The sequence below is a fragment of the Marmota monax genome, unplaced genomic scaffold (genome assembly GCF_021218885.2).
Source record: "Marmota monax isolate L192 unplaced genomic scaffold, Marmota_monax_Labrador192_F-V1.1 WCK01_AAM20220418_F8-fsc00225, whole genome shotgun sequence".
Lineage (NCBI taxonomy): Eukaryota > Metazoa > Chordata > Mammalia > Rodentia > Sciuridae > Marmota > Marmota monax.
The window spans coordinates 1,942,353-2,014,441 of NW_026694524.1; the positions used below are offsets into that span (position 1 = coordinate 1,942,353).

Consider the following 72,089-nt stretch of genomic DNA (forward strand, 5'->3'; position numbering starts at 1 on the left):
CACCCCCACCAGACCCCTTTCCAATATCTCAGCATTGAGTCAGTCCTTGCTGCAGTCACCTGCTGCTATGTTGGCCACCAACTCCATCCCAGGGTTTTTGGCTCACCTGCTACTGAGCCCACATGGGTCTAGAATAAGGCTTTGAAGGCATAATAAGTATTAAAAAATATTTTGCTACATTACATTAAACCTGGAATGGCATATCTAGCATTTTTTTCCAGGATGCTATGATTGTTCCTGTATACTATAGAGTAATTTTGTAATATTTATCAATAAATAGACATGAAATATCTACCAAGGTTAAAGCTAAAGCCAAACTTAAGGTGTAGTTAAATAAAGGTAGGGAATATTGAGATCCCAAGTTAAGACATTTTTAAAGTCATAATACATGTATAGATTGAGAACACCTGATGAAACCATTCATATGAAAAAATAATAACTGGAAATTTTAGTTGGATGAAAGTTTTATGAGACAAGAGGATGAGATGCAGCTATAAAAAAAGAAAATGTAATATGTCAACAAAAATATAATCCTTGAATGAGGAGTGAAATCCAAGCCACATTTATCCCTTAAGATAATGGTCTATGAGGGACACTGCAACCACCACCATAGCCATCTTTATGCAGCAGCCTCCATCTTGGAATACCACAGGGCCTAGAGGCAGCCACCCACCGCAGCACCACCCACCATGGCACAGCATCTCCAAATGTAGCTGCCCACAACCACCATGCCATCTGCTGTTGCTTCCCATTTCCAAACATGGCTGCCTCCATCTTGGGGCACCTCCACCACCACCATTGCTATCTTGAGACATTGCATTCTCTATCTTGATCCATCAACAAGCAAATACACTTTTTTTCCTCAGGAGCACATGGATCTTTCTCTAAAACAGACTATATATTATGCTACAAAGCAACTCTTAGCAAATACAAAAAATAGGTATAATACCCTGCATTCCATCAGATCATAATGGAATAAAATTATAAATTAACAATAAAATAAGAAATAGAAGCTGCTCCAACACCTGGTCTAAAGAATATGCTATTGAATAATGAATGGATAACAGAAGAAATCAGGGAGGAAATAAAAAATATTTACAGGTAAATAAGAACACTGATACAGCATATCAAAATCTCTGGGACACTATAAAGGCAGTGCTAAGAGGAAAGTTCATTATATTGAGTTCAGTCATTAAAAGCATAAAATGTCAACAAATAAATGACCTAATATTATATCCCAAAGCCCTAGAAAAAGAAAAAATCAAAATACCAAAAGAAGTAGAATACATGAAATAGTTAAAATGAGGGCTGACATCAATTGAAAAGAAATAATTGAAAAATTGACAAAACGAAAAGTTGGTTCTTTGAAAAAATAAATAAAATTGATAAACCCTTAGCCACACTACTGAAGAGAAGGAGAAAGAAAAATCAAATTACTAAAATTTGTGATGGAGATCCAACATGGCGGTGGGCGCGGAGAGATCAATTCTCTGACCTCTTCAGCTGCACGGGCAAAGGGAGTCTTAAACCATCTGAATGCTGTTTGCTCAGGATCACTAGGCAATGCTGGGCTGACGTGGACCTGGGGTGAACAGTCTGCGCCCCTCAGAACACACACCGAGCCCTGAGCAGATGAATTCAGGCTCCCGTAAGCAATTTCTGGCTGACCGACTGCTTCTCGCAGCCAAACTGCTATGACTCAGCGCTAAAAACGCTCCCTCTGAATAGAGAAACAACCTGCCGGCTCATCCGTGAGCCTTTTGAGGTAATACCAACAGAGCCCTCATAGGCAGTGGCCACAAGGTTGAGACGGGGCTTGGAAGAGCCGGTCCAGACCCACCTGTTGCATCAGACACCCAGCAAAGGGAACGAACGGCCACCATTCGCACGGGACATCACCATGGCAGAGAACTGACGTCACCAGAATGCGGCGGAGGGGATAACTTCATTGAAACTGGTGGCTGCAAGTGTGTAACCCCCTGGCCCTTCCTCTCCACAAAGCGGGAAAACCTCAAGGGCCCCTCCCAGCTCTACCGTGAGCGGGATAGTCAGACCGAGGGAGTCAGGAGTGGCGTGGGACCGCAGCGAATGACCCCCGGCTACCACTCCCACCAGCGCTGACAACTGAGGTCTCTTGCACCAGCTCGTGGGAGCGTGGCTACTGGAGGGCAGGCAAAATACGCTGACGGTTCCCAGCCCCACGCTCCACAACCTTAGTGTCTGGGGGAATGGCAAGCAGGGAGAGTGTGCCCGTCGTTCAAGAAAATAGGGCTCCCGGGAGCAGCAGACCCGGCGTGTAGCCAGTATTGTGGTGAGCATCACCGGTGAGCGGGGCCTGGCTAGAGGAAAAGTGGGGACGTGACTAGACACAAGGAAAGGCCCTAGATACTCAGGATTGGAGAGCCGCCCAGTGGGGGAGGAGGAGCCGCTTCACAGTGATTGGTTCCTGCATATTGAGAGGACAGCTTGGCCCGGTGGGCACAGCTCCACCTACTGGAAGAGAAGTTAATCGAACTCTAAGACTGCATTTTTAAAATTTTTTTTTATATATTTTTTAAATTTTTTTATTTTTTATTATTACTTTTTTTAATTTTTTTTTGTCTTTTCATTTCTTTTCAATTTCCTTATTCCCTTTTTCTTGAATTCTACCTATTTACTCTCATTCTCTTTAGCGACTTCTTCCCTCCCCTTCTAATACCTTTCCTCCCAAGCATCATGACACTGTTTATGTGTAATTTACTTAATGTGTATAGGTAAATGTTCCAAGGCGTTATATAGTGCTACCAATTCCCTAGCTACTCCCAAATACTCCAGACCATTCTCCTGTTAATATCCCTCATCAGTAGTGCAATCTTCCAAGGTTGCCAAGATATACCAACCTCAATACCATCACATCACTCAACCTAAACATAAGTCCCAAGACCAAACCACAGACCGCTATATGCCATCAGAATCTGTACACAGTTTAGGAAATGAATGAATCTGCATTAAAGTTCAACAAAATTCATCATCTCTAGTCATAGTCTCCCATCAGAAAAGAGAGACTCTGGAGATACACAAAACCAAATAAATTTATAGGAGTAAACAGTAACTCAGCAGTCAAACAGACCTGGAAGTAATATGAGCAGCATGAAAAAGCAAGGAAGAAAAGGAGTACAAACAATGCAGGACAGCCTAAATATACAGGATAACTAGAGGCATCAGAAAAATGGTCAAATAAAGAACTCAAGGAATACCTTATTCAGATGGAATGGAATCTTAAAGAGGACATGAGACAGCAAATTCAAACAATGAAAGAACACATTGAAAATGAATTACATAAACAGATAAAAGAAGCAAATAAGCAACTTTACCAGGAAATAGAGATTATAAAAAAATCAAACAATAATCCTAGAAATGAAGGAAACTATAAACCAAATTAAAAACTCAAATGAGAGTATCACTAACAGAGTGGAGCAAGTAGAAGCCAGAATGTCAGACAATGAAGACAAAATATATCATCTTGAAAAGAGTCTAGCCAACTCAGAAAGCCTGGTAAGAAACCACGAGAAAAACATCCAAGAGATATGGGATAACATAAAAAAAACAAACTTTAGAGTCATTGGGATAGGGATGGGGATGTGGCTCAAGCGGTAGCATGCTTGCCTGGCATGCATGCGGCCCGGGTTCGATCCTCAGCACCACATGCAAAACAAAGATGTTGTGTCCGCCGAGAACTAAAAAATAAATATTTTTTAAAAAATTCTCTCTCTCTCTCTCTCTCTCTCTCTCTCTCTCTCTCTCTCTCTCTCTCTCTCCTCTCTCTTTAAAAAAAAAAAAGAGTCATCGGGATAGAGGGAGGTATAGAGACCCAAACCAAGGGAATGAGCAATCTGTTGAATGAAATAATTTTAGAAAACTTTCCAGATATAAAAAAGGAAACGGATGTACAAATTGTAGATGCATACAGGACACCGAGCATACAAAATCACAGTAGACCAACACCAAGACACATTGTTATGAAGATATCCAATATACAGAACAAAGAGAAAATATTAAAACCTACAACAGAAAGGAGGAAGATTACATTCAGGGGTAAACCAATAAGGTTAACGGCGGATTTTTCATCACAGACACTGAACGCAAGAAGATCCTGGAACAACGTATTTCAAACACTGAAAGACAATGGACGCCAACCAAGAATTTTGTATCCAGCAAAATTAAGCTTCAGGTACGACAACGAAAAAAAATCTTTCATGATAAACAAAAGTTAAAAGAATTTGCAGCCAGAAAACCAGCATTGCAAAGCACCTTGAGCAAAACACTACACGAGGAAAAATGAAAAACAATAACCAAAACCAACAGTGGGAAGTACCTCAGTAAAGCAAGAGTGGGGGGGGAGCTAATCATGGAGAAACAAACCAAATTTTTTTAAAAAAGATAAATAATCAAACATGGCTGGAAGTACAAACCATATGTCAATAGTAACCCTAAACCTTAATGGCTTAAACTCACCAATAAAGCGACATAGGCTGGTAACATGGATTAAAAAAACAAATCCAACAATATGCTGCCTTCAGGAGACACATCTGATTGGAAAAGACATACACAGGCTGAAGGTGAAAGGTTGGGAAAAATCACACCACACACATGGTCCTCGGAAGCAAGCAGGGGTGGCCATCCTCATATCAAATAAAATCGACTTCAAGAATAAGTTAATCAAAAGGGATAAGGAAGGATATTATATACTGTTAAAAGGAACCATTCACCAACAAGACATAACAATTATCAATATTTATGCACCAAATAATGGTGCTGTGACGTTCATAAAACAAACTCTCCTCAAGTTCAAGAATCAAATAGACCACAACACAATAATTATGGGTGACTTCGACACACCTCTCTCACCATTGGACAGATCCTCCAAACAAAAGTCGAATAAAGAAACTATAGAACTCAATAACACAATCAATAACCTAGACTTAACTGACATATATAGAATATATCAACCATCATCAAGTGGATATACTTTTTTCTCAGCAGCACATGGATCCTTCTCAAAAATAGACCATATATTATGCCATAGGGCAACCCTTAGTAAATATAAAGGTGTGGAGATAATACCATGCATTTTATCTGATCATAATGGAATGAAACTGGAAATCAATGATAAAAGAAGGAAGGAAAAATCCTACATCACATGGAAAATGAACAATATGTTACTGAATGATCAATGGGTTACAGAAGACATAAAGGAGGAAATCAAAAAATTCTTAGAGATAAATGAAAATACAGACACAACATATTGGAATCTATGGGACACAATGAAAGCAGTTTTAAGAGGGAAATTCATTGCCTGGTGGTCATTCCTCAAAAAAAGAAAAAAACCAACAAATAAATGAGCTCACACTTCATCTCAAAGCCCTAGAAAAGGAAGAGCAAAACAACAGCAAATGTAGCAGAAGGCAAGAAATAATTAAAATCAGAGAGGAAATCAACGAAATTGAAACAAAAGAAACTATTGAAAAAATTGACAAAACTAAAAGATTGTTCTTTGAAAAAATAAATAAGATCAACAGACCCTTAGCCATGCTAATGAAGAGAAGAAGAGAGAGAACTCAAATTACTAGCATATGGGATGAAAAAGGCAATATCACAACAGATACTACAGAAAGACAGAAGATAATTAGAAATTATTTTGAAAACCTATATTCCAATAAAATAGAAGATAGTGAAGACATCGATAAATTTCTTAAGTCATATGATTTGCCCAGATTGAGTCAGGAGGATACACACAATTTAAACAGACCAATATCAACGGATGAAATAGAAGAAGCCATCAAAAGACTACCAACCAAGAAAAGCCCAGGACCAGATGGGTATACAGCAGAGTTTTACAAAACCTTTAAAGAAGAATTAATACCAATACTTTTCAAGTTATTTCAGGAAATAGAAAAAGAGGGAGCTCTTCCAAATTCATTCTATGTGGCCAACATCACCCTGATTCTGAAACCAGACAAAGACACTTCAAAGAAAAAAAACTACAGACCAATATCTCTAATGAACCTAGATGCAAAAATCCTCAATAAAATTCTGGCGAATCGGATACAAAAACATATCAAAAAAAATTGTGCACCATGATCAAGTAGGATTCATCCCTGGGATGCAAGGCTGGTTCAATATACGGAAATCAATAAATGTTATTCACCACATCAATAGATTTAACGATAAGAACCACATGATCATCTCGATAGACGCAGAAAAAGCATTCAACAAAGTACAGCATCCCTTTATGTTCAAAACACTAGAAAAACTAGGGATAACAGGAACTTACCTCAACATTGTAAAAGCTATCTATGCTAAGCCTCAGGCTAGCATCATTCTGAATGGAGAAAAATTGAAGGCATTCCCTCTAAAATCTGGAGCAAGACAGGGATGCCCTCTATCACCACTTCTATTCAATATAGTTCTTGAAATACTGGCCAGAGAAATTAGACAGACAAAAGAAATTAAAGGCATAAAAATAGAAAAAGAAGAACTTAAATTATCACTATTTGCGGACTATATGATACTATATCTAACAGACCCAAAAGGGTCTACAAAGAAACTACTAGAGCTAATAAGTGAATTCAGCAAAGTGGCAGGATATAAAATCAACATGCATAAATCAAAGGCATTTTCTGTATATCAGCGACAAATCTTCTGAAATGGAAATAAGGACAACCACCCCATTCACAATATCCTCAAAAATAAAATAAAATATTTGGGAATCAACCTAACAAAAGAGGTGAAAGATTTATACAATGAAAACTACAGAACCCTAAAGAGAGAAATAGAAGAAGATCTTAGAAGATGGAAAAATATACCCTGTTCATGGATAGGCAGAACTAACATCATCAAAATGGCGACATTACCAAAAGTTCTCTATAGGTTTAATGCAATGCCAATCAAAATCCCAATGGCATTTCTTGTAGAAATAGATAAAGCAATCATGAAATTCATATGGAAAAACAAAAGACCCAGAATAGCAAAAGCAATTCTAAGCAGGAAGAGTGAATCAGGCGGTATAGCAATACCAGACTTCAAACTATACTACAGAGCAATAGAAACAAAAACAGCATGGTACTGGTACCAAAACAGGTGGGTGGACCAATGGTACAGGATAGAAGACACAGAGACCAATCCATAAAATTACAATTATCTTATATTTGATAAAGGGGCTAAAAGCATGCAATGGAGAAAGGATAGCATCTTCAACAAATGGTGCTGGGAAAACTGGAAATCCATATGCAACAAAATGAATCTGAATCCCTTTCTCTTGCCATGCACAAAAGTTAACTCAAAATGGATCAAGGAGCTTGATATAAAAACAGAGACTCTGCCTCTGATAGAAGAAAAAGTTGGCTCCGATCTACATATTGTGGGGTCGGGCTCCAAATTCCTTAATAGGACACCCATAGCACAAGAGTTAAAAACAAGAATCAACAAATGGGACTTTCTCAAACTAAAAATTTTTTCTCAGCAAGAGAAACAATAAGAGAGGTAAATAGGGAGCCTACATCATGGGAACAAATTTTTACTCCTCACACTTCAGATAGAGCCCTAATATCCAGAGTATACAAAGAACTCAAAAAATTAAACAATAAGAAAACAAATAACCCAATCAACAAATGGGCCAAGGACCTGAACAGACATTTCTCAGAGGAGGACATACAATCAATCAACAAGTACATGAAAAAATGCTCACCATCTCTAGCAGTCAGAGAAATGCAAATCAAAACCACCCTAAGATACCATCTCACTCCAGTAAGATTGGCAGCCATTTTGAAGTCAAACAACAACAAGTGCTGGCGAGGATGTGGGGAAAAGGGTACTCTTATACATTGCTGGTGGGACTGCAAATTGGTGCAGCCAATTTGGAAAGCAGTATGGAAATTACATACAAAAACATATTTAAAAGATAGTGCACCACAATCAAGTGGGGATAATCCCAGGGATGCAAGGTTGGTTCAATATATGGAAATCAATAAACTTAATTAATCACCTCAATAGACTTAAAGAACCATATTATCATCTCAATAGATGCATAAAAAGCATTTAACAAAATACAGCATCCCTTCATGTTCAAAACACAAGAAAAACTAGGTATAATAGGAACATATCTCAACATTGTAAAAGCTATATATGCTAAGTCCAAGGTTGACATGATTCTAAGCAGAGAAAAATTGAAAGCATTCCCTCTAAAAACTGGAACAAGGCAGGGATTCCATGTTTCACCACTTCTATTCAACATAGTCCTTGAAACTCTAGCCAGAGCACATAGACAGATGAAAGAAATTAAAGGGATACAAATAGGAAAAGAAGAACTCAAACTATAACTATTTGCCAATGACATGATTCTATACTTAGAGGATCCAAAATATTCCACCAGAAAACTTCTAGAACTATAAATGAATTCAGCAAAGTAGCAGGATATAAAATCAATACTTATAAATCAAATGAATTTCTATACATCAGTGATAAATCCTTTGAAAGAGAAACTGGGAAAACTAACCCTCCACATTAGCTTAAAAAAATAAAATACTTGGGAATCAACCAAACAAAAGAGGTGAGAGACCTCTACAGTGAAAACAAAAGAACACTAAATAAAGAAATTAAAGAAGACCTTAGAAGATGGAAAGATCTCTCACGTTCTTGCATAGGCAGAATTAATATTGTCAAAATGCCTACTACCAAAAGCATTATACATATTTAAAGCAATTCCTATTAAAATCCCAATGACATTCTGCAGAGAAATAGAAAAGGCAATCATGAAATTCATCTGGAAAAAATAAGAGATCCAGAATAGCCAAAGCAATCTTCAGTGAGAAAAATCAAACAGGGGGCATCACAATACCAGACCTTAAACTATATTACAGAGCTATAGTAACAAAAATGGTGTGGTATTGGCAACAAAATAGACATAGAGACCAATGATATAGAATAGAAGACACAGAGACAAATCCACATGAAAATGGTTATCTCATGCTAGACAAAGGCACCATGGGCTGGGGATGTGGCTCAAGTGTTAGTGCACTCATCTAGCATGCGAGAGGCACTGGGTTCGATTCTCAGCACCACATAAAAATGAAATAAAGAGATTGTGTCCACTTAAATCTAAAAAAATAAATATTTTTTAAAAGGCACCAAAAGCATTTTCTGGAGAAAAGATAGCCTCTTTAACAAATGGTTCTTGGAAAACTGGAAATTCATATGTACCAAAATGAAATTAAACCTCTATCTCTCACCCTGCACAAACCTCAACTCAAAGTGGATCAAAGACTTAGGCACTAGAACAGTGACCCTGCACCTAATAGAAGAAAAAGTAGGGCAAAAATCTTCACTGTATTGGCTTAGGACCTGACTTCCTTAACAAGACTCCTAAAGTGCAAGATGTGAAATCAATAATCAATAAATGGGATGGTTTCAAACTAAATAGCCTCTTTTCAGCAAAGGAAACAATCAATAATGTGAAGAGAGAGCCTACAGAAAGGAAAAAATCTTTACCATGTACACATCAGATAGAGCATTAATCTCCAGGATATATAAAGAACTCAAAAAATTTAATATATTACATATACAACCAGAGATACGAAAATTGTGCTCTATATATGTAATAAGAATTGCAGTGCATTCTGCTGTCATATATAAATAAAAATTTACAAAAACATCATGGGGTTCCTCAAGCTAAAAAAAAATGAAAAATAACTACCATATGATCCAGCAAACCCACTTCTGGGTAAATGTCTAAAGGTAAGGATTTCAGTACATCAAAGAGGCATCTGCATCCCCATGTTTATTGCAGCAGTATTCACTATAGCCAAAATATGAAAACAAGTATAGGTCGACTGAATATTAGATAAAGAAAATGTGAGATAGATAAATGTCAGATAGACAGAGACATTCACACATACAATAGAATACTACTCAACCATTAAAAGGCTGACAACATTTGTGACAATATGGATATTTTGCTAAGTTAAGTAATCCAGGCACAGAAATACAAATACTGCAAGATCTCACTTATGGGGGCTAGGATTGTGGCTCAGTGGTAGAGTGCTTGTCTAGCATGTGTGAGGCACTGGGTTCGATCCTCAGCACCATGTAAAAATAAATAAATAAAATGAAGGTTAAAAAAACCTCACTTATACGTGAATCAAAAAAGTTTAACTTATTTAAGCAGAAGTAGAATGGCAGTTACCAGAGGTGTGGGGGGTTGGAGAGATATTGGTCAAATAATACAGATTTTCAGTTAGTTAGCAGGAATGAGTTCAAGAGATCTATTGTACAGCATGATGATTATAGTTAATAACAATGTATTGTACTCTTGAAAAATTGCTAAGAGAGTAGACTTGAAGTGTTTTCATCCCCAAAACATGAGTATTCACATATTAATTAGCTTAATTTAGCCATTTCACAATGTATACATATTTCAAATCATTGTGTGGTACCCAATAAATATATTCAATTTTTATTTCTCAATTTAAATGCATTTTTGCAAATACAATATCATTTATAAGACTAGAATGCTGAAATCCACAAAACATTTATCTAAAAAAATTGGTGGCAGCAAGGCTAAGGCAGCAGGATTGGAAGTTCAAGACCAGCCTCAGAAGCTTAGCCAGGCCATAAACAACTTGGCAAGATCTATCTCAAAATTTAAAAAAAAAAAAAATTAAAGGGCTGAGGATGTGGTTCAGTTGTTAAGCACCTGGTCCCCCCACTTAAAAAAAATCAAAGACAACCTAAGTGGAGAGACACTTTATGAATTTCAAGACTCAACATACTAAAGAGGTTGTTTTGACTAAACAATTAAAGAGGCCTACTAAAGAGGCTTTTTTGCCACTGTGACTAAAAGACCTGAGCAGAACAATTGTAGAGGAGGAAAAGTTTATTTGGGTGCTCACAATTTCAGAGGTCTCAATCCATAGATAGCTGGCTCCATTCCTTGAGGCTCCAGGTGAGGCAGGACATCATGATAGAAGAGTACGGCAGAGGGAAGTAGCTCACAAGATGATCAGGAAGCAGAGAGAGAGAGACTCCACTCACCAGATACAAATATATGCCCCCAAAGCCACACCCCCAGTGCCCCTACCTCTTATAGCCACATCCCACCTACCTTAAATTACCACTCAATCCCATCAGGTGATTAATTCACTGATTGTGTTAAAGCTCTCATAACCCAATCATTTCTCCTCTAAACCTTCTTGCATTATCTCACACATGAGCTTTTGAGGGATGCCTCACATTAAAACCACAACAGAGGTCAATTCTCCTCAAAATTTATATACAATATACAATTCCTATCAAAATGTATGGAAGTTTTTTTGTAGATGTAGACAAGATTATTCTAAAATGTATATAGAAATTCAAATGAACTAAAAAAAACTAACAATTTTGAAAAAGAAAATGGGAACAATCACTCTATTCAGTTTCAAGTTTTATTAATATAGGTATACTATACTACCAAAAGTGCTCCACAGATTATACAGATTTAATGCAATTCCTATTAAAATTCCAATGATGTTCTTCATAAAAATAGAAAAAGCAGTCATAAAATGAATTTCAAAAAATAAAAGGCCCAGAATAGCCAAAGCAACCCTTAGCAAGAAAGGAGAAACAGGAGGCATCACAATACCAGACCTTAAATTATACTACAGAGCCATAGTAACAAAAGCAGCATGGTATTGGTACAAAAACAGAAATGAAGACCAACGGTACAGAATAGAAGACATGGAGACAAACCTACATAAATACAGTTACCTCATACTAGACAAAGGCACCATAAACATACATTGGAGAAAAGATAGTCTCTTCAACAAGTGGTGCTGGGAATACTGGAAATCCATACGTAGTAGAATGAAATTTAACCCCTATCTCTCACTCAGCAGAAAACTCAATTCAAAGTGGATCAAGGATTTAGTCATTAGACTAGAGACCCTGTGAAACTTGAAGAAAAAAAAAAGGCCCAAATCTCCATCATGTCAGCTTAGGAACCAAATTCCTCAACAAGATTCCAAAAGTGTAAGAAGTTAAATCAAGAATCAATAAATGAAGCCTGGCATGGGGTTGTGGCTCAGTGGTAGAGCACTTGCCTAGCATGTGTGAGGCACTGGGTTTGATTATTAGCACCACATATAAATAATTTTTTTAAAAAAAACAAAGGTCCATCAACAACTAAAAAGTTTTAAAAAAATTTTTTTTAAATTAATAAATGGGATGGTATCAAACTAAAAATGTTCTTCACAGCAAAGGAAACAATCAAAAATGTAAAGAGAGAGCCTACAGAATGGGAGAAAATCTTTGCCAACTGCACCTCAGATAGAGCATTAATCTTCAGGGTATATAAAGAGCTCAAAATGCTTAACACCAAAAATCCAAGTAACCTAATCAATAAATGGGCTAAGGAACAGAACAGACACTTCATAGAAGAAGAAATACAATCAGTCAACAAGTATATGAAAAAAATGTACAACATCTCTAGCAATTAGAGAAATGCAAATTAAAACTATACTGAGATTCCATCTTACTCCAGTCAGAATGGCAATTATCAAGAATACAAGCAACAGTAAATGTTGGCAAGGGTGTGGGGGGAAAAGACACACTCATACATTGCTGGTGGGACTGCAAATTGGAGCAGCTGATTTGGAAAGCAGTATGGAGATTCCTCAAAAAACTTGGAATGGAACCACCATATGACCCAGTTTATACCCAAAGGACTTAAAATCAGCATACTATAGTGATGAAGCCACATCAGTGTTTATTGAAGCTCAATTCCCAATAGCTAAGTTATGGAACCACCCGAGGTATCCTTCAATAAATTAAGGGATAAAGAAGATGTGGTATATACACACAATGAAATGTTACTCGGCCATAAAGAAGAGTGAAATTATGGCATTTTCTGGTGAATGGATGGAACTAGAGACTGTCATGCTAAACGAAATAAGCCAATCCCAAAAAAACAAAGGTTGAATATTTCCTCTGATATGTGGATGCTAACATATAATAAGTGGGGGAGGGAATAATAGAAGATCATTGGATTAGACAAAGGGGAATGAAGGTAAGGGAGGGGGATGGGAATAGGAAAGACAGTAGAATGAATTGGACAGTACTTTCTTATGTTCATATATGAATACATGACCAGTGAAACTCCACATCATGTACTACCTAAAGAATGGGATCCTAATTAGGAAAAGTTATATTTCCATGTGAAAATACACTCTAATGTTGTATATATCTGAAAAGAACAAATAAAAAAAGAAAAAATAGGTATGATAATTAAGACTATGGTGTTGACAGAGGAATAGATACATAGATCAATGAGAACCCAGACATAGCCACACACAAGTACAGACAACTGATTTTTGACAGAGGTACAAAAGCAATATCAATGGAGGAAGAATAGGGTTTTAAAAAAATGGTGCTGAAGCAAGAAATGAACTTTGACCTAACCTCATACAAAAATTAACTCCAATTCATCATAGATTTAAATGTAAAATATAAAATCATTAAGCTTTTATAAGAAACTATTGAAGAAATATCCTCAGGGCATAGAGCTAGCCCTAGTTCTTATATCGTTTAAAAAAAGTATAATTGGAAGGACATTAGACTGTGGTAGCTCTGGCACTTTAACTTTCTACATGAACAAACCAAAGCCCAACGTAAACAGTGAATTGAAATTAGAATCTGTATTAATCAGAAACCACAAACTAACCTATAACAAGCAACTTGCCACTGTAACTAAGCAAAATTGGTTTTTTCCTTTTCTCTTGCAAACGCTTTATCAAAGTTCCCTTTGGTCCTTCCTGGAAAAGTCCTAGACATCTGAGATCTGGTTCTACTTTGATCAATGAATTGCTGAATGCAATTCATAACTTTTTCTCTGCTAAAAATTCAAGAGAATGAGACTAGTTACTGCCTAGGAGAAAATATGTGCAAGCTACATATGTGTGTGAACTTTTTGTTGCTGTAGCAAATACCTGAGAAAATAATCTTATAAAGAGAAAAGGTTTCTTTGGGCTTAAAGTTTTGGAGGTTTCAGCCCATGGTCAATTGGCCCCATGCTTTGGGGCCTGTGACGAGGCAGCACATCATGGCAGGGAGCACATGGTGGATCAAAACTTCAGAGTGCGGAAGCAAAAGAGAGAGGAAGAGGAAGAAACCCACCATCCCACAATCTCCTTCAAGGGCTCAACTCCAATGACCTAAAATCTCCCTCTAAAGCCTTACCTCTTAAGTTTTCCATCATTATCCAATAGTGCTAAAAACTAGGGATCAAGCTTTTAACACATGGGCCTTTCAGATCCAAACTATAGCACTATGTATCCAACAAAACAAGATCTAGAATATATATTAAAATCTCAAAAATCAACAATAAAAAATAAATGTGAACTGAGGCTGTGGCTCAGGAGAGGAGCACTTGCCTAGCATGTAGGATGAAGTCCTGCGTTCAATCCCTAGCAACACACAGAAATAATAATAATAATCTGACCAGACATTTTGCCAAAGAGGGTACACAGATGGCTAATAAGCATATTTTTAATCACAGAGAACTGCTTTTATTCTGTTCTTCCCACTGATGTTTAGAAAATCTCATCACTTCTCTTGAGGCCATTCTCATCCCTTGTCACCTCCCTTTTCACCTTTCTGGGCCCCATCTTTCTGTGCACTCTCTTATGTTCTTAAACTGACCAGGTAATCAAGCTGCAACCCCTAGCAGGAGGTCAGGCAACCTACCTTCCCTAATTTAGTGCTTGTAGACTCACTCTGGTTCCAAATTAGCTCTCTCATCTACTCCATGCTGTGAACCTTATCTTGGTATCCAGAGGAAGGCAATCCCAGGGCAGTTCAATCTTCCCAAGTCAGGCCAGGTGCTGAGAAGTGAGGCAGGGTGGCAAAGTAAACAGGGGCTTTCAGGCTTCGGGAAGAGGGACCAGCGCAGGTGGGTGTAGGCAGGGGGCTCTTTCTGACACTTCCCTCATCAGCCTATAGAGGCCATGAGATTCTATTCCCCACTATTATTCTTACGTCAGCAAGAGAAAATGGACTAAGCTAAGGTTTTTCCATTTCCTAAGCAGCAAAAAGCCTTGACCTTTCCTATCAGTTTAAAAGTGCCACTTTATGGCCAGCAAATTAACCTCTAGTTATTTCACAGCTAAATATAGTAAAGGTAGGGAAAATATGACTGGTTAAAGGAAAGGACAGATTGTCCTGTACAGAAGAGAACAAAAATTGATGTGTGTGTGTGTGTGTGTGTGTGTGTGTGTGTGTGTAATCCTTAGGGGCAGATGTAACCAGATTTAAAGCAGTAGAGGGCGGGGGCCATCAGGATTCTTTGAAACTCCCAGGTGGAACCTAGGTCGGACAGACATCCTGCATTAACCTTTCCTGCCCAGCTGGGATATCCTGTGTTTGTCGAAAGGACCACACGGGGAAACTGTGACCATTGTCCTTCCCGAAATCTGCCAGTGAGCCCCTCCCTAGGCTGAGGCAGCCACCACAGGCAGAGGAAGAGTAGCTCTGGAAACATGTTATCAGCATCCTCCATGGACTTCCTCACCCTCTCCCCAGCCTCATTAGCCCCATGCTCCTCAGCATCCTCAAACACAAACCTGGGAGGCCAGGATGGGGTCAGCACCCTGAAACCAGCTGCCTCTGGCAGCTTCCTCTCTGGCCAAGCCTTGCCTCTGTACAGCCCAGAGTGGGCAGCTGAGGCTGCAGGCACAGCCCAGAGCCCAGGATGGAACTCCGGCCAGGGCCCGAGGCTGCCGCTCTCCGTCTGGGCTGGCTGGCCCTGCTGCTCTTGTGGATCTCAGCCCTGAGCTATTCTTTCTCCTCACCAGCTTCTCTCCCTCCTTCTCCGGTGCCCCGAGTCCGAACCAGCTACAATTTGGGAAGGACATTCCTCGGTCTTGATAAATGCAATGCCTGCATCGGGACATCTATTTGCAAGAAGTTCTTTAAAGAAGAAATAAGGTCAGAATCTCAACCAAATAACTCTAAGGGGAAAAATTCTGTTCCCTTAATGTAAAGATGGCCAGGACTTTGTTGAATATGAACTGGGATGTGATTTATGGGTGGGAGCTAAAATCAAGCCATTTAATGATAGTGGTGATTGTTCGAAGTTGAGATGGGTAGGAGAGCAAGGGCTGAAGCCAAATAGCAGCCAGGAATGCTCATCCCAAAAGTTCCTTTTAAATTAAAAGCTTAAAGTTCCCTTTTCTATGAATGGAATAGCCTGGGGCTATTGAGTTCAACAAATTTATTTCTCATAGTGGGGGGAATAAAATTCATAGAAAACCTACTATGTGGCAGACATTTTAAACCACCCTGGATGTTAGTGATTTGCACCCATTGTTCAGATAGTGAACTGAGACAGCAAGATTAAGTGACTTGCTCAAGGGTACCATCTAATAAGTGGCAGATCTGGGATTCAAGCCTGGACAATTTGTTCCAAAGTTTTAGAGCCAGTTTCCTCTTTTGAGGTGTTGTCTTGATGAGAGTAAAATTGGGGGTTTTTTTTTGTGTGTGTGATACATTTTTGGCTCTCACCAAAGAATGGTATCTGGAATTTGAGCCTATTAACACAGTCAGTGCCCAGGTACCAAAGCAAGATATAGCAGGTGCTATGGTAACTGCCACTATAAGTGGTCCCTGCACTCTATTGGGTCAGGAAAAGGGAGCCATGTTACAGATAATTATAAGATGTGGTATGATGCAGGCCAGTATAGAGAACTTTCAGGAGTCCTCCAGGAGGTTCAGGGAGGGGACGTTAATTCAAAATGGAGACTGTGAAAGTAGTTCTGGGGGTGGGGGATTTTGAGCAACATCTTTAAAACTGAGCTGAAATTTCCTGGGAGGGGAAAGGCAGAAGGCAGAAGAAGCAGATCAAGAAGAGGACCAGAAGGTGGGAAGGGGTTAGAGGTTCTTAAGAACCTTCTTTGGAGCACAAAACCTATATGGAGGTTTGGCAGACAGGAGGTTGGATGGGGCACGGGACTTGAATGACATACAAAGGAACTGAAACTTTAACCTGGGGGTTAGTGGTTCCCAACCTTTTCAGTACCAAAGACCCTTGAAATATACCCCTTTTCCTCTACCCTCCCCCAAGGCCCTACTTTATACTCATAAGATTCAGTGACCAAACTAAAGGCATAAACAATAATTTTATTACCAACCTGTATTAACCAAAAAACATATTTGATTAATCAATTAAATCACTAAGCAGATATAATGAAAAACTACTGATCAAAAATATTTGACTTCTTTTGAGAGACCACAGATATTTTAGGAAGTTCATGTGAAGGTTTCCTATTAAACCTTTTTTTAAGACATGTTCAAATATTGAAAATTGAAAGAGCCACAACTGGGGCAACTCTGTAGCTGGCACTAGTGAAGGGAAAATGAGATTTGTGTTTTGGGAAGATCTCATGGAAAGCAGCATGTAGGATAGACTGGGGTTACTGGCAGGAGCTCTGAGAGGAGTTCACATAGTCCAAAAGAGAAGTCATCAAGACATATGAGGGCAGTTTGAGAAATATGAGTCAATTCAGCTAGAGTCATATTTTAACCAACTCCATGTGAAATAAAGATGGAGATACTGAACATAAGCTCAAGGTTTTCTATGTAGGAAATGGGATGAAAAAGAACAAGAATTCGGGTGAAATGGTGCTGATTCTTTGGAGAAAAAGGGCAATGAGAATATGGATATATTCTAAGATAGAAGAGAGTATAAAATTAAGGGATTCAACTTAAGATGAGCTCTAGGTTCCCATCCTCCTTATTCACCAAGTGACAATAAATGAGATTTTCTCACCAGGCAAGTACTAGCCTAATTCAGAAGGCATGTTCCTAAATGGGTTTGTGTTCATAGAGTTCAGGATATTACTTCACCTCCCTTAGAATTCATTTTCCATGTGCTCCTAAAAGGGAAGTGTGCAGATACATGCAGGAAAACATCAGACAGGGCAGGTTTGGGGTTATAGTTCTCCATACTTCAACCTCAGTGAGGCAGAAAAAAGGAAGTGAGTGGATCTGAGAATGTGAATTTGTTTATCGTCCTCCTCTCTACATTGTAAATTTTTTTTCTGGTTGTAAAAGTAGCATCTGTTTACTTTAGAATATTTATTGTAACTATTGATTAAGGAAAATACAAAATAAAAATCACATATAATTCCTCTCTCAAGAGATGGCCCCTTAGAGTAAAAAGTTTGTTGTATATCACTACCTTTTTCTAAGTATGAATCAGGAAATGTTTGCAACAAAACTATGATCATGTTATGTATAACTCTTTGAGGGAACTTTTATTTAACCATGTATGAGAAACACCTTTCTACATGATTAAATATTTTCCTTCACAATTTTGACTTCTAATGGTTTTACAATAGTTAATTACATCAACTAACTATAATTTACTTAGCTAATTCACTATCATGAGACAACTAGGATTTTTTAATTTTCAGTATTATATGCATTGTTACATTGAACATTCCTGTGGTGAAATTGTGTGTGCATTCTCAATTCATTCCATGTGATAGGATTTCTGGATCAAAAAATTTGGTAAATTTTTAGGAGATATATATTATGTATAATATGTAATATAAAATACAGTATATTAATATACTATATATTATTTAATATATTATATTATTATTGTATTATACAAATGGCATATGTATTTGTGTGTGTATATACATAAATGGAGACTTCTACATAAAGAGCCCATTTCTTACACACTCACAAGTATTTAATATTACTTTTTTTTTTTTTGTACCAAAGATTGAACCCAGGGGCACTTAACCACTGAGCCACATCCCCAGCCCTTGCTATATTTTATTTAGAGGCAGGGTCTCTCTGAGTTGCTTAGGACCTTGCTAAGTTGCTGACGCTGGCTTTGAACTCGCCTCAGGCTCCTGAGCTGCTGGGATTACAGACATGTACCACTGTGGCCAGCACTATTTATTTTTGTTTTCATTTCTTCTGAGTTGAGATTTTTCTTCAGGTTTATTGACCATTTGTGTTTCTTCTTTGCTAAATTATCTATAAATTCATACCCTTTGCCTGTCTCTTGCAATCTCTCTTTCATTCTCTTACACTGGGAATCAAAGCCAGGGCCTTGCACATGCTAAGCACAAGCTCTACCACTGAACTACATTCTCAGCCTCCTCTTTGCCTTTCTTTCTAATGATATGTTTGTTCGTTTTAATCTTGTTGATCTCCAAACAGTTCTCCATTTTAAAAAAATGATTACCATAACCTCAAGAGAAAACCCATCCCAAACTCTCAGATATTTGGCTGCAATGTTCTAGCTAGACCAGCATGAGCATCGTAGCCCTGCTCCTCACGAAGGACTGGAAGATGATCAAATGATAGATGGGCTTCCAAATTCAGCTAGGTATGCTGAAGACCTATGACTGGTAGTTGAATAACACCTTTCCTTGTTTCATTTATATTTGGCAAAAATTCTAGTGACAAATAAGAGGATTCATATACTGAACCATCAATCTTTGAAAGTTTGAATGTTTCCTATACCCATTTTCTCATGCATTCCATGTTGGCTTTTACCTCCTGACTTAAAAGTTGAGGAAAGCTAGGAAATTGAGTAAGCCTAGTTGGCATACATTTCCTACTGAAAATACGATTATGTGAACCCCTGAGTGATTCCATCAACGAGGAGGATCTACCAGGATCAAGTTGATCAGTACTGTGTATGAGGGTGGGTACTTTTAGTGGCAGTAGTTTAGAAAGATTTAGAAGGCCCAAAAGAATGTGCTTGGACTGGTGTTGTGGCTCAGTGGTAGAGCACTTGCCTATCATGTATGAGGCACTGGGTTCCATTCTCAGCACCACATATAAATAAATTAATTAATTAAATAAAATTATTGTTTTCATCTAAAGCTAAAATATATTTTTTAAAAAAGAATGTGGTTTTCCCAAGGGTTGCCGTTGTTTGATAAGATCAAAGCAAGCCTGTAAAGGAAACAATAGATAATAGGACTAAAAAGAGAATTATCAACTATGCTATGACTATCCTGAGAGTTTTGGGAAGATGCTGGATGGTTTAAATGTGTGGTGAAAAGCTGTAGGGTGAAGAAGAGAGAAAAGAGGCAAGAAATGTTTAGAAAGGCATGTCTACATATGAAGGAAGAGGGCATCTCATTCTAATTCCAATGCCATCTCCTTCCCCTACACACCCATCCTCTTCTCCATGTGGAGAAGCTTGAGAGATTGACCTTTCTGCTTCCTTCCAGCTCTGAGAAGCTATGATCCTGCTTGTCAAACTTTTAACACAACGAGGAACCTGGCAAGCCACCTCAATCATGCCCATGATCTCATTGCAGAGGGAAGATTGGAAAGCTGTCACAGTTTTGAGGTTTTCCAAATTCCAGGATATTAATATTGTAGTGACCAAAAAGAAAGACCTGTTTTCTCACTTGAGTTCTTCTATTCAATAAAGTAGGTGCTCAATATTGTAAGAATATACATTTTTCTCACTTGATGCAATAAATGTATTACTATTTTGAATAAGGGAGAAGTGAGGCCTGGGAACCTGTTAGTTTGTCTCACTTCATCCTCACTGAGTGACCTGAGCCATTGCTGACCTTGCACAGGCATTTATTGAAGGTGATCTAGTCCCACAGGGCAGGCAGGAAATCACCCAACTGGATGAACAGGAGCCCTGAGGTCTGCCTCCCTCTGCCACTGGGATGCTTGTGTCTCATAAGGGTGTGTTACTATTATTGTGACTGAAAAAGTCCAATTCTGTTGCTGCTTAATAAAGTCAATGACTCAAGAGACAGAGTGTCAAGAGAAGAAAGAGCCTTATTTGCTGGTCAAAAGATGGAGAAGAGGGAGCTCTGCTCACAAAACATCTTCTCAACTCCAGGGGATTGAAGGGTTATAAATATAGAATGAGAATAATGAGGGAGGGAGAGAGATTAATAAAGGGGAGGAATACTCATGTTCTTTCTGGGAATAGGCAGAAATCTTCCAGAAACTGGACTGCCTCCTTTTTTCATTCCTTTCATGATCTGGTGTTTCTGGTCATGGAGATTGTTAGGTATCTTTAGCCTTGAAGGGAGACTAAGCAAGTCCAGGCTAGGTTAACCCTGGATTATAGTTCTGGACAAAATATTTCTCAAGTCATCCACACATCTGAGTAGAATCCGACCCAAGGTTAAGGCAGCAAAGAAGATAGACACAATATGAAGGCAGAGTTGCCAAGCCTTTTCCTCCCATTCCAGTTACCCATTTGATGTCTGCAGGGCCAAGTGAAGAGTCAATGTTTTCAGCAGAAGTGGCCTTCATATCCCTGAAAAGTAACCTAGGTAACTGTTATCATCATAAGCCTCATGTCAGAGATGTTATCTACAACAAAGCTAGTGAGATACTAAGAATGCATTGCCCAGCTGTGTGACCTCCAAAACCAGTGATTTTTTTAAGTCAACTAAGCAAGTGAAAATAGAGGGCTTATTTAGGTTTTTCCTCGGATATGTCAACATTATCTAAAAGAGCCACTGAATTGTAAATCCTTAGTCCCAGGACTTTTGCAAGTTTCAAACAAGAAAAGCAGCAGGAAACAGGCCAATAGCCCTGCCTCTGGGCCCTGATTCTCCTGGAGGGGATGATCATTTCCCAAGGTTGTCCTGAACCTTCCAGTAAAATCAACTCATTACAAGTTTACAATGTTTTGTCTTTTCAAAATATCTTTGTGGTAATGCTCTTGAATAGATTTTTTTGGTACTAGAAATTGAACCCAGGTGTGCCTAAACACTGAGCCATATCCCGAACCCCTTTTATTTATTTATTTTTTATTTAGAGTCAGAATCTCACTAAGTTGTTTAGGACCTCACTAAGTTGCTGAGGTTGGCTTTTTTTTTATTCATTGTACACAAAGGGAGCACAGTTTTTCACTTCTCTGGTTGTACACAAAGTAGGGTTACACCATTCATGCAATCATACACATACCTAGGGTAACGTCCGTCTGATTCCACCTTCTTTTCTATCTTCATGCCTGTTCCCTCCCCTTTGGCCAATCCAAAGTTCCACTACTCATCCCATGTCCCCCCCCCCCATTATGGATTAGCATCCACTTATCAGAGAAAACACTCCGCCTTTGGTTTTAGAGGATGGACTTACTTCACTTAGCATGATATTCTCTAATTCCAACCATTTACCTGAAAATGCCATAATTTTATCCTCTTTTAATGATGAGTAATATTCCATTGTGTATATATACCACAGTTTCTTTTTTCATTCATCTACTGAAGGGCATCTAGGTTGGTTCCACAGTTTGGCTATTGTGAATTGAGCTGCTATAAACATTGATGTGGCTGCATCACTGTGGTATGATGATTTTAAGTCCTTTGGGTATAGACCAAAGAGTGGGATACCTGGGTCAAATGGTGGTTCCATTCCCAGTTTTCCAAGGAATCTCCATATGCTTTCCAGATTGGCTGCACCAATTTGCAGTCCCACCAGCAATGTATGAGTGTGTCTTTTCCCTCACATCCTCTCTAACACTTATGGTTGTCTGTATTCTTGATAACTGCCATTATGACTGGAGTGAGATGAAATCTTAGAGTAGTTTTGATTTGCATTTCTGTATTACTAGAGATATTGAACATTTTTTCATATATTTTTCATATATTTGTATATCTTCTTCTGAAAAGTGTCTGTTCAGCTGCCTGGCCCATTTATTGATTGGGTTGTTTGGTTTTTTGGTGTTAAGTTTTTTGAGTTCTTTGCATATCCTGACTGAGGTTGGCTTTGAACTTGCAACCCACTTGCCTCAGCCACTTGAGCCACTGGGATTACAGGAGTGTACCACCATGCTCAGCTTGAATAGAATTATTGATGTCTACTTCCGCTGCAATTTGCATTGTTGCATTACTGACACGTTCTGTTGGAGCACCATTCCAAATGAGAGAGGCCTACAGCTCAACTGTAATCCTCAGGGACACAGAGTCCTGGGCTCTCCAGCTCCCTGGACAAATCTCCTGACTTCCTTGCCTTTGGGAGTTTTTGTTTGGCTTTCTTCACCATCAAAACAGTAGTCTCTTAGGATAATGCTGCATCATATAAGTGAGAAAATAAAATAATCTAGGGTTTGGGGTTCACTGAAATGCCAATTCTTCCAAAATACATTATCTAAAACTCATTATCATAGGGATATCCAATAATGCCCAATAATAAGAATTTAAAGATTTTCATTTAAGTTAAATACATAATGCATAACCTGCTTTTCACTTGAAGTATGACCCTCAGTTATTAATAATAATGAAGGTAAACTTTTTCTGAGTGATTTTTCATACATAAATCAAAAGGAGATTTAACATTCTTCCCTGATGGAAATGTCAGCACACAGCTGGAGAAATGATTATAGAGAAAAGGGTAAATGTTGGGCCTAGGAAATCAGTAGATGATAATAAGCCTGTGCCTCTCCCCTGAGGAGGATTAAAGAATGACCATACCATTGCATAATTTCATACCTCCTGGAGGAGGTATGAAATAGCTTCCAATTTGGTGACCTAATATTTAGTAGCCAAAGTTGCCTAAGTCTTGGTTGGTGCTAATTACTTAAACCCATGGGGAAAAAAGCAAAATTGATGAGCTCCTTGGGGTTGGATATGGAGGATCAGTGGTTTCCCTAGAGCAGGCCCAAGAACCTCTTCAAGAACTATCGTTCCAAGACCCAGGCACTGGTCAGAGGGTGGTGTATTGAGCAATGAGTATGGGGAGGGGTAAGCATAATAGTTTGCTGATGAATAGCCCAGAGTTTGCATCACGGCTTGGCAACATATTGTCTACCTTCAACAAAAATACTTAAACTCCATGACCCTCAGTTTCTGCATCTATAAAGTGGGGGTGGAGTGTGAGGAATATCAAAAGTGTTAGCACATGTAAAACTACTATCTTTACATGGATTAGATCTTCAGAGGACCATAGCTAGTTATTGTACCAGTGAATTGAGGAAGATATTCTGTCTGACCCATACCTTCCTAACCTTTTACTGACAATAACATATACGCTTCCCTAAGTTTGAGGAAATAGAAGTAGTCTTCTCATTGAAAGAATTTGGAACACTTAATCTAAGGAAGAGAAATGGATCAGACAGGCTGTTGTCCCCAGTCTCTCTGTCTTTGGTTCCACTAGCCTCTAGTTCACAGGCCAATCCTAAAAAGACTATTCTTCTGACAGGTTTGACAACACGCGGGCTTCCCACCTTGGACTGCCTCCTGGTGACTTGCCTTCTTACTCTGCAAATTACTCAGATGATTCCAAAACCTGGCGCCCTGTGGAGATCTTGAGGCTGGCCAGCAAATACCAAAATGAGATCTCAGACAGGAGAATCTGTGTGTCAGCATCAGCTCCAAAGACCTGCAGCATTGAGCGTGTCTTGAGGAAAACAGGGAGATTCCAGAAATGGCTGCAAGCCAAGCGCCTCACACCAGACTTGGTGCAGGTGAGTGTGTAGACCATGGACAGGATGGGTTGGGGAAACTGAGGCAGAGAAAAAGTGAAATCCATTCCCACCTCACATCTCAGCCTGAAAAAAAAAAGGAAAAGTTGTGATCTTTGTAAAGTGCAACAAAACCCTGTTCCTGGCTTGTGACAAGACAGATACAAAACATGATTTACTTGTAAGTCTTTTATCCCATTGTCATGCACCATTCTCTTTGAAATGGCCTTCAGTGATTATTTGAGAAACAGTTCCTAGCTGCCACCTCTGGTCTAAACATCTGACAGGATGACTCTTATCAGCTTTCCATCACCGTGAGAAAAACAGCTTAAATGATGAAAGATTTATTTGGGTTCATTATTTCAGAGGTTTCAGTCCATAGTTACTTGACCCCATCACTATGGGTCCAGGGTGAGGCAAAATGTCATGGTGAGGAGCATGTGACAGAGCAGATGGGCTCACTTCATGGTGGCTAGGAAGGCAGGAGGGAGAGAGAGAAAAAGAGAGAGGTAAAAGGATGGGACAGGGACAAGACATTCCCTTCCAGAGCACACCCCAAATCACCCACCTTTTCTACCTAAGGTCCACCTCCAATAACACTATCAGCTAGGGATCAAATATTCAACACATAAGCCTTTGGGACATTCCAGATCCAAACTATAGCACCAACTCTCCCCCTCCAGCAGGGTTTAACTCACCTGCAACTATCCTCTGAGAGCCTCCAGCATCCCCCAGGCTAGATGAGCATTCACCTGTAGAAGCTCCTGCATGTCTCATCTTTCACAATCAGAGAGTGCATTTTGAAAACCAACCTCCTCTTGTATTTCTTCTTGTAAAGAAGAAGCAAACCTCTATCATCACAGGAGCAAATTCTGATAATGCAACACCCTTTTCCCCTTTGAGAGCTCCCCACCCACTCCCACAAGTATGCTGCCCTGCGAACTTCAACATGTTGCTGGTGCCATCATGTCCTATATTGGTTCCTTCCTGCACTATCACCTTAAGTATCATCCTTCTTTGTTCAAACTGACATACCCATGGACCTTCACACACAACAAGCTGAGCCCCCTTTGGGCAGAAGATGCCACCTCCAAGGATTGAGAAGTGGCTTACCTCCATCAAAGATGGAAAGAAGAGGCTCACTCCAACCTCCCTGCCATCACAAGGCTGGAGGATTTAAAATGGGTCACAAGTCTGGAGGACTTGAACTGACCTTCTCATGGCGATGCTAAGAATGCTTCCCACTCTCCCTGGGCCACTAAGTTTTTTACATGGGCACCTAAGACTACCTGGGTGAATTCTGAGAACTAGCAGATCCTTCTTTGCCTTTTTCAAGATGAAGGACAAGGAGCAAAGAATATTCACTGGCTCCTGGATATTTCATCCATGTAATAAAACCACCTGGCTTTGCTCTTAAGTTTTGTGGCATAATGGTTAATTTTATGTGTTAACTTGATTGGGATATGGGATGCCCAGATATTCAGTCAAACAGTGTTCTGAGCATTTCTGTGAAGGTGTTTTGGGATGGGATCTGCATTGGAATCAGCAGACTGGATAAAACAGGCTGTAGGTTGTCCTCCCTAATATGGGTGGGCCTCTTCTGAAGCCAGATAGGACAAAATGGCTGGCCCTCTCCCAAATAAGTGGGAATCCCTACTGCCTAACTGACTGCATTTAAACAGGGACATTGTTTTTCTCCTGCCTGCAGAATTGAACTAAAACATAGGCTCTTCCTGGGCCTCAAGCCTGGTAGCCTTTGAACTGAAACTACACCAACAGCTCTCCTGGGTCCTTAGCTTGTTAACTTCAGCTCTTAGGACTTTTAAGTGTCTATAATCATGGGAGCCACTTTCATACACACACACACACACACACACACACACACATCATTGGTTCTGTTTCTCTGGAGAACCCTGACTAATACTTGTGGAAACTGTTTTGAAATAAGGAGGAGTCAGGTTGCTGGTATTAGGGCCATCATTTGACACAAATAGAACTGAGCTTTCCAATGGGGTCCTTTTGCAGTCTGCACTGTATGAATTTACTGGCACTGGGGTGGGAGAGAACAAACCAAAGGATGTCAAGCTGTCCCCAGTCCAAGGGGATGGTGATAGGATTCAGCATACAGTTGGTATAGGAGACAGGAACTGGAAATTCAGGTAGAAGAACCTCATGGGGGCTACTTAACATGAAGCAGAATCAAAGGACAGAGGTCAGATTCCAAAGCCTATAACATGATCAATAATCTAGATATAATCCTCCATGCCTCTCTTTCTGCCCTGCAGACAGGCCCTATGGACTGGCCTGGGTACCCAACCTATGCCATTCACAGACTGGCCACAATTAATACCAATCAGAGACACCTTAACTAATATGGGCTTAGGAGCAAATACAAGTCCCCAGGAAGGTCAAAACAGGTAGACAAGGAATTATTTCAAAAACCTCTTGAAAATCCCATCACTTCTTCTTCTTCCATATTACTAAGTCCCACACTGAAGAGCACAATTCCTCAAGATGTTGATACTTCATAGCAAAGAAAGGAAGAGGGAATCCTATGGTTGAGTCCTGCATCTGCCACTAAAACCTGTGGCAGAATTGAGAAGGAGCAGAGACAAGAAAGAACAGAGAGCTTTTGGGTTCCTGTGCATCCATTCAACAAGTTTCAACAACTGTGCTATATTTTGGGGAATCAAAGATGAATCAGACACAAACTCTATCTCCAGGAGCTTATGGCTCAGTGGTGGAAACAGACAAGAGTGCAAATCATCACAAAACAATGTAGTTGATGTTATGGAGGTAGAGGATGAGACTATTGACTTGGGTTCTTCATTCACTGACCATAGGACCTTGGATTTAAGCCCAGGACTTTCTCATTCTGCTCTAACATTCCTACTCTGAAAAAATGAGGAGGGAGGAAGACTTGTGGATGGTCTCATGACTCTGGCAGCTCTGACAGTCTTTGACTTGCTATGACTCTGTTTCATTTATTTTACAAATACTGACTGAATTCCTACCATCACCAGATGCTGTGCTAGACACTTGGATTTTTTTTGTTCCTCAAATGGCAACAAATGGTACCTCCTCTGCCTCATTCATTCATCCTAATGAATATAATGATATAAAATGCTTTAGAAAAAGTCCATCACTATAAAAATGCATATCAGCATTCTTGTAATAAGTGAGCCCCTTTCTTTAATTAAAATTTGCTCTACCTATTTTGCCATCTTAAGTTTTCCTTCTTTCTGCCCCAAAATCATCCATTTACAACACCCTGTTAAGACAACCTAAACTATAAAACAATTTTTAGTTTACTTTGACCCTCCCCTAAGGCATCTTTTTATCTCCTTCAGATTTCCTCCTTCCTTATTAAAAACAGAAAAAATCAGCAGCCATTTTATAAGTTCTTAAAAACTCCTTTCTTCATCTACTCAACAAGTTCAAGATCCTTCCCATCTGTTTTTTTTAAAACATGTCTTTTAAAAAAAAATTTTTTTGTAGTGGTAGATGAATAGCATGACGTTATTTTATTTGCTTGTGTGTGTGTGTGTGTGTGTGTGTGGTACTGAGGATCAAACCTAGTGCCTCACACGTGCCAGGCAAGCACTCTGCCACTGAGCCACAGCCACAGCCCTCGCCATCTGTTTTTTTTTTTTTTTTTTTTTTTTTGTGTGTGTGTGTGGCACCATCTTTTCCTTCTCCGGCCCTCCTTTTTCCCCAGACTTTTTTCCCTTAGGATTCCACAGCCTTCCCAGAGTGCTCTGTTACAGTCTTTTCTACTCCCAGTTCTTATCCAGGCAACACCCAAACTCTTGCTTTTTCCTTCTTAGCAAAATTCGCCCATTAGACTGTTTTGAATAGATCTGTCTTCACCAAAGGTGTGTGTTGGCGGGGAATTTCATCTATCTACCCAAGAGAATTGAAAGCAAGTGATCAAACAAAAACTCATAACTTAATACTCATAATAACATTATCCATAATAACCCAAAAGTGGGAACAATCCAAATGTCCATCAAATGATGAATAGATAAATGTTTTTATCAATACAATGGAATATTATCCCACCATTAAAAGGAAAGGGGTACTGACACATACTGCAACATAGTGAACCTTGAAAACATGCTCAGTAAAATGATCCAGGTACAAAAAGCCACACACAATTCCATTTCTAGGAATTTACCTGTCCAGAACAGGTAAATCCATAGTGATAAAAAAAAAAGTCAGATTAGTGATCACTGGTACCTAAAAGAAGGAGAGAATTGAGAGTGACTGTTTAATGGATACAGGGTTTCTTTAGAGAGTGATTAAAAAGCTCTGGGATACAGTAGTGACAGTTGCACAAACTTGTGAATGTACTGAAAGCCACTGAATTGTACATTTTAAAATGGTTAAATTGATGAATTTTATGTCAATTTTAGCTCAACAGCAAAGGAAAAAAACATCATTTAACATACTAGCCTATCCTGTGACTATATTCTCTTAGAGCCATGTGAAGGCAGCTAACTAAATAATTCAATCAATGCCAAAATGTTAACAGTTGATAGCATTTCTCTCCATTTGAGAGCCAATATTGCAGTATTTCTACCAGTCCATCCACGACTATTTCAAATCTTCCTAATACTGTTGACTCTCTATATCCCTGAGCTCCATACATGCAAATTCAACCAACCACAAAACAAAAATATTCTGAAAAAAATCTTGTCTGTTCTAAACACATATTTTCATTATCATTATTCCTTAAACAATATAGTACAATTATTTGCATAGCATTTGCATTATCATATACTTATATGTATCTAGAAATGATTTAAAGTATACAGGTGGATGAACCTATAAGTTCTATGCAAACACTACATAATTTTGATGAAGAATTTGAGAGCCTGTGGATTTTGGTATTCATAGAGCATCCTGGATTCAAGCCCCTGCAGATACTGAGCCCCTACTAAGCCCAAATGTGGCCTCAGAATTCTTCTCTGTGGTATTCCAAGTAAGCAGCCTCTGGTTTTTATCTCAGCTAGAATATTAAAAAATCTCTGCATAACCATTTATCCCAGGTTTGTCTGAACAGCTCTGCCTTACTTTTCTGATAATCCATCAGACATAAGTCCTAACTCCTGGTTAGGAAGTCATAGAAGTCATGATCAGTTTATACTTATATTGGAGTATAAGTATTTTATACTTATATGGGAGTTTCAGGCACTAACCATTATAGGATAGATGGTAGGGAGATGTGCCTCACCCTTCAACTTACACCAAATGGCCCAATGCCAGCTCAGCCAACCAGTCGGGACAACCCCTGGGATTCTGTTGGCACTTGACTTAAGTGGGTTTTCTCTGATTTCCTTAAGAGCCACTTTCCAACAGGGATCTAGGCCAAAGCCATCAATTGTGTGTATCTGCATGTGCGTATGTGTGTGTGTGTGTGTCTTGGTATTTGTTGTGAGGAGGAAACTAACCAGCTTTTCTCAGAGTACTGACAAGGCAGAGATAAGAAGAGAAAAAAATCAAAGAAATGAAAATAAATCAGAGGGAGGAAGCATCTGACTGATTCAGGGGCCCTGGAACTTTGACTATCAGTCCAGTTTATGAATAAAGTCAACTAGGATTAAAAAAAAAAAAAAAAGCCCAGTAGTCTTCATGAGCAGCTGAGTGGGGGAGTCTGGGTCTCCCCTCCTGCGGTTCCAAATGCAACTTTGTCTTAAGAGCACTTTGTCTTGAGCTGCAGATGGGGTAAGCTACATCAGGGACTGCCAAGGAGGACAGCAGGACCAAGAATCAAGAAGGAGATGAAATAATGCAGGGTATGTGTCCGTATGTGGGCAGCACTTATGCTAATAAAACCAGGACTTTTCTCCTCTAAAAGCTGCATTGTTCGGATTGGAATATCCCATAGCCTAAATTACTAGTTCACAAATAGAACCACAGCCAAGAAAACCACTCAAGAGTTTTTCATGATGTGCTTGTTTGCAAAACCACAAAGAAGGCTTCCTCTGCTATTATGCCAATCGCAAAGGGGTAACCACCCTGGGCAGTCCGTGGCTAATGAGGGGAAAACACGTATCCTCCATCGTGCCCGCCTTCCATCCCCTCCAGTACGATCTGATCCGCTTTTGACCTTGTGCTAAACACAGACCCTGTTACTCCCTCCTGCGGGAATGGACTTCATGGCGCCGGAGCCTTTCCTCCCACTAGATGGCAGTGTAGAGCGTTCAACAGCTTTGTTTAAACAAGGAAGGTTGGAAATTTTATTTCCTATGTCTCCATTATTTCTTTAAATAGAATCGGGGAAATAAACAAATTAACTAAAATGCACTTTAGTAATTCAATCAAAATATGGGTTTATATGTATCTACAAAACAAAGGAAATTAATTTTTAAATTAATTAAATTTAACTCAAAAACACTTCAGGGGCATTTACAGAACCTATACTAGGCACTAGAAAGGCATAAGGGTGACAAGACAAGGTCTCTGCACTCTGAAGATAACACCATACTAGACTCATTCTGGCACAAAACAGGTTATGATAAAGTGTTTTAATGAAGATGAAAATTTTATATTGGATTCACAGCTACTTTTCATACTATATATATATTTTAATTTCTCTCAGGCTACCAAGTTAGGACCCTTCAGAAATATTGCATTTGTTTTTTAAAACAACAGCATGACTGTAATGATGCTGACAAAGAAAAACAGGTCACTGGTGGCTGTATCATTTTCACACCCGTCTAATGTTGAATCAAAGATGAAATGACTATTGGGGCAAAGGAAATCTAAGAAACCAAAAGTGCATCCCCAGGACCACTTGGGGCAATATTCCCAGCACATCATCTAGTGAATGGCCTTCAGGATTGGAGCCCCATCAGAGGTACATGGTGACTATGAAATCATGAGACCTCACTCCCAGTGACTCTTGTAACACAGTCACTGTGCTGTGTTTGTTGCCCATAGAAGTTTTGAGATAGACCTGGAGAGCTATTATGGGATGGTTGCAAGTATCCCCACAGCCCACTTACTCCCTCCAATCGTGGAATTGCTGAGAGTTGAAACAAGTAAGATTTTGAATGGAATTTGTTTAGGGTTAAAACCATTGAGACTTATCACCTCTCATTTGTGGCAAAGGGGTTATTTGGAACTTAACATATTCATTCCCAGGCCTCCATTGTCATAGACTCACAGAAAAAGGACTAATAGATCACCCAGTCTGTCCACTAAAAAAACTTCTGAATTATTCTTGATGGATCTCATGAAGGAAAAGGAGACAGTGAAAAGCTTCCCCCGTCTTGACACACAAAAAAAAAAGTAGAGAAAGAAAAAAATAAGACAGAATAATAGGGGAAATGTCGACATGAGACAGGTCACCAGGGGGCCCCTTCCAGATGATGCTTAAATGCAGAGTAAAAGCAGTCCCCTGGCAAAAACATAACTGAAGCCTGAACAATCATCAAGACAGACCATTCAAGGCAGGCTTCATCTTTATAGACTCTCAGCTTTCCCTGAACTTAGATGTTAGTGAGCCAGGCCTCTTTTTAAAAACTCACTATGAAATTTTTCCTTTGATATCTAACTATTCCTGTTCCGATGGATAGCAGTCTCCCTTTATTTGCAGTTTCACTTACCACAGTTTCAGTTTCAGTTACCCACAGTCAACCATAGTCTAAACATACTAAATGGAAAATTCCAGAAATAAGCAATTCATAAGTTTTAAATAACTTTTATAGTTGTTCTATTTATTGTTATTTATTCTATTAATCTTTTATTGTACCTAATTTATAAATTAAAATTTATCATAGTTGTATATGTATAAGAAAAAAAACAGAGCTGGGCACAGTGGCACATGCCTGTAATCCTAGTAACCCAGGAGGCTGCGGCAGGAGGATCCCAAGTTAAAGGCCAGACTCAGCAACTTAGGGAGACCCTGTTTCAATATAAAATTTATTTTAAAAGGACTGGGGGGCCGAGCATGGTGGTACACACCTGTAATCCCAGCAGCTCCGGAAGCCGAGGCAGGAAGATCACGAGTTCAAAGTCAACCTCAGCAACTTTGCAAGGCACTAAGCAACTAAGTGAGATCCTGTCTCTAAATAAAAATACAAAATAGGGCTGGGATGTAGCTTATTGGTAGAGTGCCCCTGAGTTCAATCTCTGAACCCCCCCCCAAAAAAAATAGACCAGGGTGTAGCTCAGAGGTAGAACACTCCTGGGTTCAATCCCCAGTACTAAAAGATAAAAGAAAAGAAAAAAAACCATATAGAATTTGATACTATCTATGGTTTCAGGCATCCAAGGAACATCTTGGAATGTACCTCTTGCAGATAAAGGAAGACTACTGGACTCTAAAACAAATACTTTTGCTGTAAATGGGACTTGGTTCAGAGACCTCTCAAATTGGCTATGCTTCTATGTATGTCCACATAAGATGAAGTAAGCAGAAATTAAACTATATAATTATATAAAATGTATCTATAAAAAATTCACTTGGAAGAATTAATGAGAAAATGTTAAGTTCCAAAAATATTAGACCACAAAACCCCTCAATAGTTTTTTAAAGTAGAAACTGTAAAGAACAGTCTCTAATCAAAAGGCAATAACATTAGATATTATCAATAACAAAAAGACAAAAAAAACTTACTAAACCAGGAATTTTAAAAGATTATCTTTTGAATCACAGAACAAATAAGTTGTAATAATATCAAGAAAAATCAAAATGAAGAAAACTTTATATTCCCCCAATCTATGATTTAGCCTTTGCCAAAGCATTGCTTAGAGGAAATTAGAAATCAATCTAGTGTTTTGTTAGGCAGCTGTCAATACAAGATTGGTCATTAATGTGGAGAAATAATAAAAAATATATATAAAAATTTATGTTAATTTGGTCCTAACTCAGGGCCACATAAAGCAGTCAAAATTTTTCCAATTGTGTTGGCTCTTCTCTCTAAAGATTATCAAGAGTTCTATGGAAAGCATGATTTGTAAACCTTTTCTGTGGATTAATAAGAATATTTATTCCTGGTTTATATATGAGAGCAGAACATACAGCAATATACCAATTTGTTAAAGATCAAAATAGATTTCTACCCCACCATAATGTATAACTATAATGCAGTAATAAAAATATTTAAAAATAAATTTCTATTCACTGAACCATATACTTCCTAGATTTCTGAAATAAACTTGAAATCTTGCCAGCTCAAACTTTCAAAATATTTGCATCATTTCTATAAAATAAAGAATCATCTATATGACCATAAAGTGACCAGAAACTCACTACCTTCAGAAAGAGTTTTTGCCTTTTTTAGACAGATGAGCTCTTTAGAAAATTCATCTCAAATCTGTCTTTTTTAAATTTTTTTTTATTTTTATCTATTTATTTTTATTTGTTTGTTTGTTTGTTTAGAAGTGGGCTCTTTGTAGCCCAGTCAGTTCTCAAACTCACAATCCTCCTGTCTCAGCCTCCAGAATAGTTGGGATTATTGGTGTGAACCATCACCTCTGGCTTCAAATCTGCCTTCTTATAACTTTCATTCCTGTAAATTATTTTTACCCCTTGAAGTTGTACAGATTACAAATGACATTTCTGCCTCTCATACCTTTGCCTCCTAAATCCTGTCTTCCTCAGTCTAAACATCCCCAATTTTCTTTCCCATATGGTCATTCCCCTCATATTTAAGCATATTAAACATTATGTCAATTAAAACCCCATATGTGGCTATATTTTAGTTTATAAGAACAGAATATTTTATTTATCCCATTAAATACTCAGAAAAATGAGATATTATATCCCATCTGATTCAAATGTATGATATGTCAAGGTCATTGTACTGTCATGTGTAACTAAAACAAATTTAAAAAAAAACAAATAAAAAAGGAAAAAAATATGGCCTTAGATTAAATCTTACTCAAGCCTGTTAGCTTAATGCTGTGCTGATACTTTTCATAGCCTCTATAACCCCAAGTATGTATCATCTTCAGTTTCAATGAACACAAATTTAATCTCTGCCCTTTGTTGTTAATAAAAATATTCAATGGAGCCAGGCTCAGTGGCACATGCCTGTACTGTAATCCCAGCAGCTCAAGAGGCTGAGGCAGGAGGATTGCAAGTTCAAAGGCAGACCCAGCAAAAGCCAGGTGCTAAGTAACTCAGTGAAACCCTGTCTCTAAATAAAATAAAACATAGGGCTGGGGATGTGGCTCAGTGGTTCAGTGCCCCTGAGTTCAATCCCCGGTACCAAGAAAAATAAATAAATTAAAATTAAAGTTAAAATTATATATATAAATGAATAGGAACAAAGAAAAAGCCTTAGTAATACATTAATTGTTAAGTAAACTCAGTTCATCAATTTTTAAACACTTTAATTTCCTAGCAACCAAAGTCTTGCTTCCCTAGTCTCCTTTACAGTGTTATTATGAGAATCACAGTTGAATGCCTCACTGAAGTCCATGTATTCTCAGTCTATTTCATTTCTCTGATTTAAAAATCAAATTACCAGGTCAAAGAAAAATGCGGTTAGTATGGGATGACTTGATTAAAAGAATCCTCAGTGGCTCTGTAGGATCATCACTTCTCCTTCTAGAGGCTTACAAATCATTCTGCTAATAACCTGTTTCAGACTATTTGTTATGATCCAGGATCAACCCACGAATCACCAATTTGTCAAATCTGCCCCCTTGCCCCTTTCAAATATCTGAAATGGGCTTTCATGTGTTTTCTGTCTTCTGCATTCACTGCCTGTGGTTCACCAACATTGTTTGCAAGGTCTCTGTGAATCCTTCAGGCTGAAGAACTCAGAACAATAACGTCTTCCTTTTTCTATCTTGCTTTTCATTCCTGTTTGCCACATTTTGCCTCACTTTTTTCAGATCAAACTCCAACACCTGACGAAGAAGACAAGCAAATATTAGAAATGAAAATTGGGCCTTCATTTTGTTACCCATCAAAGTTCTCCCCATGACCCTATTCAACAAGTCTGCTTTCTTTGTGCTCTCTGCTTTGTGAAATACAGCTATTTTTAAAGGATTTATAAAATTATAAATTATATACATAAATCTTAAGTGTATAGGCAGATAAAATTTCACATATGTGTTCATTTATAGTCACCACCTATAGCAAGATACTGGACAATTCTGGCTCTTCAGAAGGTTTTTTATGTCCCTTCCTAAAAAGGGGGTTCATCCCCCATCCTAGGGGAACAACCATTGCAGTTTAATTGGGAATATCCTGATTTTATCACTGAAAATCCCATCCAAGGAAACCTCTCAGTCCAAGGCCAACCAAAGCAGTAAGTCACCCTATACCCTCCTGATGGTAACAACTATTCTAGGATAAATCACCAAGGATTAGTTTTACCTAGTTTTGAATTTCATTTAAGTGGAATCATACCATATTATCAACAAGTCATGCTATCTATCCTTGCTGCTGCATGAATCTGTAGTTTGTTTTCTTTTTCATTGCAATATAATATTCTAGTATATGATGATACCATAATTTATGTACCCTATTGTTTTTGTATATTTAGATTGCATTTAGTTTGAATTATTATGAATTTAAATTGCTACCGACATTATCGTATATGTCTATTGTTGAACATAAGCTCACAGAAGTGGAAATTCTGGGTCATAGCATGTACAAATTGACAGATTTAGTAAGTACTACCAAACAGTTTTTTAAATTTTTTGTACTAATTTTCTCCTATATGCAATGAAAGAGAAAATTCTGTTGTTTCCTATCTTCTTCAACGATTACCATTGTTAGTTATAAATTTTGTTATTTTGGTGGGTGTCTAGCAGTATCTTGTGTGGTCTCATTCTCATTTTTCTGAAATCTTTGTTACAGGTTCCTTTTCATGTATATTAGTTTCTTTTATCTCATCTTTGGTAAAGTGCTGGCTTTCGTTTGTCCATTTTTTATTGGGTTGCCTTTTGTATTATTGATTTGTACAAGTTATACTCATCTTCTGGATATAAGTTTGTTTTAGTTAGCTATTTTGCTGCTGTGACTAAAAGACCAAAACAGAACAATTATAGAGGAGGAAAAATTTATTTGGGGGCTCACAGTTTCATAGGTCTCAATCCATTGACAGCAGGCTTCATTCCTCGGGGCTCAAGGTGAGGCAGGACATCATGGTGGAAGAATGTGGCAGAGGGAAGCAGCTCACATGATGATTAGAAAGCAGAGAGAGACTCCACTCTTCAGATACAAAATATATTACCCTATAGCCACGCCCCCAATGAGCCACTTCCTCCAGCCACACCCCACCTGCCTCCAGCTACCACTCAGTTAATTCCATCAGGGATTATTTCACTGACTAGGTTAAGGCTATAACCCAATCATTTCTCCTCCAAACCTTCTTGCATTATATCACATGTGAGCTTTTGGGGGACACCTCACATCCAAACCATAACGAAGTTCTTCTCAAATATATATATATATATCTTCTCTCAGTCCCCATTACAGACCTATTTCCCTCTGATTGGACCTCCTGACTGTGCATGAGGAATTCTCCTAACCAAATGCTCCTCCTACACAGCATCCTCGGTATTGCCTCATTCATTGCAAGGTAGAAAGCCACCATTATTAGCCTACTTCAAAGAGCCTTGTGACCTGTCTCCTTGCCTCTCACCTTTCTTTTATCAAACACATTCTCTACTTGGCCACCTGCTACCCTCCCCTAAAACTATCTTTTCTTGTCATTATTGCCTGAGCAATATAGCATAACAACCATGCAAGTAGCAATTATATTTAATTGGGTATTATACATCATCTAGAGATTATTAAAATTTAAAAGAGAATGTGTGTGTCGGTTCTATGTAAATACTATGTGGTGACATATATTATGTCACTCTGGCTCACGAGAGGGCCAGTTCCTTGGAAGTAGGGCCCCTCTCTTATTTATCTTTGTTTCCTTAACTTTATATAAGACACTTGATATAAATTTTGACCAACTTTTGTTGAATAAATGACTTGCAACAACTTCAGGGGGAGCTTCTACAAGTTTCCCAGCTCAGGTTCACATTTGCAGAAGTATATTTGGGTTGGGGAAAGAGTTCTCAAATACTTTTTGGTTTTCCCTGCAAAGACGTCCAAAAGGGCTATTGAGCCGAATGGCAGACCTGAATTCGAACTGCCAGCACTTCCTCCTCAGGGGAAAAAATCCAGCTTATGCCATTCAGGGCTTTATGACGTCTCTCTCTCCAGTGCCTCTGGTGCTACTTTCTCCCACCCAAGAAATTGCCTGCTTTTCTATCTTTGTTGACCCTTATTGTCACCACAGAAAAGACCTGGTAGATAGCAACCTGTGAAGCCACCCAGGGTTCAGGGGAATAAAGGAAGTAAAGCAGGGCAGAACAGATGTTGGAGTGGCAAATGGAAAGAAGTTACAGGGGCTGGGGATGTAGCTCAGTGGCAGAGTGCCCACAGAGCGTGCACAAGGTCCTGGGTTCAATTCCCAGCACAGAAAGAAGAGAGGGAGGAGGGGAGATGGAGGAAGAGAAAGTTAGCCCACCAGGAACTCCTCTCAGGTATCCAGAGAATGCATTACTGGCTCCTCTCTGAGTTTCATCTACACTGTCTCCCTGCTAAAGATCTCTGCACCTACAATTCTAACACAGAAGCCACCTACCCAAGTCTGTTCTTTGGTCCAAGCTTTTCTCAAGACAGTGAAATTCCATGCCCCAAATATACTCTCAGAGAGGTTTTACCCCAGTGAGATATCTCAGTCAGGTCAAAGAAAAGAAATGAAAGATGTAAAGAAAGCCAAAGGCGTGGTCAGGTTGAACTTCATTTCCCCAAATTCTCTTCTGTGCTTTCTGTCTGGGTGGGCCACAGAGAGATTCTGTTGGGAATTGGGGAGGGCAGAAAATGGAACAATGGGTCCTTTGATAATTCCCACACATTGTGGCTTAACTGCCAGCTCCCCTTGCTAATGGGAAACAGCATCTGAGTTTATAGCTACTCTACCTTTCCCTGGCTCCTCCTTCAACTTTTTTGACTCCTGGGCCAGGGTTAGCTACATACTGGTGAAGCCCATGTTCAGCAGGACACTGCACCATCAAGGTCAGGAGCAATAAGAACTGACATGGGTTTCAGTCAGTTCTTATACACTCTGGCTTGTGTTTATGGGTTCAATCTTGTCCTTGATCTTCCCCTACTTTTTTTCCACATTCCTTTTCCTGCTGTCTGCCCTGTGAACTTCAAGCCTCCAGCATCAGAAGGAGAGCAGCCTTATAGAGACTGCTTAACTAGTTACCAAGGCTGGCATAAAGTCAAAACCCTGTACAAAATTTTTCAACATCCTGGGCTGGGGGTGTAACTCAGTGGTAGAACATATGCTTAGCATGTGTGAAAACCTAGGTTTAATCCCCAGCACTGAAAAATAATGATGATAATTATAATGATAATGTTGTTGGGGGCTGCAGGTGTAGTTCAGTGGCAGAGTATGTGCTTAGCATAAGTGAGGCCTTGCATTCCACCTCCAGCACCACACACACAAAAAAAAGATCTGGTGATTCTACTTCTCTGATTGAAATCTGACTAATACAGGTGGTACTACCTCAACAAAAGAGTCAGGGGAATGAAGAAACCTGGAAGCTTCTCTCCCAGGCTAGCAGGAGGGTTTTCCTGACAATCAAAATTCTCTCTGAGCCTCCTGGACTCCAGGACCTTTGCACAGCAGAAGTCGCTGAGCTCCTATGGATGGTTTTGCAAGCTTGGATGCACAGATATGTTGTCAGAAGCACTTGGCTTCTTAGCTTTTGATTAGAAAAACAAAAGGGAAAACCAGCAGCCCATAGAAAGAACTAGCCCATTGGAGAATTATAATCAGCGTTAGCATACCTGAATCAAAATGACAGGCCATGAAATAATTTGTTTTACTCTGCATCAACTGCCCTGCCTACCCCAACTGTCAGCTGAATTGCCTGCCACAATGATTATTTCATCTACCAGGGTGAAAATCTTTGAGCATCCCACAAATGCTTCAGTGGCAAAGCCCCAGGGGCCCAGGAATGGAAGAAGACACAGGTTAAAGTTGGAGGTGGGAGGAAAGATACAGAGCCTCCAATGGGAGGGGAAAAACAACTACCACTTCCACCAGCAGGGCATCCAAGATGTCAGTTATTCCATGGAAGAGGTGGCCATGATCACTACCATGTGAGCCTCTGGATGTCAAAGGTTTGACAAGCAGAGGTACAGGAAAGCAAGGGAAAATAGCCCTGACCAGAGCTACTGCTACACAGACACCATGTATAACACTGAGGGGCCCCCTACTTAACCATGGTAAGACATGTCTCCAAAGCAACCATTTTCTAATAATCCGGGCTCAGTAGTTACAAGGATCAGAAACCTCCTCAGATCATTTAAAGGTTATCGTGCTGGAAGTACATTCATCCAGGTCTCCTGGGGACTAGGAAATTGCAAGGCACCTCGTCAGTCCACCTCCATCTCCAGAGCCACATTGCTTCCCAGCTCTACTCCTATCTGGAAGTCTGCTCCATTACCTCTGGGAAGACTGGATCTCTCTGTTAATCATGCTCCTTGCTATTCCAACATTACCTGAAGTTACAGGTTCCTGGACCAAACAGCAACTCCCTCACTCAGCCTCTGAGGAATTGGGGGTTGGGACAGACACCCCAATTAAGAATGCTGCAACTTATCAATCAGTCTGTGTTTAACAGTTTGCTTCTTAGGGACCTCTTAGATGCCACTACCTACTAATTGCTGTGGAGGTTAAAATGTAATTACTCAAAGTTCCTGTCCACAAGGCACTGAACAGCTAAGGAGAGATCTGATGTGCATACAGCATGAGGCCTGTATATCACAGATTGTAGGAAAGGGAAGAAAATAAGGAATGGGAGGGCCAGGAAAGCTGCTTGGAGGAGGTGAGGCCTGAACCTGAAGAAGATAGGATTGGGAAAGTGTCACTGGCAGATTTCCATAGGCAGGGCAAAGATGTGGAAGTGAGAACATGGTATGATTGTGGGAAGTAGTGAATGTCATGACCATTCATTATAGTGTCAGAGAACACTGGGTAAAAGTTGTAATGGCAGGACTGGGGCTGGGGATGGGGATCCAAACTTCATTCTATAAAACAGTGGTTCTCAAGCTTGAGCATGTATCAGAATCCCCTGGGGAGCTTCTTAACCCACACATCACTGGACCCTAGCCCCAGAAGTTCTCATTCAACAGGTTTGAGACAGGGTCTGAGAATTTGTATTTCTAAAAAAAAAAAAAAAAAAAAAAAAAAGTGACTTGAGGAGAGTGGATCTTTCTACATGTGGGCTTAAAAGTGGACAGACAAAGATCCAGAGAGGGATTAGGGAGGTTTGTTGGCAAAAGTAGGGCAGGGCCACACCCACACAGGCTGATGGAGAAAACAGATTGAGGAGGACTCATCCAAGAGATATGGCATCTGCCATAATCCAGACACTGCTTAGGTTTCCTGGAGATATAAGAGTAGGGTCCATAGGATCCGATTCCTGCACTTGAGACATGGACTACCTGTCAGTATTGGAGAGAGAAAGCCCAATAAAGATGTTGCATGTGCAAGGTAAGGAGGTAGTAGGGCCTGAGTTTGAATGCTGGCTCCACCACTATATAAATAACCCTGAATGTGTTCCTCAACTCCTTGGCAATCAGAATCCTCACTGTGGGCTGTCACAGTGCCTCCCCCCATGAAAATGAAAATTAACATGGCAACATAGGCCAGGCACAGAGCACCATGCCCAGAGCAAGCATGCAGTAATATTAGCTATTGTTTTATTATCATCGTGTCAAAAGTCATCTCTTCACACATTTGACCCTCTCAACACTCTCATGAGTAAGGATCACAATTATTAAGGTGACCATCTGTTCAGGTTTGCCTAATGTGGGCCCAGTGTAGGCCTGCTGTGCTGATTTAATTATTAAAAATCACCTGTTTCAGGGGCTGGGGTTGTGGCTCAGCAGTAGAGCACTTGCCTAGCATGTGCTTGGCCCTGGGTTTGATCCTCAGCACCACATAAAAATAAATAAACAGAATAAAGGTATTGTGTCCAACTACAACTAAAAAATAAATGTTTTTTAAAAATCACCTGTTTCCCTTTCAAAAATATCCTGGTTCAGAAGATGAGCCATAGGGTCCCCTTAATTATTATCCTTCAAATGCACATAAGGAAACTGAGGCACAGAAAAATTAAACTTACCCCCAGACATTCAGTTGTCAAGTGACAGGGATAGGATTTGAACCCATGGTAAAGGACATGCTTGTAACTACTTCATCATACTGCCTCCTGAAGCTGGTGTGAAAACCAGTGTTTTGCCTTTGAAATATGGGGTGAGGGCTATCCACCCATCCAGGCCAACACAATACAAAGCAGAATGAAGGGAAGCAGGCAGTCCTCTTGGAGAAGTAAAACACAGAGCTGTGCCAGAAGGTACTCATAGACGCAGGAGAATGGATAAGGCCACATATGGAACTCCACACATTCAGGGTGGCTCTTCATTACTCCTCTCCTGGGAACCCTCCCCAGCTATTACAAAAAAAAAACTTCTCTCAACACCTCTGCTTCTGAGAGACCATTCCATCAGGGCTCACCCAGAACCTTGGCAGAGTACCCAGAATCTATACAAATAGAAGCTCTGCTCAAGGAAAGGATGTCACCCAAAGTTAGAGAATCTTTCATACACAGAAATGAACTCTGTGAGAAATGGAACTTCCAGTGCAAGGGAAACTTTCCATATCTCTCACCCCACAAGAGATGTTTAGTTTTTAAATTTAAGTGGTTTTGACATCTATTCAACACTCCTGAGTATGCTATGCACTCTGACATGATCTGAGGCAAATTCCAAATTCTACATTCACTCCTGGCTCATTCCCCCTCTCTCTCTGCTTCTACTCTTTCTTTGCACTTGACTTTCCATTGTTGACTGAATACCTGAGTATCAGGGAACCCAAATTGATCAACCCAGGTAAATGGTAGCACTGAAAAACTTCCTTGGCAGGGACCTATCATAAACTTGCCAGATCTTGAAGACTTCCAAGCAAAATTGAAATGATTTAGGAACTGTCTACTTTACAGCTTCCCCTCCCTCCTTGAGTACCTGAAACAGTGGGCTTAATAAGTGAGCTCTGCTTGCAAAATAACATGACTGAGAGTTGCAAAGACATTTTTGGATGTCTAAACTATCGAAATCATCCACGTGGTTTCTCCAAAATAATCACTGTGGTGGCAGACACTTGTAGAATGGAATTTAACACACCAAAACACCTCGCGTTGTGTCTGAGTTTCAGAGGAAAAAATAAGCAAAAAGTGCTTTCATAAAAGGAAAAATATCTTCTATTGGAATAGGAAAAAGACTATAAGATTTTCCCCTTAATATCACACAAAATGGGAGTTTTTGCAATTTTAAATATAACACAGCTTGTAGAAATGTTCAGTAACTTTTGGTTTAATTATCCATAACAACTGAGACAGTTATTGAACTGTCATTGTTTTAATTATGGCACGATGATTAATTATGATACATGATTAACCTCAGCTCTGTCTCACAGCATATTTAACAACTAAATCATGCAAAAAAAGTGTTCAGGCATGTAATCGGAAAGTAGTTTTATTAGCACTAGAACTTTCTCTTCTTCTCCCTGGTTACTAGGAGAGCTTGAGAACAGTTCAGCTCACTCAAAGTAAAACTTTGTTTAAGATTTCCCTTGGCTTTCCAACTCTAGCCAGTGAAGGTGACCTTCCTACAGAGAAGAGCAGACTTCCTGTCTTAGAGGGCAAAACCATCCTTCTAATTTTTGATTTCCTAATAGCAGTTTTATTCTTTCCTTCCACACATTTATTTCCAAAGGAGCAAATATTCAAATATGTTCAATGGTGATGAACCTCTCTTTTTTGAATATCTGCTTTTGAAAACAACCAAGTTCAAATGATTAATTTGGGAAATGAGCTTGAGCATAATGTGAGTATACAGAGGCCCAGAATATTGAATGCTTTAAAAGAAGGTTCACACACACATTACACACATTATCTTCCTTACTATTCCTGTGAAGTGTGGGGGGGAAAGCACCATCATTCCCCTTTTACAGAGACAGAAGTTGAATTTCAGTTGGTTCAGGACTTGTAATCCTAACCCACTGCCCTTCTCCATGACTTGATAAAATCACATTTCTCTGGGCTGGTGGCTTCTTGAGAAACAAGAAGCAAAGATTCAGAGAGCCTACTATCTGGAAAAAGGAATCTGTGATAATGCCATCTATCCTAGCCTGTTTTCTGTTGTTATACCTGAATATCATAGACCAATTTATAAAGAATGGAGATTTATTTAGTTCACAGTTATGGAAGTTGGAAAATCCAAGAGCATGGTACTAGCATCTGGTGAGGGCCTCCATGCCTCAACATGACATGGTGGGAGACATCACGTGGTGAGACAGAGCAAGTGTGATAGATAGATCAGGTCTCTCTTCCTGTTTATAAGAATAATGCCATCATAGGGTCCCAATCTCATGACATTATCAAATCCTAATCCCTTCCAAAGGCCCACCTCCAAATGAATTTGAGGGTTAAGTTTTTAACTACAAACTTTTGAGGGATATATCCAAACCCTAGCACCATCCCTAGCCCAAAACCTGGCACAGAAGCTTCCAGGCATGCCAGCTTCCTGAGCTTTGGCATCAGCAACCAAGTATCTGTTGCTTCAGCCCCTCTTTCATGGACCACAGTCACCTGGCTCATGGCATCTCTACTTCTTTCCATATCTCTATCTTTTCCCAGATGGATCTCAAATCTAAATTCCAAAAAGGAGTCAAAATAATTGACTTAACTCTTTACCAATAGACCATTAGGTAGAGCCTTTAATATCAGGTACTTCCTATTCATCAAAAATGACCTCACCCAAGCAGGTGGCTATGGGAGGGGAGCTTCAGCTAGAAGGGCATGGAGAGTGGCATAACTGGTTATGGATGATTCATCTATAACATGGCAGTGATGGTGCTCATGCTGATGACCATGATGGTGACAATGATATGTGCCATATATTGAGTGCAGAGCACATGCCTCTCACCATGCCAAGCTTTCTGTACACATAAGGCTTAAAAACTGAGTCTGTGTTCAAGTCTCAAAGAGATAGCAAGATAGGCAGTAGTAGAGAATTCTAACAACTTCTGTCCTTCCACATGTTAAAGTGAACTATTCATTAGTGTAACTTCTCACATCTTTTCCTAGCTAAAATCACCAAAAGGATAATCCTAATATCTTTCCCCATCTCTTCCCAACATATGAAGTCTGAAAGGGAGTCATATAGGATTCCAGCTCTCTTTTGTTCTTGTCACCCTGAGATGCAGTATTGGGATAATGGTTAAATGGATTCAATATATAAATAAGCCTTGGGTGGTCAATGCCTGTCCAGAGGCAACCTGGCACTGATTCTTCTTGAAGGCATCATTGCTGTCTGGAATAGAGCTTCAAACCTTCTGAGAAGGCAGAGCTGGCTTCTTGGTGTGATTTGAGTGTCAGTAATTCCATCTCTCCTCTAAGCATCTATGATTCCCTCCTGAGAGATTTTATCTTATTTTTAAAATTTTTTAAATTTATTATTCTAATTTGTTATATATTACAGAAGGATGCATTACAATTCATATTACACATATAGAGCACAATTTTTCATATCCCTGGTTTTACACAAAGTAGAGTCACACCATTTGTGTCTTCATACATGTACTTAGGGTAACGATGTCCATCTCGTTCCACCATCTTTCCTACCCCCATGTCCCCTCCCTTCCCCTCCCTACCTTGAGATTTTATTTTATTTTATTATTTTAAATGGTATCTCACTGTGTTTCCCAGGCTGTCCTTGGAACTCCTGGGCTCAAGTGATCTTCCTGCCACAGCCTCCCAGCTGTTCCTAGATTTTGAAGGTTACCTAGGTTTCTAGATCAACATTATTATAGTGTGCATATCCCCTTTTAAAAGATAACTCATTGAGTTTTGTTAGCCAAACCCTTCCAGGGAAAGATGACAGCTGTTTGAGGAATGATGAAGAAGCTATCACCAAATATCCTTACTCTACTATCAAGATTGCACAACCATTTGTATTTGCATCCAAGGTAATGGGAGAGGTCTGCCCAGAGACTTCTTCCAAGGTTCCTAAGACAGGCAGGCTGAATCACATTTAATTCTTTATCTCCATGCTCCATGTTTGTGTTCCTCAGATGTGCCTAATAGCAAAACCCAGGACACCTGTCAAAATATAGAGTCCTACACCCCTACCAGACCTATTTATCCAAAATTTTTACACAAGGGCCTAGTGATCTGTATTTTTACCTTTATTTTATTTATTTATTGTTTTATATGGTGCTGCAGATTGAACCCAGGGCCTCGAATGTGCTAGACAAATGCTCTACCACTGAGCCACTTCCCCAGCCCCACAATCTGTGTTTTTATATACTCTGAAGGCTTTGGGACATATTGCCCATTCCAAAATCACTGATTTTTTTCCCTCTCTCTGCCTACCAGGGTTTGGGTATGAAAGAAAGCCTGGGCACCAGTAAGCAGCATAATCTTTACTAAGCCACGTCCCTTTCCTGGTCTTTATTCTCATCTGGAAAATGGGAGTGTTCTACTAGATCACTTAATAATGCAGTCTACCATTTGCATTTGCCAGTATGGACTATGAAAATTAATGTCACAATGTTTTCAACACATTTTTGAAGCCCTTTTCCAATCAACCACTGTAAAATTCCAGGAGAGTCACCAGGGCAAGAAAGCACAAAAGGCTCTTGAGTTCTTGTGTTTACTGAGATAACACCTGTGAAGAGGCCTAGCACAGGGCCTAATACTGAGAACTTCCAGAAAGTATTAGCATTCTTCTCCCAACTGTGTCATGCCAACTATGTTTTCAAATGGCAATCCCTACAGAGTTGTGCTATTCTTCTATGCATCCCTGTGACCAAAATACCTGACAAGGACAACTTAGAGAAGAAAAAATTTACTTGAGTTCACAGTTTTGGAGGTTCAGTCCATAGAAGGCCAGATCCATTGATGTGGGCCCAAGATGAGGCAGAACATCATGGCAGAGGAACACTGCTCAGCTTGTAGCATCCAGGAGGGAGGGAGGGAGAGAGAGAGAGAGAGAGAGAGAGAGAGAGAGAGAGAGAGAGAGAGAGAGAGAGAGAGAAAGGGGCCATGGACAGATATAGTCCAGGTCACTCTGCCACACGACCAGTGATCTTCTTCCTCTATCCATGCCCCACATTCCTACAGTTACCACCCAATAGTCCATTCAAATTATTAATCCATCAAATGGATTAAGCCACTGATGAGGTTACAGTTTCTCATAATCTAATCATCTCACCTCTGAACATTCTGAACTTTCCTGTATTGATCTCTTTGGAGGGCATTTTCAGATCCAAACCATAACAAGAAGCTTCTGCACCAGACCTCTACACACAGTTCCAATACTACCCTACAGACTCACCAACATACAGGACTACTGGCAGTGGGATACCGTTGTACAATATGCTGCAACAACAAGTGGTCAACTCCAAAGTCTGGACTCTTTCTGTCACATTCTGGCCTCTATATGTGCCATCTTTTACTCCTGGCCTCCAAGCCTCCACAATCCTGTGTAGCCTGCTCATCCCTCTCCCACCAGCTCCCCCAGGAGTACTCTTTCCCCTGTACCTTAACCCCCATCCCAGAGGTCACCCTGTCCTCCTTCTGCTCAGCACCCTCTCCTATGTCCTGGGGATCTCTACCCCACCATCAGCCCAGCCCATCAACCCCAAGGTCTCCTGGACCAGCAGAACCTGCCTGTGCCCTAGAAGCATTCAGAATCCTTTCACTTCTCTCTCCCACATACCTGCAGGGACTACCCAGCCCCTTCCTGCGCTGCCCTTCACAGAGACTCCTAGACCGTGTGGTTCGGCGATATGCTGAGGTAGCTGATGCTGGCAGCATCTTCATGGACCACTTTACTGACCGTGACAAGCTGCGCCTGCTCTACACGCTCTCTGTCAATGCTCACCCCATCCTCCTACAGGTATGCTAGGTTGAATGATCAACCCCCTTTATAGCCTTCTCTGGGGCCACCAGCCCATGTTAGTCCTTTTGTGACATTTGGTAATTACTGTTTGGCTTCTGCAGTGTAAAAGTGCTGCAGCTGCTGTAGAAGAAAGAGGTGTGGGAGTGCAAGGCTGGCATTGTGAGGAGGAGGTGATTGTAGGCATCTTTGCTGCTTGAGGCAGCCATGAAGGGTTTTGTGAAAGAGAGCAACTTTGACCTGTGCCTCAAATATCAGTAAAATTTGAGCAAACACAGAGGGTTGGGAAATAGCCAAAGTGTGGCTTACTCCTGCAGCTAAGCTTAGAAAGGAGAAATAAATGAAAGTAAACTAACTGTCCATCAATTAGGAGGATACTCAAATAAATAAGGATGCATTAGGGTTTGAGGATACACTGGTTAAAGAGACAGGTATGGTGGCTCTTGCCTTTGGGAACTTCTAATCTAATGGCAGAGACAGACACTTAACTGTAAACAAACACCCCCAGAACATGTGGAGCCCAATCTCCCTGACCCCAAAAGTCAGGATATGGAAGTTGCATAATGAACAGAGAGGAAACTAGGAAGGAGGAAGAGGAGGAAAAGGAGGAAGAAGAATAAAAGACAGAGAAAGAGAAAAGGAAGAGAGAGAAGACAGGAAGGAAGAGGAGGGGAGAAAGTACAGGTAGAGGAGAAAGGCACTACAGCAAAGACAGTTCATAAATATTGGCCAAAGGAATGATGGATACCTGAATACCTAATAATGACTCTCCTTTATTGAGCACCTGCTTTACTGATCACTACTCTATCACTGAGGTGCACCCCCAGCCCAACTTTGCCAGGCATTGTGTTGAATGTTTGATATAATTATGTCAGTTGATGCTCACAACAACCTTCCAAGAATTTCATTATCGTCTCCTTTTCTAGATGAGGTTAAGTGAGTCCCAGAGATATGAAGTGATTTGGCAAAGTCACTTAGACAGTGTCATCAATGGAATCCAAACCCAGAACTCTCTGATGTCAGAGGCCATGCCTTTTCTGCTAAAACCTGCCTGGTAACATTTGCATTTAAAATATTAGGGGCAGAGAAGGAATTGCTGGTTGTCCTGCGCTCTTTTATCCCATTGTTCTAATCTTGGTTGGTGACAGCAGCAGACCCTGTCTACACCTGGACTTGGCTTCTGAGAGGCCTGGCTAAGACCATGGGGACTAGGACTTTCCACTCAACCCTGAGCTCCTCCAAGAAAGAGCAGAGCATGGAACTAATAATGCGTTTGTGGCTTCACATTTAAACAATGACAGTAGGCCCAGGACCTCCTACAAAAGCACATAGTGAAGGCTGGGATTGTGGCTCAGCAGTAGAGCACTTGCCTGGCATGTGTGAGGCACTGGGTTTGATTCTCAGCACCACTAAAAAAAAAAAAAAAAAAAAAAAAAAAAAAAAATTCTTAAAAAAAAAAAAAAAGCACATAGTGAGAAAGGTCCCCTCTAGTCAGGTGAAACTCAAAGAGTAAATGGGCATGGGATTTTCATAACATGAAATAAAATGAGCAAAAGGGACAGAAAATTATGACATTGGGGAAGACTGTTGTTTGGGTTTTTTGTTTTGTTTTGTTTAGAGCTGGGGATCAAACCCAGGGCCTTGTGCATGCTAGGCAAGCATTCTACCAACTGAGCTGCACCCCCAGCCTAACTTTGTTTTTTTTTAAAGAAAGAAAAGGGGATTTTTTGTTATTTATTCCATAGTTTAAAGAAACACCCTTCTAGATATAGCTGCTTTAATACACTGTCAAGAAAAAAAACAGCTAGGACTCCCTCCCCTCTTTTTCACCTCACAAATGTGCAAGTTGGGAGTTCTTAACAGGAGTCAGGCTATGCTATGCTTCCTTAGGCCAGTGTTAGGATATCTAGAAGGGTCCAGTTAGCTGAGAAGCATCTGTGAGTATGTAGTTACCTCAGCTAGGCAGATTCACCCAGGGCTGTCTGGAAAGAAAGTTAAGGTCAGTGCAGGGGTTCCCCAAATCTGAATTTCCCAAGGGCTACAATCATGATTTTTGTCCTGCACTGTTATTTTTATTTATTTTTTAGATATCTCACTCTTGCCAGGCTGGCCTCAAACTCTTAAGCTCACATGATCCTCCTGCCTCAGCCTCCCAAGTAGCTGGGATGACAGGTTGTAACCTGTTGTCACACCCAGCTTGCACTGTTATTTTTAAAAATATTTTTCTTTGAATCAGCTTTAAGTTGACTCTCCATTGTTTTTCCCACAGTCTCTTCGTAAGTAGTGATATCTCAAGTCCTTGTGAAATCTCAAGTCCTACTCATATTTTTCCAACACTACAACTGTTAGACATATTTCTCTGAATCCTGGATACCATCAAAAAATTTTGCAGGTCCATTAGCATTCTCATACCCTGCTCAGAAGAAACAGTTAAAATACACTGCACAGAAATGAGAAGAGCCTCCTTCTAAAGTCTTTCCATCAATGACAGAATGTGAAAGGGATGGCCGGTTGGGGGGGGGGGAGTGTAGGGGTATTGCCATGTTCCAAGAAGTATAAAAATGATGAAGAAACACTTTGCTGGTGTATTTTGAGAGCAGGGATGCCTGTGTGAGGCTGATTTTTCTGTGTTCTCTCAGTGAGAGGTAGGGAGAGAGCTGTCTCCATGAGATTTTTCTCTCATTCGCTAATACCTGTTCCTTCCGGCTTGGCAGATCTTCCCTGGGGCGGAGGGATGGCCGCTGCCCAAGTACCTGGGCTCCTGTGGCAGATTCCTTGTCAGCACCAGCACCAGGCCACTGCAGGAATTCTATGGTGCACCCCCAGACCAAGCAGCTGACCTCGCCTACCAGCTCCTTGGTGTCCTGGAGTCCCTGAGAAGCAATGATTTGAACTATTTCTTCTACTTCACCCATGTTGATGCAGGCATGTTTGGCATCTTTAACAACGGGCATCTGTTCATCCGGGATGCCAGAGCACTGGGCGTCATCGACAAGCAGGAAGGTACCCAGCATGGGCCTGGCTGAGCAGCTGTCAAGGGGGATGTCAGGGTGACAGAAGCTAAGGAGGGGTGACCTGGGGTCACACAATTGGGCCTTTCCAGTGTCCATGTGTTACAGTGAGAGCAAGCCAAGTTTGGGGCATATTAGATGTTGTGTAAAATGTCCCTTAACCCTGTTCAGATTTTGCCTCTAGCTCCAGCTCCAAAGCGGAAATGAATTTGACCTTGTCCACAAGGGGCATTGTCCACAGTAGCTCAGCCCCAACTGCACCCTTCCAGGGCAGTGCTATTGTCCAGTTGGGTTTATGAAGCCCAGTAACCTGCCCTGGCCCTCCTCACACATAGACTTCCAGGGCCCATCTTCCTCTCAGAGCCTTTTTTAGCAGATGCTTTTAGCCTTTATCTAAAACTTAAATATCTGGCTGGTTCACTGGCGCATTTGGCAATCCATATTGGCACATCTGCTTTTTATAAAGTTTTCAAATTAAAAAGCATGGAACTGAATGAGGTGTATGAGTGACTCATGTTCTTCACTATGTGCAAAGGCTCATCCAGCAGTCTAGAGCCCTTTAAACATCCCAATTTCCCATGGTGACCACATTTTTTGAATCTAATAATAAAACAAAAATTTTCTTTTCCCACTTCTGATTTTGTTTATATGAGGAAGTCTACAAAGATAGAAGAATTTAAACAGCACTTACTCATTTTCTGATGTGCCTTTATTGGTAAAAATCGAAACAAGGCTGATTCTAGAATATTCAAGATACATAAATCACTGGACTGGTATCCACCCCATTACAACCTGTTGAATGCATATTTTGGATTACCTGTTTTTTATCCTAACTTTGTATCTTAAAAAGGCAAGTGAAAGCAGTCCTAATAATTTATTGAGTTCCCTAGTTCAGTAGAAATGGAAAAATAACAATATGGATGTGACCCCTTATCCCTACCAGAAATAAAGCCTTTCCCAACTTCTGGTAGGGATAAGTGGGTTTTCCATGTTCAGGTCTCAACCTATTGTAACAGAGAGAGTTCCTCCCATGTTGTTTTCAGAAGAGGCCATTTGTGTCCCTGAGCTTTAAATTCTTGGTGACAGGGAAATGCTGGGAGAGTAAACCACTTCACCCAGAAATTGTAATTAGTGGTGTCCTCCATCAAGGAAAACAGGTTGTAGAGTGTGTGATCTTCTCCTTCTCTTTTCTAGGTAGCCAAGTAGCCACCAGGGCAGGAGAAGATCAAGACATTTTTAGCTGCCTGGTTTCTGGCTGCCAGGCCCAGCTGCCCTCCTGCAATATGGTTCCTGAGAAGCAGAGCCTTGTGCTGGTCTGTCAGCAGTTGCTGCCTCGACTTCTTCAGGGGAGGTTCCCCTCCCCAGTACAAGAGGAGATAGACACTGCTCTTGCTCAGTGTGGCGAGGAGGCCAGCCCAGATCCAGAAGTCCTTGGGGCTGCCACCCGGCTGAAGGACATCTTGAGGCCCCTGAGAACCTGTGACCCCAGATTTGCCTACCGCTACCCAGACTGCAAGTACAATGATAAGTTCTGAGGAGCTGGATCCCAGGCTGATCTAGAGGGGATGACACACTTGGCTGCCAGGTCAAACAAAGCATCTCTATGTCAAACATTAATAGAAATGCATATTCACCTCCCAGGGGCTAAAGAACACTCAAACTAAGGAGGACAGTTGTAACAAATCATGTGATTGCCCCTCCTGGCAATGTCATGGCAGAACTGAGATGTCATGGCAGAACCCAGGGATGGGCATCAGCGAACCTGGGTATGGACACTCACTCAATGTGTTTGAGCCTTGGTTTCTTCTCTTCTCCACCAGAGTTTCATAAAGGTGAAAGAAGACAGAGATGTAAGAGATCTGGGACACATGCTCACTAGCCCCAGTCCAGGTGGTGACAAAGCATGTTCCAAAAGCACACATAGGTGGGCTGAGAAAGAGCCATGCAGGTCACAAGGCTGGTGTAGAGGGAAGGCAGGGTGAAAGTAAGTCTCTGGACTACTGGAATTTTAGATTCAGACAAAGAGACCAACTTCCTGTTCCCTGTTCTTCCTGCCATGCTTCTCACACCACTGTGGGGGAGCAGACTGCAGGCCAAGGGGACATACCCACCATTGTCTTCTCCTGAGCCGCACTTCAGGTACCTGGAATTCCCTACTTCTACATAGGAGGCACCTTATAGTGTGGGGAGAAACCAGGACGAAGAAGAGAAGGGGACAGCCAGAGCCAGTGTGTTAGTTTCATTCCTCTAAGAAGTGGGTGCCGGAACAGGATTCTATGGGTGAGAATTTTCTTAGGGAAAGTGCCTGTGGGAAAGGCAAAAAGGAGGAAGCAAAGCGCTTAGAGAAAAAACAAAGCCAGCCACCAGACAAATCCCATGTCTCCCATGATGGACCTCTCTTATTATCTCTGCTGTACTCAGTCATTGGCAAAAGCAGGCTATGAAAGTGTAACCTCAGTCCAATCACAAAGATGGACTTCACAGCACAGTAGCTGGGGTACCAAGTATCTACTGCTTTCTAGAACATTTTTAATGTAGCCACAACTGGGAACCAGGGTGGGCTCTTTCCATACCATGTGCTCCAGAATACAACTGTAAGGAGTCAGAATTTTCATTCAAACTTGGCTTCACAGGCCATTACAAAATTATATTTTTCAAGTCAGCCATTAGAACACAGTTTAGTTAACAGTCAGTCTGCTTTATACCTTTTAAATTAAACATTTAGCCACATGAGATGTGGACTTCCATGTATGCAACAGTAGTGGGGTTCTTCTAGACCTTCTCCCAGTCTCCTACCAACCTTCTTTCCCCAGGGACCTTTAAGTCTACCTCCTCTTTTCTACCTCTAAATCAACACCTTTAAGGTCAGAACACTTGGCTTAACATGACTCACTATGAAGATGGAGAAACTGAGGCCCAGGGATGAAGAATGATTTGCTGGGATAGTTCCAGAACCCATGCTACCAACCCATGCTCCTCTTGTCTTCCCCATCAGCTTCTGACTCTCGTCCTGTGCTATTCAAATCTAGTCCTTTCACTTACATTTAAAGATGGGCCCCCAAAAGTCTTATTTTTTGTCATGTGCTATGTTGCCCTTTGGGTTTGCTTTTGACTGCTCCAGACACAGCCACATGGCAACCATGATAGTGAGGATGACAGGCCAAGCTTGTGGAATAGCAAGCTTCAATTGCCTGAGAATCTGAAACTGCCTTCCAGCTTGTTCTGGAAGGTGAAGTCTGACCACCCTTCCCACCTGCACAGCCACCCTTCTCCCTTCTGACCTGCATGCACTGTGTCCTCCTAGCCTGGACATTATCCTGTCCAGAGTCCAGAGAAGAGTCACAGCCTCTAGACTTTCCAGAATTCCACTGAAGAATAAGGGTGGTCACAGAGACCCTCCAACACTCAGCCCATCTCTCTAGTTGCAGGTGTTTTTCCATTGCAAAATTGTTCCATATGATGAGTGACTTTGAGTGAGGTCCCCAGGGAGTACAAAAATGGACCCTTTCACGGGCGATGAAGAAACCTTCCTCTAACCCCTCTATCACAATTCTGCCCACTTTCACAGAACTCCAGACCTTTCCTTCAGACCAGTCTCTTGAGACTCTGAGGAATGTTCCTTCAAAACCATCACATAACCCCTGGAGCTGCTGAGTGTTAGGCAGGAAATACAGACTCAGATCCCTCGTGAATTAGGAGAAAGAGATCTTGGTGCCCTACTTGACTGAGTCCCAGGAGAAAGCAAAGAACCAAACCGCCCAAGCACCCTCAGGGGGCTATTGAGAGATTGTTTTTAGTGCAAATTATAATCAAATTCTGTATTTGTGCAGCTGTGCTCACATCCGCAGTACAGGCCAAGAGCTAATGAAGGCAGGACAGATAGATGTTAGGCAGAAGCTATGTATGCTTTGGAATGGCTTAGAAATGATTCTCCAACAATGAATTTTTGCAGGTTCAGGAGGTTACAGAGTCCCTTTTCTCATATGCTTTCAGGACAGAGCAGATGTGTCGCTCTTGTCAACAGGCCTAAAAAATCACAGGCCCCACTCAGGCATTGCCTTCAGGAGATGTGTCCCACCCACACCCCATACAATCTACAGACCATCTCTGCCACTCCCTTCCTGTGGCAGAAACAGAGCAGAGTTGTCTGAATCCACTCCCTACTTTAAGGAACAACTGTCTGCCTAGCTGTTGACCCCTTTTGACTCTGCCTCAGCTACCCTGCAGCTTCAGAGTTACACCCTTCCTAGGGCATAGTCATATCCAGTGACTGGGTTTGGTGAGGTGTGATAGCCCAGCCATATTGGTTCACTGAGTAACAACTTTGACAGGCAATTCTCATTCCAGAACTCCCCACTGAGCTGGTCAAGACTCTACTGGGCCTATATCACAGTCTAACTTCCCTCTGCCCATTCTGCTTCCCCTGTATTCTTTTTACAGATATCTGTCCCTCTTAAACATCTTGCACCCTGTAGTGGGTTGAATGGCGGCCCCCAGAAAAATATGTCTACATTCCTAATCCTGAGAACCTGTGATGGTGACTTTACATGGAAAAGACATGATTAAGTAAAGGATCTTGAATGGAGGGTATTATCTAGGATTATCCAGTTAGACCCTAAATGCCATCCCATATAACCTTATAAGAGAAAAGCAAAGAGAATTTTGAGACAGAAGAAGAGGGGCAATGTGAAAATTGAGGCCAAGTCTAGGGCAATGTGACCACAAGCCAAGGAACTCTGGCAGCCACCAGAAACTAGAAGAGGCAAGGAATAGATTCACCTCCAGAGTCTCCAGAGAGAGTGAGGTCTTGCTGACATATTGATTTCAGATCAGTGAAATTGACTTCAGATTTCTGGCCTCTAGAATTGTGAGATAATAATTTTTTTTTAGCCACTTTGCAGTAATTTGTTATAGCAACCACAGGAAACCAACATAAACTCCCAAATCCATCTTAGTATCTGCTTCTAGAGAACCCAACTTATGACACACATCAACTCCAACCTAGTGTAATTGATTCAAAAGCAAGCCAAGAACACTCAATGTCAAGCATAAGGAAATTCTGGAGAAGTATGTGATGCCTTCATACTCAGGGTTGATGGTGACCTTCTCCAACTTACAAAGTTCTAATGTTTACTGAAGACCCTGTGTGGGTGCTATCTTGACCCAAATCTTTCTCTTACATACCAGCCCTGACAGGTCACTTTCTGAACCTTATGTCAACTCCTGGACCACAGTTCTGTGTCCCACTTGGGACTAATCCCAAGAGTATACCAGAAAGATCTGTGTCCCACCCTCCCATCCACCTGGAAACTTCCTGAGCATGGTGGTAATGTGGGGCACTTTGTATTCCCCATAGCAACACAGGGCTAGACACAGCAGATGCTGGGAAAATGTTCCTACTGAGAACAATGACTGTGTTCTTCTGCCCTATTTGCTTGGTGGTGTTCATACACCATACTGGCTATATATAGGACAGAGCCCCTTCCCCAGGAACAGTGCCTTCCCCTCAACAGCTAGGAGACAGGTGAGTCAACACTCAAGTGACTTCAGCCAGAACAAAAATATCATCATGTATTCTCAGTCCCCTGAAATTTTATTGGAGGCATTAGAGTATATTTCTGAGTTAGATCAGTCAATACCTTTTAGCCTACAGAACAGGTTACATTATTTGTTGGACCCAGAGGAAAATGAAAATGCAAGGTCTCCTATTCAAAAATAAGAATTGCATGATGAGACAATAAAGCATGAAATTAAACTCAGACCCTCTACAACTGTACAGTTTGCAGGATTATACTTGGCATTGAATGCTCTTGGCATTTTCTGGGAGCTCATTTGATTTCTATATCCAAGGGGAGCAGGGGTGGGACCAGGGGTGATGTATAAATATGTAACAACTGCCATGGCAAAGACCTATGAGAACAGACTCTACTGGCTTCCACCATCAGCAGGGTCTAACCACAGCCCCAGGGGCAAGTCCTTCTTTCCACAGGAGGAAACTAGTTTCAGTGATTTGCTAAAAGTGACAATTTTTAGGTCTCTTGCTTTCCCAGTCCTCTCCTAAAGCATCTGACTTCTGCCTATAAGCAATTCCACAAACCTGAACATTTCCTCTAGAATTAAAATAAATATTTTGTTGGATTTGTGTTCTTTTGGGGACGATCTAGAGCTTTGGAATCAGACAGACCTAGTATCAACCCATGACTATGGTAGTTACTGTGTAACCTTTGGCAGGTTACTGAACCTTTCTGAGCCTTACTTTCTACATCTATAAAATGAGGAGAAAAATATTTACTCCAGGGACATTGCCTTGTTTAAATAGTGTGATGTCTCTCAAGACCCTATATTTGAAGGCAAATGTAGCTCAAAAGCCAAGGGTCTCCCAGCAGAAGGGTTCCTTATGCAGCCAACACAAACAAAAGAAAAGGACCCTGATCTCTGCCCCAACCCTTTACTCCAGCCCCCAGAAGCCCCCAGGATGCCTCAGGATACTCAATAATCAGACTTCATTTTTTTCACTTCCCACATCAATCATCAAAGGCAGGTGGGTAGCCATTATACATACCTCCCCAACCTGGCCCTCCACCAGGCTCAGAAGGGAATTCTCCTCCATCAGATAATATTGGGAGCCTGAAGAAGTCTATCCATGCTTACTGTAGGAAGAGAAATGAGGAACACATCTTGGCCCATTGAAAGCTCTGGCCTCACTACCGGTTCATGGTGATATGGCTTTTTTCCCCACTTTGAGCCTGTCATCACATATATTGGCACGTATGAGCTTGCATGTACACAAGGATACTCACTGATCTGTCTGCAGCTCTTCAGTATATTAAGACTAATTTTAGGCCATGTGGGAGGGCCAACACACAGGCAAGAACCCTTGTATTTGCAGACATAATGGCCCTCTAAGAAAGCAGCTCAGAGAAACTAGCCAGCAAAGGTGGGCTAGGCAACCTGTGTATGCCCCCCACCCACTAGAGCTCTTTAGAGAGACAGACAAGGAGACTAGAGCACTCCTGACCTACTTGAGTGACCAGAGAATTGCCTCAAACCTGGACTTTGACCCTAGGGCCAGTGTGGCATCACAGAGGGAGATGTGTCCATCTTTGGATACTGCACCAGCCTCTCTGTCAAAAGTCAGTGCATCCAAGTCATTCATTGCAGCAATGGAGTTCACTGCAGTTGAGTAATGAATAAGCAAATAATTTGCAATGGATATGCAAAGTTATTCATTGTAATTAAAAAATTGGAAAAATATAAATCTCTGTACATAGGACATAAGTTTGAAAGAACTAGTCCATGCACACCATGGAGTGTGATGTAGCTGTACAAATGAATGAGGAAGCACTCTATGAACTGATATGGAGTTATTCACAGGATACAGTGCGAAATGGGAAAGAAGCAAAGAACAAAAGGGTGTTTCCAGGATGTTGCCTCTCATGTAGGAAAGAAGGGGATAAAAAAAAATTTCCTTTCCTGTTCACTTCTGATGTTCTGAATTAGATGTTTTCAGGAAGTGGGAATAATTTTATGATTGCATATCTCAAGAAATCTTAAAGGTAGTTCAGAAGGAATAGGCATGGCTAAAGCTACAATTCGCAAGGCAGTGAACATCCCATATTTTGGAACGTTCAGTCATTTTTGTTTGATGTTCATGTTTTTGTTTGTGTTCAGATATGAGTGCCCTTATTTAGTCTTGATCCTTCTTGGTCACAGAGTGGCCTTGTTTGATGCTGGCAATCTCAGAAATTGTTTATAAGAGAACATGAAGGCTGAGCTGTGAGGGCCAGTTCAGCTATGAGCAACACTGAGGGCAAGTCCTAACTGATAATGCCATGCCAGTTTCCAGATATTGTAGGTGCTGTTCTCTTTCTCAGTTGGGCAACTTGGTGGGTAAAATTCAAGTAAGGTCTATAGATTAGCAAATCACATTTTATTAATGTTAATCCCTTAGTGTCAATAATTGTGTTATGGTTATATACAGTGCTAACATGAGAGGAAGTTGGGTGAAGGGTGTAGAGGAAATCTGCATACAATTTTGGAACTTTTTGGTAAGTATAAAATTATTCCAAAATAAAAAGTTTTAAAACAAAGAAAAAAACTCGAAAATTAGTTCAGCACTAATTTGCAGGGGTTAGCCTGCATATTGGGGATATATTGTATAAAACAAAATAAGTATCTCAAAACACCAAAATATTGTCTATGTGACAAGACAGTCCCAACTAAAAACACAAGGAAACTGAGTTGGATTCAAAGGAAGATCCAGGTCTCCCATTTGAGGTGCACTTTAGGGTCCTGTTCACTGAGTAGAAGCATCACAGTACCATTTCTGTTATTCCCATGTTTTCTCTCCCTTTCTTTTATTTAATTTGCTTAGGTGAATGTGCCCATGCTTGGACCAAGGCTGCCCTTATCTACACAGGAAGGCAGCAGAGACCCAGAGTTTCCTCATACTTACCTGTGATTTCCTCCTTCCTCACACAAACCATGGTGCCTCTTAAAGAGGGGGCATGGAGCACCAGTGGAAACCCACCACTCCCCACCTCCCTACCTTGCTATCCCCACCTGCCACCATTGAGCCAAATTAATCTTTCTGCCTCCTGCTCATACCTGAAGCTTCCTTGCGAAAAATCACTCTTTTAGGGAATCGTGCTAAAAGTGAGTTCATATTTCACTTGTCAAAATAGCAAATATTTTAATATTTTATCTTTTTAATGATCCTACCCAAAGCAGGAAAAATTTCAGGAAAATAGACAAGTCATGGAAACTTGGTGAGAATATTGCAAAGCAATTTGGCAAAGTTCATCAAGAGCCTCTGAAAGGATGGCACACTCTACCCAGTAATTCCACTTCTGGGACAGAATCCAAAGGAAGTAATCAAGAATGCAGAGAGATTTATGCACAGACTGGTTGTTAAAAATCATGGATTGAACATTTGTAACCCCCCACTGAACAAGAGTAAGTGGAATTTTTAATAGGCATAAACTACAAGACAGGGGGAAATGAGAGAGGAGAAAAATAGAAACACAGTTTTGAAAGCTGGAAAGCAAATAACTTAGGACCAGAAGAACTGAATCCTAAACTGGCAGCAGAGAATGCTGAGAACCAACCCAATTTATACCACAAACTCCCTCAAAAGGTTGAGGAATTGGAGGCCTTAGATTGTTCAGGAAGTGAGGGGGGACAAGGTGGCTAAAACATGGATAAGGTTTGAAGGACTATTTTCAGAAGCAGTCGGATTTCTGGTCTCCCCCACTCTGTACAGCCAAATAATGGCCCTCCAAGACCAACAAATATCAGAGGCCCCTTCCCTGAAAATCCATTAAAGGTTCTTCGGGGGCAGCATGCAGAGACTAGGGTGGTAGGTCACACTGAAAACCAAAGGATCAAGGTCACAGCGGTTGTGAGCTCCCCACCCTTTGCTGCACTGGCAGTCTGGCCTTCACCTCCAGGCAGAAGAATGATGAGGGAACCCCCATGGGAAAAGACCAAAAGACTTGACATCAGAAGCTCCTCAGCCACCCCAACCCTGCCATGTTCACAGAGTGAAGGTCACATTGGGCCAACCCCACTGGCTCTCCAGAGCACTCATCCATCTGTTTGAGTTCCCTACTCATTTTATTTTCATTTTTCCCCATTACATTATTTTGAAATTATTTCAGGCCTTCAGAAAAGCTGAAAGAAAAGTACAAATAATTTCCATATGCCCTGCATCTGTATTCCCACTTGTTTGCCTTTTTTCTCACATTTGCTATATCATTTTTCTCCCTCCCTCCTTCTGTTGCTCCAATGCCTCTTGTTCTCCCCACTTCTACATCCCCCTTTTTTTCTGAGCCATTTTAGAAAAGTTACAGATGCGCCTCTAAATACTTGAATTTATATCCTAAAAACAAATAAAGGCTTACATAACCATAGTATGATGCTCAAAATCAGGAGACTAATATTGATACAGCACTATTGTCTAACTATAGCCCTTATTCAAATTTTGTCAATTTCTCCAAAAATATCCTTCAAAGAAACTTTTTTTTTTTATCCACCTCAGGACCCAATCCAAGACTACATATTGCATTGAGCCGTTGTATCTCTCTGGTCTTTTTCAATTTGGAATAGTTTCTCAGTCCTTGCATGTATATGTGTATGTGCGTGTATTTAATCACTTTGATGTCTTCAAAGTGGAACAGCCAGTTATTCTGTAGAATGCTCTTCAATCTGGGTTTGTCTGATGTTTCCTTATGATGTGATTTAGGCTTTTCACTTTGGGTGATGCTGTACCTTCTTCACTATAGACTATCTGAAGACATATGAGGTCAGTTTGTTCCCTTACTAGTGATATTCATTTGGTTAAGATAGGGTCTATTAGTAAACCTCCAATTTAAAAGTTAAGACAAAATTGAAGAGGAAATACTTTTAGACAACGTAAATATTCTCTATTCATCAAGCTTCTACCTACTCAATTTAACTTCAATTGATGGTTCTTGCCTGAATCAACTTTTACTCTGATGGTTGCTAAATGACGATTTTCTAATTCTGTTGTTCCTTCTACATTTATTAATTGCCAGCCTATTATAAAAAAGAACTTTTTCTTTCCCCCATTACTGTTTTATTAATATGTTTGTGTAAGTATGAGTTAATCTTATCTCATTCAATGGGTTATAATTTAATATTTATTTTGATGCTTTGAATTTTCACATGTTTGGCCAGCGGGAAAACTCCCAGGAAGTAGAGCAAAAAGTCAGATTAAAAACTATGAAATAAAAAGTGAATTACAGAATTAGTCCAGCAGGTCCAATACCCAAAAATAAGAGTTCCAAAGAGCACATACACACAGGTTGACAGACACACAGAGACCCAGATAAGGTACATAAATGCAGGCACCATATAGTAACATAGGAGCACACACAAAGACATATGCAGTTCAAAGACACATAGCCAGACAGAGACACAAGCATGCAAATAAACATATGCTTGCACACAGGAGGCAATCATCAACACAAAGATTAACATTCCAAGAATTAAAGTCCATCCGTGTTTCAATTAGGACTTTTGCAGTGCTCACTGCAAATAGATGAAAGTTCAGAATCCTAGGGATAAAGGGGAAAAGCTCACAATTTTTCAGAGGTGGTGATGACTTCCAAATTCTGAAGGGAAATTACTTCCAACCTTGAATTCATTATCCAAATAATCAGTCAATTTTGTTTCTATTCAAACTAAGCAAAATAACTTCAGATATTCAAGTTCTCAAATTTTTTCCAAGCACCCTGTGGTAGAAAGTTCTTGGAGGATACCTTCTTCTTAAGGGCACAACAGAAAGGGGAAAGAAATCCCAAGATGCTGGTAGAAGTGGTTCCAAGTGGCACCAATAGACTCACCCAGTCTACAGGAGGACAAGTCAGAAGGTTTCAGAAGCTATTCCTTCAGAATATGAAACACAAACCTGATGTGTCTGAATGTTTTGGGAGAAGATTTAGAAAACTGGTGAATAATTTTGATTTGAATTAAATATAAATACATAGAAAACCAAGCAAAGGCATTAACACAATTCACTTCAGAGAAAACAAAAAGTTATGCAGAGGAAGAAAAGTGGGCATTGTATACCTCATGACTTTGAATGGCATTTACAAAGCCATAGCAATTGAAACACAAAATATTGATTTAACCAAAATAACTATATATCTTTATTGGGAGTATAAGAAGAGTATACATGGGAAGAGTGGGCTGGGGAGAAGAATAGCAAAATGAATCATCATTTTGGTGAAGATTCAATACATAATGCCTAAACAAAGAAAATCAACAAGTTTCCATTTGAACGTGTTGTTTAAAGAAGTGGCAGTAAGTAGGCAAAAGAATTAGTTAAATGATGTCATTGCCTGTGTAGCAAAGCAAATGGAGGGAAAGAGAGGGAGGAGGCTGATTCTTATAACAAACCCTGAAGAGCTATAAGACTTTCCAGATTATATGTACATATACATACATGTATATACATTATAGTTACATATATGTATATACATATACAATTACATATATATTTACATATATGTATATACATATACAATTACATATATATTTACATATATATATACATATACAATTACATATATAGTTACATATATGTATATTCATATACAATTACACATATATTTGTATATGTGTATACACACATATATTTACATATATGCATATACATATATTTGCATATATGCATATTCATGTATATTTACATATATGTATATACATATATTCTATAATTTTGTTTTTAAAAATGCAATGCTAAAAATTTAACTGAAAGAAACATAAGGTTTATTCATTGAAATGATAATCACAACATTCTTCTAAATAGCAGAGAATTGTTTAAATACACAAGAGAAATGGCTAAGTAATTTGGTTCATACCCACATGATTATATATGCAACTAAAATCAAAATTCTGTTTAGAAGTTATAAGGCAATAAGAAAACATGATCCAATGCTAAGGGAAACTAACAGGTCACAAAAGATTCTATATTTGTTGAACTTTGTTTTGTTTCTTGTGTTTGGCTATTTTTCTTTTTTAATAAAGTTTTACATAGAAATAAGACTGTAAAGAATAAAATATTAACAGTCAGATTAAGATCATGCAGCTTCAGATTGTTTTCCCCCATTGAGGTATTCTTTGTATGTATGTTTTACATTCCTAGGAAAAGAATCGCAGGATTCTGCCCCCCCCACCCCCCATATGTTTTCGTCTTGCTTCTTCATGGTCCATGATGCCAGCTGAGATTGTCAATACAATGAAACCAAACTGACCCTGGGATGGGAGCAGAGTATTCTGCCATTTTCCTAGGTCTTTGAGCTGCACATCCAATCTGGGGTTGACCACTCCACACTTTTTTAACCTGCCTGTGAGGTTCACAACTATTTATCCAGTTCTGTGATCATCAATGATTTAAAATTTGCCAATGTAACTATGCTTCATCATCACAGTTAGAAACTGGTCAATAATTTTGGAGCATGATCTAATAAGGACCTGGTGTTTGCCTATTTTCAGCATTGTTGATGCTCTTGAGGACATCAGCCAGGATATTCACGTACACCATTCTGGCGACACTGAAAGATGTCAGAAAGAGCAGTTTCAGATTCTTTAAAAATATTTTTACCTTTCTAAAGTAGGCCTTAATCTTCATCATGTGGGATTAGGTGCCAATTTCTTTAATAAGACTCCTGTGGTACAAGAATTAAAATCAAGAATCAGTAAATGGGATGGACTCAAACTAAAAAGTTTCTTCTCAGCAAAAGAAACAATCTGTGAGGTGAACAGAGAACCTACATCTTGGGAGCAAATATTTATCCCTCACACATCTAGGGTATATAAAGAACTTAAAAAGTTAAATACTAAAAAAAAACAAATAACCCAATCAATAAATGGGCCAAGGACCTGAACAGATACTTCTCAGAAGAGGATATACAATCAATCAACAAATACATGAAAAAATGCTCATCATTGCTAACAATTAGAGAAATGCAAATCAAAACTACTCTAAGATATCATCTCACTCCAGTCAGAATGGCAGCTATTATGAAGACAAAAATAAGTGTTGGTGAGGATGTGGGGGGAAAGGTACACCCATACACTGCTGGTGGGACTGCAAATTGGTGCAGCCAATATGGAAAGCAGTATGGAGATTTCTTGGAAAATTGGGAATGGAACCACCATTTGACCCAGCTATCCCTCTCCTCCGTGTACACCCAAAGGACTTAAAAACAGCATACTACGGACACAGCCACATCAATGTTTATAGCAGCACAATTCATAATAGCTAAACTGTGGAACCAACTTAGATGCCCTTCAATAGATGAATGGATACAGAAACTGTGGCATATATACATAATGGAATATTATATAAAAGAGAATAAAATCATGGCATTTGCAGGTAAATGGATGGAGTTGGAGAAGATAATGCAAAGTAAAATTAGCCAATCCCCCAAAACCAAATGCTGAATGTTTTCTTTGATATAAAGAGGCTGATTCATAGTGGGATGGGGAGAAGGAGCAAGGGAGGAATAGACAAATTCTAAATAGGGCAGAGGGTTGGGAGGGGAAGGGAGGGGGCATGGGGTTATTAATGATGGTGGAATGAGATGGACATTATTATCCAAAGTACATGTATGAAGACACAAATTGGTGTGAATATACTATGTATACAACCAGAGATATGAAAAATTGTGCTCTATATGTGTAATGAGAATTGTAATGCATTCTGATGTCATATATAAATTAAAATTTTTTTAAAGTTTTTACTTTTCTATATTTAATAAGTATTCTTTTGGAACTTTAAAAATATTTTTGAGCCCAGTGAGGTGGTGAATGCCTGTAATCCCAGTGACTCAGGAGGCTGAGGCAGGAGGATCACAAGTTCAAGGCCAACCTCAGCAACTTAGAGAGACCCTGTCTCAAAATAAAAAATAAAAAGACTGATTATGTAGCTCAGTGGTAAAGCACCTCTGGGTTCAAATCCCCAGTACCAATAAATAATAAAAATAAAAATATTTTTATAATATTGTGTTCATTATAGAAAAATTGAATCTTTTAACATGAACTAAGAAGAAAATAAAAGTCATATGGATGTATTGTTTTTATTACGAAAAAATGCAGGCATTTTCCACATGTGGGTATGTCTCCCTTATGCATGCCCAGCAGCCTGGGAGTGAGCATCACTGTGATAGTGTGGCCAACTGGAACCTTGGCCAAGATTCCTGATCCCTAGTTTTGAGTTTGAGACAGTCTGCATCATTTTTTTTCAACTAATAAAACTCAGTAGAATGGGTTTGCATGCCTTCATGATGGCTAAATATGTTTTTAAAAATATGCACCAGTGTCATCATTTATATTCAAGTTAAGTGGTAGGAACTAAGAAAACCAACACAAAATTTCAGAAGCTGGGTGGCTAAACACTGAATGTTGGAAATAATGATTTGCACATTTATTATTTCTTTTTATTTTTGCTTCAATTCTAAATCTGCAACCTGTTTTGCTTGGGTTTCTATTTGATAGTATATGGCTTCTCAGGCTCATAATTTGTTTGGGGAACCACAACTTATATTGCCTTCATGTACACATATAAAAATAGGGAGGGGGAGGGCTGGGGTTGTGGCTCAATGGTAAGCCCTTACCTAGCATGTGTGGAGCACTGAGTTCGATTCTCAGCACAACATATAGATAAATAAAGTAATGGGGGGGGGGTGGGAAAGACTGACAATATTTCTTCAGAAATAATTTTTGTCTAGGGGCTGGGATTGTGGCTCAGTAGAAGAGCACTTGCCTTGCACATGTGAGGCACTGGGTTCAACCCTCAGCACCACATAAAAATAAATAAACAAAGATATTGTGACCATCTAAAAAATTTTTAAAGATAATTTTTGTCTAGGTTACACATACTTAATATTGATTTACTGTTATATTAAGAGTAATTGTCTGTCCAGATGCCCAAAATAGATTTCATGGATAGAAAAACACATATTGAAAGCATGAAATGGGAGAGGAGGGAAAGAAAGAGGGAGAGGGAAAGCGAAATCCAGCTTACCATGACTCTGTTAGGACCAACAGAATGAGTCAAAAGAAACTGGGATAATTCTAAGCTGAGGGAAAGGGAACTAATGACCTGTGCTTATTGCAAATGCAGCTCAGTGTAGACTGAACAACCAAGTAAAGCCACAGTTGGTGGGAGCTATGAATGTGGAGGGATGGGTGAGTGAGAAAGAGCAGGAACTGTGTTCACAATCAGTTTTTCTTCACTCTGTGGTTTAGAATGCCAGAAGAACCCAGTCCTCTGGAGATAGGAGGACACTGCACCCAACATGGAACTCAGCCCCAGCTTTGGAAGACACTTTGGCCCATCATTAAAGCAGTCTCAGCCTCCACCTACTATGTCTTTGCCTTTATTGAAGCTGCCATTTTTCTTTCCTGTTTGGCAGCCAATCTGTGGGATCAATGCCCACTCTCTTATGCTCTGGAAACTGTTTCAGCCAGCTCTGTGATGCTCCTGAAGCAGCTGCCAAGAGGTTAAGAGGCTGAAATGGAGTTGGCAAAAGCTCATGTCATTTTTACAAAATTATCTGTCTTCCCAGAAAGGCTGTGTAATAAGCATTTCTGGAGGATGAGGAGCCTGTGGCCGGGTAGAGCCAATTACCGCCCTAAGATCAAGTCAAACCTCCTTCCCCCCAACATTGGACGAACTCCATAGCAGGCATCAGCAGACTGCAGCCAGGCAGGGCCTCTGGGCCAGAACACTGGCTTCATTCACAGGGGTACCATGCTGCAGCTGCCCACCTCCCCTCTGCAAAGGACATGCCTGCATGGCAGATCCTGCTGGCCTCATTTTGTGCTTTGTTGGGTTCGTTGATGACTTCATTCCCCACTTCTTACTCCTGTTCTTTCTTTTATTCTTCTTTAATTGTAATATAATTTAGCATACAAGGCACACATCTTCAGTGTACAGTCTGATGAATTTTTCATAGATATATGTGTATGTATATATAATACATGTATGTATGTATACACATGGGCACCATCAAGATATAGAACATTTTATTCTTCAAGGAGTGTTCTCTGTGCAACTTCCTAGTGAATGTCATGCCTCGTCCCACCTGCAACAACCTGCAACCTATAATTCTGGATTGTTGTACCACAGATTAGTTTTGCCTGCTCTTGACTTCACATAAAATGGCATCATACATTGTTTACTCTTTGGGATCTTGCTTCTTTCATTTAGCATGTTTTTTAGGTTTATCCCAGTTATGTGTATCTGTACTTCATTTCTATTGCTGAGTAAAATTCCGATGTATGGAGAGATCATCTATCCAGTCATCCACTGAGGGACTTTTGAGTTGTCATCAGTTTGGAACTATAATGAATAAAGCTGTTACAAATGCTCTTGTACAGGTCTTGGTATGAAATAAGCACACCTTATTTTACTGAAAACTCCATTTCTCCTGGGGGAGACTGAGGCAGTTAATTTTGAGTCTAAGACCTTCCTCAAGAGCACCAGGACTTTGGGGGAATGGCCTTATCTCCAGAGGCCCAGCTCATAGATAGAAGCTGCTTTGCTTTGCCCCAATAAAGTAAGCTATCCAATGCTTTTAACAGTCCAGAGGTAGCTGGGTCCAATGACAAGGAAATTTTGTTTTAAATATCTATTTTTTTGTTGTAGTTGGACACAATACATTTATTTTATTTGTTTATTGTTATGTGGTGGTAAGGATTGAACCCAGGGTCTCACTCGTGCTAGGCAAGCGCTCTGCCACTGAGCCACAACCCCAGCACCCCCCCCCCACAATGAAATTAGATGGCAGTGAAATTCAATGATAATGGGAGCTTCAATTGGGTTTAAGTTTTATTTTAAAAACTTTGTTTTTGCCTTAAATTGTTCAGGCTCTCACTTGACAAGTCTAGTGTGAATGACTTGGACTTCATCTGTGGGATTTGAACCAACCCCTTCATGGATGACTTTGCCTTATCCACTCATCTTTCAGCTGCCTTGAGGTGGGGTCTTTGTGATGGGTATGGAGTAAGGACAACGGATTACTCCCTATACCATGGAAACTAAGGAGAGCAATGATCTACTTTGCAGAATCTGTGTTGCTGAAGAGGGTACCTTCAGTCATAGTGGTGCCTGGGTATTTGCCCTGCCTTTTCATTTCTAGTCCTTGGAACTCTTCCTCACCTCCCCTAATAGATTTGTTGAGCACCACCAGGAACTGTTCTGGCATTTGATTATTTTCTCTTTTGCCTCCATTTACTCATCACATAAGCCCTTGAAAGCAAATATTATATTCTTTTTGTAGTGAGGAAGTTAACACTTAGAGAAGTGTTTTAGATTGGGCTACAATAACAATACACCATAGACTGATTTATACAACAGAAATTTTATTTTCTGACAGTGTTAGAGGCTGAATGTCCAAGATCAGGATGCCAGCATGGTTGGGTTCTAGTGAGGACCCTCTTTCTGGCTTGTAGAGGACGACCTTCTTGTTCTGTTTTCACAGGGTAGAGAAAGAGAATAAGCAATCTCTCTCTCTCTTCGTATAGAGGCACTAATCCCATTTATGGGTGCTCTACCCTCATGATTTAATCTAAATGTAATTATTTCCCAAGGTCCCATCTCCAAATACCATCACATTAGCATTAGGGTTTCAATATATGAATTTGGGTGTGCATAATTTGGTCCATAGCAGTAACTTGCCTGTTGACACATAGCTAATAAATAGTGGACCTGAGATTTGAGCCTACGTCTGACTCTAGAGTTCATGCATGTACCCACCACACTATGCACTTTAATGGTATCAGCACCTTTGTCCATGCTCTTGTCCCATCCCCAGCTCAGAACAACCCAAGCAAATCCTTATGTGTCTAGTCACAAGATGAGATTGCAGGGACAGTGGCCACTAACTTGAATGTCCCTCTAGACCCCATGATCAAGCCCACTTTCCACTTTCCCTTGTTGGAAACTTCTAGACCTACATGTTCTTCTAAATCCAACTGAAACCTATCTTCTAGGGGCCTTTACTGTTGATGTTTGCCCACAATAGTGTCTTTTTAAAAAATATATATATTTTTAGTTGTAGATGGACACAATACATTTATTTTGTTTAGTGTTTTATGTGGTGCTTGGGATGGAACCCAGTGCTTCATGCATGCTAGGCAAGTGTCGTATCACTGAGCCACAACCCCAGCCCCCACAATAGTCTCTTGTTAAGCACTTTTATATTTATTATCCAGATTATACAAGAAGCCCTATGTTCATGATATTATTCACTGTCTCTTCAAAACATTTTGCTGTGTCATATGAGTGTCAATAACTTACTGCTTCATTCCTCTGAGGACTGGATCCAATATATACATGATGCATATAAGTTATACTAAAGGACACTTGACTTTGGCATGTTAGATACCAAAACAAATGGTATAAATACTGAATGCAGAGGTCATTCATTCATTCAACAAGCATTTATGATGTGCTACTAATCAGAACTTGTGTTTTGTGTGGGTTGGATTTAATTTTATCTTAACAGATATTTGTTGAGTACCTACTGAATGTAAGCGCCAGGAATACAAAGATTAATATGACAGAAAGAAGGTCAACACTATTGCACTAAATAGAAAGGTCAGAGCACAAGGTTTGCAAGGGGATGGAGGAGAAGATAAGGCAAGAAATGTGAAAGGAACACAGGCAGTCAAGAGTTAAAATTGGTGTGCTAAAATTCTATCTTTAAGATCATGGGAACCATAGGTACAAATGGAAAAAGGGATAATGCAACAGATTCTGAATTTTAGGAAGAGGTGAGTGATGGTATTGTTATACGGATCATTTGGTGAGGCAGAAAAAAATCTCCATGCCAACTGAAAGTCTATCTCTGAATTAAGTTGATTTAACAATAATTCAGGAGGGTGGAGAAGTGCAAGATGCTTAGGTGAGGCCCTTGATCGGAGCTAGGGAGAGATAATAAAAGACCACTGCCCATATGAGATTTGGCTGCTCCAAAGAGGTTAAAAATCTGGATCCCTATCTTACACATTTATACCAACATTGGTGGATTATAAAACTGGATGTGATATAAATACATGACCAGTGAAACTCCACATCATGTACAACCAAAGACTGGTATACTAATTACAATAAGTTATACCCCATGTATGTATAATGTGTCAAAATACACTCTACTGCAATGTATGTTTTTTTTAAAGAGAGAGAGAGAGAGAGAGAGAGAGAGAAGTTTTTAATATTTATTTTTTAGTTTTCGGCGGACACAACATCTTTGTTTGTATGTGGTGCTGAGGATCAAACCCGGGCCGCACGCATGCCAGGCAAGCGCGCTACCGCTTGAGCCACATCCCCAGCCCTGTCATGTATGTTTTAAAAAAACAAATAAAAAAGCTAAATGTGTACAAAACATTGAAGCTTTTTTCATAAACAAGACAAAAAGAAGTAATCAAAAATATTTGCATACCTTTGACATTTCAATTATGAATACACTGTGGTATATTTTTATATGAACATCCTGTGACTTTGTTAAATTCATTCAGCATTTCCTCCCCTTTTTTGTCCCTCCTCCTTCCCTCTCAATTTCCTTCTCCTCCACTGATCTTCCCCATATCTTTATGATATCCAATGCCCCCATGTTCCCCCCTTATTTTGCTCCAGTTTCCACATATGAGAGAAAACATTAGGCCATTGATTTTCTGAGCCTGGCTTCTTTCACTTAGCATGATGTTCTCCAGTTCTATTCATTTACTGGCAAATTCCATATTGTGGGTCAAATGGTGGTTCCATTTTGAATTTTTTGATGAATCTCAATAATGCTTTCCAGACTGATTGTACTAATTCACATCCCAACAACAGTATGTAATTGTACATTTTCCCCCACATTTTTGCCAGCATTTATTATTATTTGCATTCTTTATAATTGCCATTCTGCCTGGAATGAGATGAAATCTCAATGTAGTTTTGATCTGCATTTCCCTAATTGCTAGGGATGTTGAACACTTTTTCTTATATTTGTTGGCCATTTGTGTTTACTCTTTTGAGAAATGTGTGTTTAGTTCACTTGCCCATTTATTAATTGGGTTATTTTCCTTTGTTTTGGTGTTAACTTTTTTGAGTTCTTTATATATTCTGGATATTAATACCCTGTCAGGGGAGGAGCTGGCAAGATTTTTTCCCATTCGATAGGCTCTTTCTTCACTCTCTTAAACCTTTTTATTTTTTTAAAGCTTTATAGTTATACATATTAGTTTGATTCATCCTGAAAAATTTATACATGCATGGAAATTGATCTCAGTTCATGATCCCTCTCCTTTTCCCTCTGTCCTCCCTCCCCTCTCTCCTTGTCCTTTCTCAAATATAATAGACTTCCTTTTGCTCATCTGTTAATTTATATTTGATTGGTTCTTTATATTATCCTTTCTCTCCTCCTTTCTTTTATTTTACTCTAGCTTCCACACAAGAGAGAAAACATTCAACCCATGAGTTTCTGAGTTTGGCTAATTTTACTTAGCATGTTATTCTCCATTTCCATGCATTTACTGGCAAATGCCATAATTTCATTCTTTTTTAATGACCAAGTAGAACTCCACTGTGTGTGTGTGTGTGTGTGTGTATCTCACAATTTCTTAATTCATTCACCTGTTGACAAGCGTCTGGGTTGATTACATAATTTAGCTATTGTTAATTGTGCTACTGTAAACACTGAAGTGGCTATATTGCTGTAGTATGGCAATTATAGATCTTCGGAGAAAATATCAAGGAGCCGAATAGCTGTGTTCTAGGGTGGTTCCATTTTTAGTTTTTGAGGAATCTCCATACTTCTTTCCAGAGTGGTTGTACTACCCTGAAGTTCTACCAACAAAGTAAAAATGTACCTTTCCCCCACAACTTTGCCAGAATTTATTGTTGTTTGTACTCTTGATCATTGCCATTCTGACTGGAGTTAGATGAAATCTGGCATAGTTTTGCTTTGCATTTCCCTGGTTGCTACAGATATTGAACACTTTTTCTTATATTTGTTGGTCTTTTTTGTTTCTTCTTTTGAGAAGTTTCTGTTTAGTTCTCTTGACCATTTAATGA

General features: G+C 40.0%; 1 protein-coding gene and 1 pseudogene across 1 annotated transcript; one reads left to right on the forward strand and one right to left on the reverse strand.

Moving 5' to 3' along the window:
• Positions 1-15,601: 15,601 nt before the first annotated feature.
• Dipk2b (divergent protein kinase domain 2B) lies at positions 15,602-56,635 on the forward strand. The gene is made up of 5 exons (XM_046420204.2): positions 15,602-15,993; positions 24,217-24,481; positions 47,313-47,486; positions 50,201-50,489; positions 51,692-56,635. The coding sequence occupies exons 1-5, from the start codon at positions 15,758-15,760 to the stop codon at positions 52,030-52,032; spliced, it is 1,305 nt and encodes a 434-aa protein (XP_046276160.1). The 5' UTR covers positions 15,602-15,757; the 3' UTR covers positions 52,033-56,635.
• Positions 56,636-63,163: 6,528 nt separating this feature from the next.
• On the reverse strand, positions 63,164-63,566 carry LOC124076337 (small ribosomal subunit protein uS8-like; annotated as a pseudogene).
• Between the last annotated feature and the right edge of the window lie 8,523 nt (positions 63,567-72,089).

Coding starts and splice junctions, on each gene's coding strand:
- Dipk2b (XM_046420204.2), top strand. CDS start 15,758: ATGGAACTCCGGCCAGGGCCCGAGGCTGCCGCTCTCCGTCTGGGCTGG. Junction 47,487..50,200: donor CTCACCCCATCCTCCTACAG/GTATGCTAGGTT, acceptor CCGGCTTGGCAG/ATCTTCCCTGGGGCGGAGGG. Junction 50,490..51,691: donor CGTCATCGACAAGCAGGAAG/GTACCCAGCATG, acceptor TCTCTTTTCTAG/GTAGCCAAGTAGCCACCAGG.